This window comes from Tenebrio molitor, chromosome 1 (assembly GCF_963966145.1).
Source record: "Tenebrio molitor chromosome 1, icTenMoli1.1, whole genome shotgun sequence".
Classification (NCBI taxonomy): domain Eukaryota; kingdom Metazoa; phylum Arthropoda; class Insecta; order Coleoptera; family Tenebrionidae; genus Tenebrio; species Tenebrio molitor.
Window position 1 is genome coordinate 28199312 of NC_091046.1, and position 72089 is coordinate 28271400.

General features: G+C 35.8%; 7 long non-coding RNA genes across 7 annotated transcripts; 3 read left to right on the forward strand and 4 right to left on the reverse strand.

Annotated features, from left to right (window-relative positions):
- Nucleotides 1-18278: 18278 nt before the first annotated feature.
- Nucleotides 18279-19368, reverse strand: LOC138132237 (uncharacterized). Its single transcript, XR_011160033.1, has 4 exons — nucleotides 19354-19368; nucleotides 19228-19292; nucleotides 19094-19169; nucleotides 18279-18424 (listed from the first exon to the last, which is right to left on the reverse strand). It is a non-coding gene; the product is annotated as an uncharacterized lncRNA (long non-coding RNA).
- A 3693-nt stretch (nucleotides 19369-23061) lies between these two features.
- LOC138132246 (uncharacterized) lies at nucleotides 23062-23413 on the reverse strand. Its single transcript, XR_011160034.1, has 3 exons — nucleotides 23399-23413; nucleotides 23273-23337; nucleotides 23062-23214 (listed from the first exon to the last, which is right to left on the reverse strand). It is a non-coding gene; the product is annotated as an uncharacterized lncRNA (long non-coding RNA).
- Nucleotides 23414-27182: 3769 nt separating this feature from the next.
- Nucleotides 27183-27723, forward strand: LOC138122276 (uncharacterized). Its single transcript, XR_011156414.1, has 3 exons — nucleotides 27183-27263; nucleotides 27327-27547; nucleotides 27602-27723. It is a non-coding gene; the product is annotated as an uncharacterized lncRNA (long non-coding RNA).
- Nucleotides 27423-29260, reverse strand: LOC138122275 (uncharacterized). The gene is made up of 3 exons (XR_011156413.1): nucleotides 28033-29260; nucleotides 27618-27979; nucleotides 27423-27562 (listed from the first exon to the last, which is right to left on the reverse strand). It is a non-coding gene; the product is annotated as an uncharacterized lncRNA (long non-coding RNA).
- Nucleotides 29261-64904: 35644 nt separating this feature from the next.
- LOC138137290 (uncharacterized) lies at nucleotides 64905-66627 on the forward strand. Its single transcript, XR_011161680.1, has 2 exons — nucleotides 64905-65313; nucleotides 65363-66627. It is a non-coding gene; the product is annotated as an uncharacterized lncRNA (long non-coding RNA).
- A 3753-nt stretch (nucleotides 66628-70380) lies between these two features.
- On the reverse strand, nucleotides 70381-71126 carry LOC138139062 (uncharacterized). The gene is made up of 2 exons (XR_011162203.1): nucleotides 70980-71126; nucleotides 70381-70876 (listed from the first exon to the last, which is right to left on the reverse strand). It is a non-coding gene; the product is annotated as an uncharacterized lncRNA (long non-coding RNA).
- LOC138139058 (uncharacterized) lies at nucleotides 70873-71444 on the forward strand. The gene is made up of 2 exons (XR_011162196.1): nucleotides 70873-71009; nucleotides 71205-71444. It is a non-coding gene; the product is annotated as an uncharacterized lncRNA (long non-coding RNA).
- The last annotated feature ends 645 nt before the right edge of the window (nucleotides 71445-72089 follow it).

Genomic DNA, 72089 nt, shown 5'->3' on the forward strand with positions numbered 1-72089 from the left:
GATAATGAAAAGTGATAAAGATAAAAAAAAACTTCCGAGAGCCAGCGAGCGCGTCGTTTATGGCGAGGTCACTTCAGGTCTGATAACCTGAAACTACGTAAAAGAAAAGAGCCAAGATGGCGGACTGCAAAAAGAAAGACGCTGAAGGACCTTGCCAGATAAGAGTTGCTCCTGGACTCGGGTTCCTCGGCCAGGGACAGTCCGGTGTGTGGTCCTGTTCTCTGGTGGGATCCTTGGGGATGACGCCGGCCCAACAGGGTGGCGAAAATGATCCGCTGACGCGTAGGGTCGATGACCCTCGTGAAGGAAGCCTTTATCCGCCGCGACGTACGGTTGGAATTCCTCTTGGACGGTTTCCCAGCCGCTTCGGTCCTCCTCCACGGGTTCGCCAGCACCTGTTGCACACTGAAAACACCCCCTAATCTCCCCCTTTGAACACAACACTCACACCCGGATCGGTCGTAACCCTCTGACCAGAACCTGAACTAGTCGGGAACCTCCAACATGGCGTCTGTTCCACCTTTATATATTTTCCCCTCCTCTCGCTGAATTGACGCGGCCGGTACCGGAAGTCGGGGTCCGAGAGCCCGTTCTGGAACGTTCTAGAACTTTCTCGCATTTACGATTTACCGCGAAATTTAAATCGTAACATTATGTATATGTATTAATAAAATTCAAAGTGCCGGTCAGTGTATTTTAGAATTTATAGATTTTGTATTTTCGCGATGTATTGTTGGCTGGAGAAATAATAGCATTTTTCATTCGGATTAAAAGTGACTTTTTTTACTTACAAATTTTGCATCCGCTCGGCTTCGCTACGCTCCGCCTCGCAAATGCAAAATTTACTCGTCAAAAAGTGACACTTTTTATCCTAATAAAACAGTCTACTGTTGCCTAAAATAACAATTCAATGCTTGTTATTTTATTATCAATAGCCATTTTCCGGTAAAATTGCTTTGAAAAGAATAATTACATGTCAACTTTGACAAATAAATGAAATGGAAATGTTGTTCAATGTTCAGCCCACGTTACCCTCGAAAAATAAAATTGTCAGATTTATCTGAACGTTAGTGTACATACTCCCTTATCAGAACCCCATTTTTTGAATAATTCATATTCTTTCCAACAGCGACTGCCACTTTTTGAATATGTGGTGGTGTATTTTCTGTATACATTTTTCAACAAATTCCATTAAGTTCTTCTCTCAAAAGTTTAAATTTTACACATGTCATAAAATAATTTTAAATTCAAATCATTACACCGTGGAGTAAGTATCGCCAACGGAAGAAAAAGAAATTTACGTACTACTAGCGGACGAAAAGTAACTATTTTTCGGACGCTGACTGCGGCGCTATCTGTTGGTCTGTTTAGTAAGTTAGCAACGACAAAACCGATCTTTGTCCTGTCACCATAAATTATATAAATATGTAATTGTATTGCAAATAGTAAATTTCTAGTTTTGTTGGCAAGCTGATTACAAATATAAAAAAAAAAAAATATTAATATGTATTAATTGGCGAAACAAATGACCGATGGTGGCGCTGCAATCGTGACAAATATGGCCGTCGTAAGAAGTATATTACGTTTTACGTTATTTCGTTTCTGTTTTTGTTATTGTGTACGATGGTGTACCTTAGTTTTGAGGATATTTTTTCTTATTTGGAGGCAGTACCCTCATCTCAGTGTGTTGAGAAAGGGCAGAGAGTCTTAAAAAGTGTCACCAGAGTGGTTATATTTGCTCTGTGCCTGAAAACTTAAGCATCCATGCTTTATGTCTATCAACTTTTTCTTTTAATCCAAATCTGTTAAAATGTAGGTACCAATTTAATGAAAAACTAAGGAAGATTAAACATTCATATTGAATGAACTTTTGAGGTTATAGATTTACTTGTTAGTTATTAGCCGTTGACGATTGTTTTAAATACGCAGCAGGCCAAGATATTTTTTTGTTAGATTGCAGTCAGGTCCTGTCATATACTACGTGACAAAGAAAGGTAAACACCCAGTACTTCTAGTTTTATTTCAATAGGTTTTTGCGGGCAAATGTGTTTTGGGTCAGATAAGAATAAATAACTATTTTGAACCAAATAAAGGCACAAAGGGACCAGAAAATCATAGTTTGGATTGAATATTTTCCATATAAGTACAGTTTTAAAGTAATTTCAAATTACTAATGCCATAAAAGTGCTGTTGCAAAGGCAAAGTGGGTTTTTGCAACTTTAATCAACTTTAGTAAATAGTAAATACACATGTAACAACCACGAGGTATACTTCACAAAGTAATTCAACCAGGTTGCGCCAAAGGTCACTTTAGAACATTTCGTTCGCCTATAACTTTATCTATTGAAAAAAGCCAAAATAAATCTGTAATTTGTCCAATGATGTCTTTTGCTTGGCTCAGCCAAGAATTAGCGCCGCACAAAATGGCGCTATCAAAAAAAGCGCTCTGAAATACCGTAAGGACAAAATGGCGCTGTCAAAAATAGCGCTATTCAAAATAGCACCGGACAAAATAACTTACAGACTAAAGAGAACTGGATGAAACGCCTTAAGAACTCAAGAGCTTTGGTCAAAATCAAGTCGAGATACAATAACTTTATCGATATATTAAAAAAGTAGTCAACATGATTTGAAAAAGAAATCATTACATAACAGATAAAGAGATACATTGAACGCATTGAGTTCTAAATATTGGTAAATTCTAGACATGAATACGTTTCCACAAGAACCTTTAACCGCTTACTCTTTTGTACATATTTACTATTGGGAGTATCTTGTTTTCTGAAACCGGCACGACGTCTGCTTATGAAAATTTCGACAGAGTTTTGTTCCTTCTTCAGTTGGTTCAATAATTTATATACATGTGGATGTTGACAGTTCAGACAACGCTGTAATGAACGATCCCATGCTTCCAAAGAGTTATTCATTTTTAGCAGATCACTGTTTACACTTCAAATGCGTTCCACGTTGATATGTCAAACCTGGTTTATGTTGTTAATTCTTCTACCGAGATAATTGTCTTCCCAGCATTTAAAAATCAGTTTTAGTTGAGCGGGAACTTCCTGGGAAATTATTTCCATCCCAAACTGGACGTCACTTTCCGGTACGTAACTTAACCCAAGTAACATTTTACACAGAAGTCGAATTTCTTCGTTGTCTTTATACAACTGAGTTCGACCATTTTGTTGAATTCTTCGCCACAAATCTGTGCGACATGGAAAGCACAGCCGACAATTCTAGTATTGGGGAAAACATGCATTTTCGCGTTTATGGAAGCTTGCTCAAAATCAACGATTACGCTGACTGGTTCCAATGCTTGATCCAAAGTTTTTAGTGATTCGAAGGGTTCAACGTAAATATTTTGTCGTTTCTTTGGAAGCAAAGCATATAACATCGGTAACGCCTTTAAATCGATGAAAGCATGTATCACAAATATTTGATAAAAAACCCCCGGACAAGCTTTAAATGTTCCATCTACGGACCAGTGAGTAAATTCTTTCAGTAAGTCTAGATTGTTTCGCGTTCCAAAAGTTAATATTCTGTTTTTAAAAGACAACATTATTTTTCCCACTCTAACAAAGAACTTGCGATTTGATAGAAAAGCTTCAATCCATCTAAGCAAGCATCCTTCAATACCGTACGGCTGAAGCTTCATTAGTTACAGTTGGTGAGGCACTTTATCAAAAGTCCTGTTAAAGTCAAGATATATGTATAATGTCAAAATTTGTCGCAATTTATTATTTTTCGTCGCTATTTTGTCAAAGAATTATTATGACCGACACTATTTAGTCCGACGGGTTTTTATGGCTGCATTATTTTGATAAATACAGTGCTATTATGTCGCACTTTTTAATGGATAGCGCCATTTTGTGCTTTGTAGTTCATGCGATCGTCTAAAAAATTTAATGTGCAGCTCTGCCAAAAAGTCTTCACCTGTTTTCAAGCCTCGTCAAGAAAATCCAGACTCGGACGAAAAAATATACACTTTTTGACCTTGATGCTGCGGTCTCTCCTTATAGATACACCTGCATGAATACAGTCAACACTCTAATTTTAACATGGTTTTATTAAATAGAATAATTCCAGGGTTTACAACACAGAACACTTAAGCTTAAGAAGCGAAAACTTCCTATGTTTGAATTGGCTGCATAACGTCGACGTCTCCTCGTGTGGTCGTGGCGGTACTAACGCTCAAAACGGCAACTTTAAATGGGCTCTTTATTTGATTAATCATAAAGTTCACTTTTAGTTTGTAATTAAATTATGTAATTTGATTTCAAAAGAAAAGGAAAGACGATACAAAAAATCTGAAAAAAGGTTCTTAAATGGGATTGAGTAAGGTCCATTTTAAACCAAATTTGCATATTTTTCTACATTTTGAAAACTGAAGTAATTACGTCATCGATTTTTTTTCGGGAGACATCCCTACCTATACTTTGGCATCGATTATTTCAGAGCTCTCGTGGAATTACAACCGATAGTTCATCGCAAGCATTTCTGATTTTTTCTTTTAAATGTACCAAGATAACAGATGGTGTTCTGTAAACTCTATTTTTCAAAGTTCCCCACAAGAAGAAGTCTAGTGGGGTCAAGTCCGGTGATTTAGGCGTCCACAGTACCGGTCCATTTATACCTATCCAATTTCCTCCGTAAGTTTTATTTAAATATTGTTGGACAATTCTTGCTTTATGCGGTGGAGCTCCGTCATGCTGGAAACCCATGTTTGCTCGCAGCTGTAATGGCACATTTTGGAGAAGCACAGGAAGTTGTTATTGAAGAAATTGCAAATATCGCTCACTATGTAAAATTCCTTCGTTAAAATATGAACCAATCAAATGCCCATTAATAATACCACAACAAACGTTAATTCCGAAGTGTCCTTGGTTATTAATCGGATTGACAAAATGTGGATTTTCTGTAGCCCAAAAATGTTCATTTTTTCAAAACGGCTTTCGTCCGTCCACAACACATGGTGAAAAAACCGATTGTCATTGATCTCTAAATTTACCATCACTTGGGCAACATAATTAACTCTTCGCTGTTGATCTTGATCTGACAAGTGTTTTACGAGTAAGTTGTGCAGTTTATAATCGTGATATTCATTTTCTTTCAAAATTTTCGTACCGAACTATACAGGGGGTGATCCCTATGACCCACCCCTGACCCACTTTTAAAAATAATTCTACAAAACAAAAAAATCTATTTTTTAACATAGTCTCCCTTAAGTTTGATACACTTGTTCCATCGGTGGTCCAACATTTCTATAGCCTCCTGGAAAAAAGAATGTCCGACCTCTGCAACCTACAGAGTCTCTATAAATTATTGTGGCATCGATGGAGGGTTTGAATGTTTGCCGACTCTTTCACCAGAAATCGAATAATATTTGTCTGAGCTACGATATGCAACCCCCAGAAAAAACTGGTTACTGGTTGCCTATTGCCTAGCTTGAGAAAATTAATGCTTACAAAAAAAATATTAAATAAAAATAAATTAATGAAATGCATTATTGATAGGTCTCAACACTCTCAACAAACTACGTATTTATTGAACACTTAAGAAGAAGGTATATAACATCAGTGACTCAATTACAAAATGTAGCAATGAAAATTAAAGAAATGGCTCGAAGTGACCTCCATTTTGCTATAAACATCTTCTTATTCTCATTTTCTTATTTTCAAAAATATTTTGTAACATCTGTTCATTGATGTTACGACAACAGTTGGTAATCTCTTCCATTAACTGATTTAAATTATTCATTTCTCGTTTATACACTTCGCTTTTCAAGTAGCCGAACACAGAAAAGTCTAAGGGAATTAAGTCCGGCGAACGCGGAGGCCATGGCGTATTTGTACCTCTACTTATGACACGATCAGCAAAAAAGTCACTTAAATACTGAAGATTTGCACTAGTTGTATGAGGTGTCGCACCATCTTGCTGAAAATAACCGTACTGTAGCTCTTCATCACCTAAGTGGTTAATGAATTAATTCAAAAAGTTTTTAATGTTTCAATCCAAAACATAACTTCAATCATTGACATATTACATATAAACATACAGTCGGTTGTATCCAAAATTTTGGAACTCGAATCATTCTTGCAATCAGCATATCCTATAGAAATTCTTTGTCTTAATGAACACTGGCTTTCACCAAATGACATAGATGTATGAAGTATTGATAACTACACTGTTTCTATAGATCCAAGTACAAACATGGCGGTGTGGCAATACTAATTCATAATTCTCTAAAGCTCTGGCAGTCACTAAATACGGTACAATATTGTGAAGAGTTACATTGTGAAATAGCAGGAATCGCTTTTAACGGATGTCGACTTTGTACGATTTACAGACCCCCTGCTGGCAATTTCGATCTCTTTATTGAAAAACTATAATTTCTCGTTCAGAGCATCGCAAAAGTTATATAATAATAACGGGCGATTTCAACTGCAAATTTAATACTTCAGAAAAACAAGCAGTAACTCTTGTAAACACCTTTATTTCATTTGGTCTTCAACAAGCTGTTTTCTTACCTACCAGACAACTTTCCTGTTTAGATAACATCTTCACGAATATTAGAGAAGACAAATTCTCTATCGAAGTTTTCAACCCTGCACTATCTGACCATTCAGCTGTTTGCATGAGTTTCTTCCAACCAACAACGCAGAACACTACAATAAAAAAAGAAATTTTCCATCGCCCAATTACTGAGCATGGTTTATTCACACTTTACAATATTATAGAAAACACAAATTGTTCAATCATTGACAAAAATTGCGAACTAGATTCTGACCATCTATTCGAAACATTCTTGGGCACGATTGCCCACAATGTAAATGCATGCTTTCCCTTAATTAAAATACAGCCCAAACATAGCACAAATATAAAAAAAATAATTGGTTCAGTGAGAAACTGGGGAAAATGACAGATACTCTTCAGCTCCTAAATATATTGCGTAATAACAAAACCGTTGACAATAGAACATATCAAAATTTCAGGAATTTGTATAGGAAAGAATTAAGTAAAGCCAAAAAAACATTTAACGAGCAGTTCATACACAAAGCAGCGAACAAGCCAAAAGCAATGTGGGAAATTATAACAAAAATAAAAAAAAAATTAACCCAATTCCTGATAACAGTGATAACATTTGTGCTTCAGATTTCAATTTATACTTCACAGGTATTGCCGAAAAACTTGTTAAAACAATTCCCGTGCAACAACCTGAAACCAACTTTCAAAACTATCTAAGTAATATCACAAGACCTCCGGATGATTTAATTTCAAAGAAATCTCTTATAATGACGTACGCGATGCAATATTATGTATTTTCAGTCGTAGTCTCATGTCTCTTAATATAGAAAAGGAGCACACACAGGTACAAATTTTCACATGGTTTACTGCAAACAAACTGGTTGTTAATAAAGATAAGACACAATCAATAATATTTTCGCTTCGGGAAATTGGTGAAAATAGTAAAACCATTAAACTTCTTGGAATCCATTTGGACACTAAAATGACATGGGAAGCTCATGCAGACCATTTGTTGAAGACGATTTCCAAAAAGCTGTTTGTATTAAGGCAACTTCGTAGTGAAGTAAACGTTAAAACACTCCTTACTGCCTACCATGCCCTAGTACACAGTAATATAACTTACGCTATTCTCGTATGGGGTCATTCTACACACTTATGTAAAGTTTTTAACCAGCAGAGGAGATGTATTCGTGTTCTGGGTGGACTTCGAAACAAAAAATTTCCCCCGGCCTCAGGAACCCTTGTAACCTTACTTTCTGGATGACCCTCGTACATTACTTTTTACATTACATTAAGCAGCCAAAATCATTTACAGTTGCAACATCTGTCAACATTTTAGAATTCCTTGGCCTGATCCTGACATAAAGGAAGAAGAAAATGGTGGAATTTATAACTTCACAAACCATTATGGTAAATAATGCTCAAATATATTTTTCCTTCAAGGATAAAGGAAAAGAGATGCGTTTATAGATACATAGTTTAATTGGAAAGAAGAAAAAAACAAATACACATTATTAATAGGTCCAGGTCCACGAAGAAAAATGAGTTAACATTGATTTACAATTTGTCGGCGGCATATTCTATAGCTTCGACCAAGTCACTGATGTTTTCAGCTAAACTTTTCGTAAATGAAGCCAATGTTTCTTGGCTTTTTATAAGATCAACTGGATTAAAATTGTCTTGCAGTGACACTTGAGGCAATTTTCGTTTTCTTTGTGTCTCTGGTACCTGTTATGTCATATTAGGTGCATCCATTGTTATTGGCTCTGGTTCTGTTATTTAGATAATTTAATAATATGTTTGAACATCTTCATTATCACATCTTTTTGCTTCTATGTCTCCCACAAGGTTTATTGTATCTCCGCCTATGTTAACTCCAGGTTTAGAAACGTTTGGTGCATCGTCAATTACAACAATACTATGTAGGTATGTAGTAGGTATGTTTAAAATTGGTTCTTTGATATCAGTCTGAGGTTTTTCCTTGACTGACCCACCACCATTTCTTCTTCTGCTTTTAGATCCCCAAAGACCTTAAAAGCATACTTTCTTCAAGACGAATAAGTAGTGAAATACACGTTTCCACTCTTCTACTGAGCGCTTTGGACCTTCAAGATCGTTATTTAATATTGTTTTTAAGTTATCCATTTGCTTTCTACCTACTATCCCAGCTTCATTTTGTAACAGCTTTCTGTTTTCCGCCAAATTCTCCTCCAAGAAGGCAACAAGAGCTTCTAGTTGCCGTGTTGTAATGCGTTGTCTTGAACGCACGCTCATTTTCTGAATCTTTTAATGATGAAAATGAAAAATATGATGACAGACGTCAAAACTAAATATCAGAACAAGAAGAGATACTATGATATGATATGAGATAGTAAAGGAGAAACGTATTTGTATGATATGACAACGTTGTCAGTGTTAACATGCGTGTTAAAAAATAATCTATAACAGTTGCTTTAAAAATTACCGTACAGAATACACATCCATGTTAAAATTTTAACAATTCTGTTATAATTAAAGTTTTAACATCCCTATCAATTTTAACACAAAAGTTACAGAATAGGCCTCATAACGGTTCCCTGTATATACAGTGCATTTTTTTTAACTGTTGCCATAGGGAATTGCATGGTAAAACTTATACCCCCTGTTAACTTTTGTTCTGATGAAAATATTCAAACCATTTTTGGAACAAAGTTTGAAGATTTTTTAAACTATCGGATAGATAACAATTCAATATCCTAAACTGTCGAAAAAGTTGTGAAAAAAATATTTTCTAGCGCGCCGGAATGATAGTACGTCGAGCGGCCGCCAGAATAGCGTTCCTGTCGGCTCAACCAGCACCTGACCATCTCCACTTTTGACTTTTGTCACTTTCATTTAAAAAATAGCGAGATCTCCTCGAGGCTATGATTAAATTAGCTTTTGGATGGCAGAACATCTAAACATTTATTTGTTAAAAAAAAAAAACAAAATGTAAAAACGTTAACGCACAAGTAACTCAAGAAATTAACAGAAATTGTCAAAGGAATTGTTCAAAGTGTTTTCCTTCGACTGCTGGACAATGTCCCAAGCGATCTTGAAAATTTCTTCGCGTGTTTTGTAAATGTCGCACTGTAATGGAATCACAAGCTTCAGTTATTCTTGCCCTTAATTTATCCACAGTTTCTGGTTGACCTCTTATGCGTTTTTTTACTGTTGCCATAGGGAATTACATAATTGAATGGTAAAAATAATATCCTCTGTTAACTTATGATCCACTGCAGGTTTGGTGCTAATTTTTATTTTAGTAATAGATCATTAATAAGACTACGTAATGCATATTGTTTAAACAACGACAAGCAGGTTTATTTTACTAATTTTACTCTTCAAAATTGAAATTAATGAACGTAAATAATTTGACAAAAACGTAGTAGACGATATGGGAACAAAAATTAGATTTTATATTTTATTTTGTTATTTATTTTAATCATAGCCTCGAGGAGATCTCGCTATTTATTTTTTAAATGAAAGTGACAAAAGTCAAAAGTGGAGATGGTCAGGTGCTGGCTGGTTGAGCCGACAGGGACGCTATTCTGGCGGCCGCTCGACGTACCATCATTCCGGCGCGCTAGAAAATATTTTTTTCACAACTTTTTCGACAGTTTAGGATATTGAATTGTATTCTGTCCGATAGTTTAAAAAATCTTCAAACCTTGTTCCAAAAATGGTTTGAATATTTTCATCAGAACAAAAGTTAACAGGGGGTATAAGTTTTACCATGCACCTATGGCAACAGTTAAAAAAAATGCACTGTATATTCTACAATGCGTACTCTATATGTACAAGAATAAAGACAACTACCGCTCGTTAAACCATTTGCACTTAACCAGGCACCATAACTTATCAATATCATTAATTATTCGAGACTGCACAAAACACAAAATAGCACTCGCTATTATTGCGTAAAATTTTATAATGCTCTTCCTTTGCATCTCAAAAACATGGACTTTAAATTCTTCAAACAACATTTTAAGCAATTGCTAACTGAAAATGTATTCTATTCTTTCGAAGAGTTTTATTCATTCACAAAGTCCTTATAGATTTTTTGTTTAAACTTTTTGTCTGAATCCTCCACCACCCGGCGGCACGGCAATTTTGCCGGAGTACATACACTATTACGGATAATATTATCAAGTAATAGTGCAGTGCTTATCAACATAATTACCGACGTCTCGCCTCCGCATTTTGACTTTGTTGTGTTTTATGTTCTGTGTCAATGTTAAGGAATTTCCTCACGATATGACATGAGTATAATAATATACCTTTTTGAATTTCAACTACCAATGTGTTCCCTAAATCCAGAATTTTTAAATTTTTAAAAAGAGATTGGGGTACTATTCCCGTTGCTGAAATTATAAGTGGTAAAATAAAAATTTTTTCTAAACTCCAAAGATTTCTCATAGCAACGGAGAGCTCTAAATATTTATTAATTTTTGTGTTATATGTCTGTGTTATATTATGTGAATTTGGGACAGCCATATCTAACAGATATGCTTGCTTTTGTTGTTTATTTAAAATAATAATGTCTGGTCTGTTATGCTTAATATGAATGTCAGTTAAAACTGTTCGATCAAAATATAATTTGTAATTTTCATTTTCCAAACAACTTTCTGGTGTATAACTATAATGTGGTTGTGTATTCTTTAATAAATTGAATTTAACAGCTAAATTCATGTGTATAATTTTAACGAATATATCATGTCGTTTCTTATATTCGCTTTGAGCCAAAATGGTGCAAGAAGAAATTATGTGTTCAATTGTTTCCCCTTCAGTTCCGCAAATCCTACATTTATCAATTATCTATTGCAAACCGCATATGTGTTTTTTTTATAATTTCTTGTATTTATAACACGATCTTGTATTGCAAATATAAAACCCTTCGTCTCAGGGTGAATATTTGATTTCTTAAGCCATGCATGAGGAGCAGCCTGAATATTAATTTCTGGCTGTTCCAGTTCTTTAAAGTATCTCCCATGTAAATACTTCTGTTTTATATTTGCTATAGTGTCAGTTATATTTGGCTGAACAATATCTGAAATTATATTATCACTTAAATTTAAATTTAAATGTTAAATGTTCCGTTTCTTGAGAAAAAACATTCATCCGTAAATAAAATACTTTTTACAAAGTTGGGATTTGCTTCATGTTGTTGTAGTAACCATTCACAGAACTGCACTCTGAGAGGAAGATCTTCAGGCAATAGATTCTGTAACCGCGTATAATGATAAGCGTGTTGTCGATTATCCTTTAGAATCCGCTGTGTTGTGCTTTTTGAAATGTCAAACATACTAGCGACGCTTCTAATACTTAACGTTCCGTCTTCCTCAAAAGCCTGAAGAACAGCCTCATCATTTTGTGGAGTGCGAGCCTCTTGTGTAACACCACCAACTCCTTTAGTTTGAGGTACTAAATTCTCCGTATTCCTAGCGCGATTCACCAAACGCAAAAATACATTTGCAGGAAAACGTGCAGCGCAAGCTTCTACGGCTGCGTAAGCACTTTCACCACATGCTCCATAAACTATGAGCATATCATAGTACTCTGCAGCGGTAAACATTTTCAAAACTGTTCACTTTTCGATTTTAAGAAAAAATATTACTGTCAAAATGACGTTAAGAAATGTCCAATGTATTTATTATTCGATTACAGCGGACCAAATAATTCAAAGAATTTTATCGTATTATGAAAATCTATGGAAATGAAACAAAGTAATGAGCTTTCCTAATAAAGCAATTAACAAAGATCTTATGATTGGTCAGCGAAAATCGCTTACGGTATAGATACTATACGGCCCTCGACATTTTTTCTTTCAATTTTAGTCTTGATTTTCACTCCAGAATACGCTATTAAAATATCATGCGGCAGTTCTGGGACACCGGTATATTCTAAATATTCGTAATGCCCGCGAAATAGGGTAGTATGCATAAGAATAAGCATTTGCTTATACTATATATTTGTCTTTTTCTATCTAATAAAGTCCATGTATTTCTATCTCTCACTAATACAAGTAAAAGCATTCGCTAATGGTTTATGCATATGACCCATATTGTTGTTTTTTTTTTCGGTAATTGTAGACAATGTGTAAAATTGTATGATTTATAACACGCAAATACAATTATTATCATTATAATAAGTATGGATTCGGCCCATAACCCATAACATTGAAAAAACTACTTCATACTTTCAACAAAATTATTATTATTCAAAGCTCGTATAAATTGTGTTCGTAGATGATGTGAACTATTTCTCGTTTTTTTTTTGTTGGCCACGAAAATGGATGTTATTCATAGGTAATTCTTGTTGGATTTTATTATTTTCAAGTTCAATTTGCTGCAGTGGTTCCATTTTTAAATATTTGACAATGTTATCAGGGCTTCCAGCGAGTCATATTTGTCATATTTGGTCATATTTTACGTTAGATGTCATTTTTTGTCATATTTTTGATGAAAACTGGGAATAAATATGACTTTGATCATATTTTTTACCTTCCTACTTATTTTGTTCTACACATTAAAGAATCGTGAGCAAAAAACTACATTCCGTCCAAAAGGAAGCAGTTGACCAGTACGCCAAAATACAAAGCTATCACCATAGCTTTGGCAGACAAATGTTTAAAACCAAAATTGCATTTCATTGTAGAAAGTACTTCAACTATTACCCATTTTACTCGATTTTTTCAAAAAGATGAACCTCTGATACAGATTTTGTAAGATGAGTTGTTAAATTTGTTTAACACCATTGTTGCGAAGATTTTCAAGAATAATATTTCTTTTGATATACGTAATGACTCGGAAGCTAAAATTTTTGATGTTGGTAACTACCTTCCTCTTCAAGAGATCAACATTGGAGTAAATACCAGAAAGGTTTTTAATAATCCGGAGTTTAAAGAATTGGATCGCGTTACTTTTTACAAAGGTGTAAGAGACCATAATGTTGCAGTGGCCAAACATATTCTTAAAAAGTCATCTATTAACGACAGCTCATTTTTAAAATATTGCCGTATTTTGCAACCACACCAAATTAAAATCTCTAGTGAACGTCATGTCCAAGCAATAGCAGAGAAATTACCTTTAATGGACATAAATAACACTCTACTTACAAATGGGTGGTCTCTTTTGAAATGTGAAAAATGTGTAATTAATTATCAGACGTGTGGTGAAGGCAACTGCATCGAAAAATTTTGGAAAGACGTTTTCCAAATTAAACATGCAGATGACATTACTCTAAAATATGCTAATATCACGAAAGTGGTCAAGGCGGTTTTGTCTTTATCTCATGGAAGCGCTGATGTGGAGAGAGGTTTTTCAACATCGAAGAGAATTCTAACTGATGATAAGACTGGGCTCTTATGTAGGACTTTGAATGCCCGGTTGAATATTATTGATGGTCTCGCAATGTATGAAAACAGACCCGAATCTCAAAGAAGCTGATTCAAATGGCAACTTTAGCCCACAAAAGTTATCAAGGATATCTGGAGAATGAGGGAGCAAAGAAAAGAATTTGTGAGGAAGAACATTTAAGAGATCAATTAAAATCCATTCAAACATCAGTTGAAGTCGTCGTTACTGAATCAAAATCTTTGGAAGCTCTGGAGAGTGAATTAAAAACGCGAGAAAGCAATGTCCTCCAACAAAATAAAGCTGCCTGTTCTATATTACAGCAAGCTAGTGAGAGACTTGATTCTGCAATTGAGAAGGGAGGCCTAGTAGAGGTCAGAGTAGCCAAAGATCTTTTGGAAGGTTATCAGCAAATCAAAAATATGGAAACCAAAGATGCTGCTGAAACCAAAAAAATTAGCCTTAATAAACGCAAAAGTGCTTTAATCAATTCGTTTATTAAAAAACGGAAGAAAGAATTCCTTTTTATATTTTGTTAGAAGAATTTTGGTTTGGGACGTTACTGTCGTAGATACACTTGCAGACAGTTACGTATTGAAAACATCTGAAGTCTCAGGTTTTGCCGCTGAAATGGCTTGCAAACGCAAACATAACAAATATAGTTCAATTATTTCGTCAAACTACATATTTAAAGGTTTAGCCTTTGAAACCTTTGGCCCTTGGTGCAAAGAAACAATAGATTTCATTAATGTCATCGGAGACCGACTTATCGCGGAATCAGGGGATTCAAAATCTAAGAAATTCCTTTTTGAGAGGATTTCCCTTGCCATTCAACGTGGAAACGCTGCAAGCATTCGGGGCACTTTTCCAGATTCCGCATTATTATCGGAAATTTTCGCATTGTAAATTAAAAATGTTATTTTATTATAATTGTTAATATTACGGTTTCTTTTTTATTCTAAATCAAATAAACTTGAAGACAAAAAAATATGGTCTTAATTTATTTTTAAGTCATATTTATACATACTTTAGTCATATTTATAGTAGCCAAAGTCATATAATCATATAATTTTTTTACACTGTCGCTGGAAGCCCTGTGTTATGTAAAATAAAATAACAAATAATCAGTTTTGGTACTGATTTTAGTGGTCATTGAACTTTTGTTCTGTAATACTGGGAATGTTTACTTTAGTTGTCCAAAAGATCTTTCAATAATGACTTGTTCTTTAGTAAATAATTTGTTGTAAGCCCTTTCTTCAGGAGTACCTATGTGGATTTTTAAAAGGTGTCATTAATCAAGGTGCAATACCATAGCCTTCATCTCCTAAAAATGATGCCTTTTCTCGATTTTTGTCTACGAGTATTACTCTTCTTATGTCGGAGTTTCGCCAAATTCTTGCATTATGTACAGATTGCATGATGGCAATTGACAAGGGTAGGAAACAAAACTTTAGAACCACGGCTCTCGAATGAGACCACTCCCACCCCATTACGACCCCTACAGCCTGAATGGCGCGCATTTCAAAAAAGGAAGTTATGTTGTCGCACCTTTGCCTACACTTATGCCGAAATAGTATTTTACAGTACAAGCCAGGTAAAATGGTTTTTACTGGCGAATGGAGGATATAACTGACGAGTCGAAGACGAGTCAGTTACCTCCTTGAGCCAGTAAAACCAGTTACCTGGCGTGTCTTGTATAATATTTTATTTGTTACTAAATTGTAAACAACTAAATAAAATTCGAATAAAATTAAAAATGATCAAATTCTGTTTTCTTCCAAATTATTGGTCAAAACTCAGAAACCTTAGAAGTACAATTACTATGACAACGCGCCGTTTGTTCAAATTGTTTATTTCCGTCAAGATTTTTTCTCAAATGAACGTGCCAGAAGAAATCAAAAAGGAAGCTATAAATGTGGCTTCCAGTTAACTGCCAGCGAAGTCTTTAGCAAGATATGAACGAGAATATGAAGAATTTAAAAATTTGCAGAAAAACAATAACGTAACTGGTGTAACGGAAGACGTTCTTTTGGTGTATCGTCACCAACTGTCAGACAAATTTAGCCCCAATTCTTTGTGGTCGAAATGGTCCATGTTAAAAAGCTGCCTGGAAATTAAAGAAAATATTGAAGTTCGCAGGTTTGTTTTCCTATTACAGACGTTGTCAAAAAAGTGATATTTTAACTTGACATTTGTAGATTTCATAAGGTAATTGCTTTTCTCAAGAGAAAAAATGAGCGTTACGTGCCGAAGAAGGCAAGGGTTTTAACAAAAGAGCAAGTGGAAAAATTTCTTGTTGAAGCTCCTGATGACTATTGGTTGTTATATAAAGTGATTACAATTTTTGGAATTTTTGGTGCTTGCCGGTGTGACGAGCTTCTCTCGTTGACGGTGAAGGACGTAGAAGATGTTGAGAAATATATTATCGTCACTTTACGGAATACAAAGAATTTAACAACAAGAAGATTTACGATCACAGATGAGGGCTGCAGTTTAGCGGAAATTGTAATTGTACATTTAATTTTAATTTGTATGAAACAAAGAAATAAAAATGTTCAAATGTTAAAAACGCTACTATCCTTCCAAATTTCAAATTTCTCTACTAACTTGTTAAATTCATAACTGGTCTGCTGTCAATTTAACGCTACTAGCCAGTTAAAATGACTTTTCAACGTCAAGTGACAGTTCGAATAAATGACGTTTACAATTTAGTAACAAATAAATTTATTTACAGCTCTATGTTTATTTCTCCACAGAGATTTGTGTAGATACGATGTAAATAGGGCTTGGGATGTACCATACTGGCGGCGAAGATTTTTTTTTTGGCCCGCATCCACATATTCTCAACATTTTGAGTGTGAACCTCCATGTACGGAGAGACAAAAGTATAAAAATGGCACATAAAAATTAAAAACAACGTAACTCTAATTCTGTAAAAGAGGTAACTAAAAATCTGTAGGTAACAAAAAACTTATACTCGTATTTTACAAGAAAAATAAAGCAGATGTCATTAAATAATAATTTAATAAGCAAAACAGTGTCCCTTAAAACATCTGAATACCTTTCTACGAGTATAATACCCAATAGTGTTACTTCCGTTCTATCGGGAACTTCTACCAGGAAGCATTTTTCGGAGTTCCTTTCAACGCCCCCGAAAACCCAATGTCCTTCCCTCCATTGCCCTCTATTGTATTGGTATTTCCTGTGGAAAAATTTTGATGCATCAATTTCTACAACAACGGACATGTCATTTTGATCTAAACCCCCAATCTGCATCGGGTGGTCCATTAAATGTTGTTCGCATATTTCACGGCAAAAAGAAGTCGAGTCTACCATAGTATGGGCGCTTCATTGCCTTATTTCTACTTCATGGGCAATAATATTTTGGGGAAATCCATTGCCCAGCAGTAAGTAAGAATAATAATTTGTCGCAGTGACACATGGCCATGCGAAAAAAATGAATTTTTTCGGACACTGGCTGATGCCTTGCAAAGCCGACATTGTCACCGCCATTTATCAATAATGTCATTTCTTCTAATAAATAACATTTAAACCTGACATCGACGTTTTGCCAACCATTGAAGAATAGGTAATTCACTGTCAAAATGTAAATTGGACAGAGTACAATTTTCATTGGTAACCTAAATGGAAGCGCCACCCGGCAACTTTCGTATTGGGTAAAACATTTTTAATTCCTAAGTAAATGGAATACAGTACCCACCCGGTTATCCGAAATATCCCAAGCCATTCCGGATAACTGATAGTTCGGATAATACGGAGGTTAATTCCTGAATTCATCATATTAAAGTAAATTAACAACATAATTGTTAGAAATTTTTTATGTTATTTAAATAGTTATTTGAAAATCGAATTAATAAGTTTTAGTTTCAACATATTGGGCCGTATCACGACACTCTTATTAAAGTTGCCGATAACTAAAATCGTGATTAAAATAAACATAAAACGATATAGATTTATGCAATTATAACGTGCTAGAAAGAGATGAATGCGTCACCATCGTAATTAGAGTCATGACTAAATTTAATAAGGGTGTCGTGATATGGCCCATTGTCTCTATTCCTAGTCGCAATATCTCTCCACCTTTTAATCAGTAAAACATCACTTGCGATTGCAGTGGGTTGTTGCTCTACATATGCAAAAGATTTTTCAAGAGCCTTTATTCCTACGCCATAATCTGCAGCATTTTTTTTAACAAGGCCTCTTTATCGAGACGCTTAATTGCTTCCAGTTTCTGGACAATTATCACAACTTTTCGTTTACGCTTTTCCAGTTTATTATTCATTTTTTAGCAACGTAACATCATAGAATCAAGTTGATACTGGCCACGAGTTGGAGACAGTATTAAATCTAAAAAAGATCTTCATTATGAAGTTCAGAAACAGGAGTGGTGCAAATATGAGAAAGTCCACCACCAATTGGTTCTGGGCTTTCCGGGCTCAACGAATAAGTGGGGCTGAAAATGGGACTGGGTATCAGTGCTCCATGAGTTGAAGACAGTATTAAATCTAAAAATGATTACAATTTTGAAATAGCTAATCACAAAATTAACTGTTCGCAATTGTCACAAACTATATGACTATGTGATATTTACCGACATGGTAAACGTTGTCGTCATCGTAAATACACTGCCCCAAAAAAGTTAAGGATATTCTCGATATGTGAATGATAACGCTCGTCTGCACAGGATACAATTGGTTTTGGAAACCTTAGATTTGCGGGAAATTCAACATTTTCAGCTACGTGCACGATCTCCGGACTTCAACCCCCATTGAACCCGCCTGAGACCTTGGAAACACTCTCGCAGACTATTTGCCTTATCCAGAGAATATTCGGGAGTTGAGTGACTTGTTCCCTATTTTGTGGCAACAGATCCCCCAGGAAGATATTGACAACTTAATTCGTCGTATTAGATAAGTTATACGGTTACGAAGACGAAATACCGATTATTTGAAATTAAAACAAAAATTATTTTCTTTTATTTATTTTTAATTTTATTTAATTTCAAAGGTTTTAATTTTTTTTTTAGTTCCATTCTGTATTGATTTGGCTGAAAATGAATGGAATTACATATGTGTATCGATTATGATCCCTGTTCTTCCTTTCTTGTTCACAAACAGCAATATCCAGAACTTTTTTGGGGCAGTGTATTTGCCAATGGCTTAGCTTGTACTTACACCATTGCCAAGACTCGGGCTTCTACTTCAGACAGTTGAGCCTCATATTGTCCACCACCTGTTTTAGACTGTTTTTCTGAAATAAATATTATCAGAGGTAGAACCTTTATTAAGTTGTTACATTGTAAGCAAACCTTATCCTCCGTTTTTCGTCGTCCACATCAAATTTCTCATTTTCCTGGTCCAAAAATTTTCTTTTCTAAAAATGTACATACATATGTAAAAATTAAACTTTGACTAGTAGGTACCTATTTACTTACATTTGTTTCAGCTACTGTTTTTTTTTTTTGGCTATTCTCCACAAATTTGAACATAAGATTTTTAGCTGTTTTACCCTCCTTGGGGCAGAAACTACTATCGCATTGTACTCTTGGACGATCCATTGCCATGCAACATTTCGTTCTTTTTGCGAAGCTCCATCTGTGGCTTTGTTGTCATCAATACATCGATATCTAAAGGATGGATAATGGTGGCATAAAGGATACAGAATAAGGATTATGATTTTGTATTGGGATTACGGATAATTGTCTTTTACAGATATCGACTTTTTCTTTTTTCTAGGTGATAGCTACGCTTCCACTGCATATTCGGAAAATATTGCGGTATATATACAGGGTGTGTCAATATTATAAAAACACTAAAGTTATTTTTTTTTAAATGGAACCTACCCAGTTTGATTTCATTTTTGGATTCAAAGCTAAATTGTGAATCAAATCTACACAGGTCGTTTTTACTTATCTGCCATCGTTTTTGATCAGTGGCGCTTTTTTTACCAGAATTCCGAATTGCAGGGGTCCCTTCAAAAATTCGTACCTTCCAAATATTTAGTTACACATAAATTAAAATAATTGACGCTGTTTGATTCCTGAATGTTTGCAGCATCTGTTGAGTATTTACTCAATAACGTGCTTAGTTGCATATCGTTCATGCAACCGTAATTTGTCGTAACCCTCAAAAAAGTGAAAATATACTTTATTGTATCATTGGACAGAGAACATGATTGTTCAGCCACCTGCAATATGTCGTAACCTAAAAACAAATATTTCTATATTATATCTGCTTGTAACCAATATGTTGTAACCCCACTGCATTGTATCAAGACGTCGTAAGCCACTTTTAATCGTCTCCTGAAAAATTTCTGCTTCGTGGCTTGTGACATATTGCAGTTGCATGAACGATATGCCTACTGCGATTTTTTAAATACAACAAACTAAAAATGTCAAACACTCATTTTTTTCAAATGGCACCCCACATTTATTATTGCACTGGTCGAAAGCTTTTTTGACAAGCTGTCCAACGGTATAGGGTTTGTATAGTCGACTGTGAAAATCAAGGGTGCTATCTTAAAATCACTAAAATAATGAAAAGTTCAATTGTTAAACACTGTTTTGTTGGTTGATTCATCTTTATGTAGTGACCATATTGTGTGATTATCTTCTGTTAGACCTACTAGATATTTGTATTGTCTTTTTAACGGAAAAATTGCACCAAAGGAGAACGCACACTTTATATGTAATTCTAAAGACCACTCAAATGGGGATATTTTGATATCAATCGACGCGTCTTGAAATGACGAATATTTGATATCATTGCGCCAAATGTGTAACTCGATTAATAAAGCGACAAAATCGACAAAACTTGAAATATTTTCCAACTGATTTCTGTCAGAACACTTCATAAAACTGTCATTTGTAGTTTACGGGGGATTTCGGATTCGGCTATTCCCTTTTAAAGGCATTGTACTGGTTCAGTGTCATCTTTGCAATTATACATCCTACTGTGAACCCTCTTAAGAAGTCAATTGCCCCCGTAAATAACTATCTTTATTTATGAAGTCCCCAAAACTAACCTGAAAAGGGTATCTACCGCTCTCTTTCACACTCATGCAAAGTAAATGGAAGTTTTTGATTTTCAATTATAGATTGCGGCTTTATTTATAGAGTTAGCGTTTTGGCGCAATGGTATCAAATATTTGTCATTTCAAGACGCGTCGATTGATATCATAATATCCCCATTTGAGTGGTCTTTAGAATTACATACAGGGTGACTGACGAAAAACCTTTGATGCTGTATCTTGCTTATTTTTGAAAACACTTCAATACCAACTAAATAAAAAAAATATATTGCGTCCAGTTTTTGACAGATGAACATCAGCTTCTTTTTTTCAAATAGCACTGTACATTTTTTTTAAATTCAGTATTGTAGAGATTCGTCTTCTGAATATAAAAATGCAAAGAACTAATGTTGACTCAAGTTGCAAAAAAACCACTTTGCATTTGCAACAGCACTTTTATGGCATCAGTCAATTGAAATTACTTTAAAATTGTACTTATATGGAAAATATTCAATCCAAACTATGATTTTCTGGTCCCTTTGTGCCTTTATTTGGTTCAAAAATATGAAAAAAATGCTGTTGCAAATGGCAAGTGGTTTTTTGCAACTTGAGTCAACTATATACCCATTCATTAATCAAAAGTCAAGAAATCAAAGAGTAAATGTACAAAATTTAAAAATCAAGTGACCAAAATAAACAAGAGAGAAGTTTGTTTTAAATGCTCGAAATGACTAAGTAAGCTCTGAATATTCATTTGTCAAATCAGTTTGATCATAATAATAATAATAATGTTGCTGTGGAAGAAAATTTCCAAAGACTATTTAGTGTTAACGTGTGGTGTGGCACTTTTGGAGATAGAATGGACTAGTGGGTCCCTTTTTTATTGATAGCAGTCTCAATCAAACAAAATATCATATTATTGATTATCAATCGAAATAAGCAACTTTCTGAATGAGATACCATTAGCAGTGTTGAATAGAGTCGTGTTTCATCAGGACGGCGCCATACCACATAATGCACGCATGAATTTTGTATTTTTAAATCATTTAAATAATTTTGGTGAACGACGAATGGGTGCTCATGGAGCTATTCGATGGCCTGCTAGATCCCCAGGTTTGAATCAATTGGATTTCTTTATATTCATTCGAAACTTTCCAGACAATATTTATTTGACCCCATCAGGTACCCAAAAAGAGAGAGAAGAAAAAAGATAGTGCGAGTATGTCAGGAAAAACCTCGAATTTTTTTACTGAATGCAAAGGTGGGTATTTCTAGAAGGTATCGGCAGTGTCTGCAATAGCATTGAGGACATTTTGAACAACTAGAATAGATTTTGTATTGTTTACAAATTTGATAACTTGATTTTTGATTTTCATTTTTTTTCATTTAAAATACATTTTTTGTTTTTTCCTTTAATGTAAAAATATTCAGAAGAAGATTCTTTATAAGAACGAATAAAAAAATATATAGAGTGCAATTTGAAAAAAAAAAGTTGGCTATCGTCTGTCAAAAAATAGATGTCGAAAAAAATATCGAATGAGATAATAATGAAATGTTTTTCGAACTATTTCATTTGATGTGTCATTTATTCAAATCGGATAAAGAATAAGGAAGATACAGCGTCAAAGGTTTTTTGTCAGTCACCCTGTATAAAGTGTGCGTTCTCCTTTAGCGATTTTAGGACAGCACTCTAGATTTTCAGATTCGACTGTACAAACCTCATATTGTTCAAAAGCTTGTCAAAAAAGCTTTCGACCAGTGCAATAATAAATAGGGGGTCCATTTGAAAAAATACACTCATTATTCTTATAGTCCATTCAAGAATCAAAAAACCACTAACGTCCTCGGTAACGATTATCGGCAACGCTGTCTACTGTAAAATTTGGTGAAAATTATAACTTCGAGGTTTATTAAGTATCTTGTTTTACTGGGCATGTTTAAGTAAAAATAATTAAAATTAATAAATAAATGAAACGTGCTGAGCAATAATAAAACAATTTGAACAGAGTATGAAAAATAACTAAACTTTGTCCAGCGAGAGATTGGGAGATTTTAAATTGTGTTAAATTAACCCAACTCCACAAAATGCACTAGAATACTACTAGAATTAGTATCGATTATGATCCCTGTTCTTCCTTTCTTGTTCACAAACAGCAATATCCAGAACTTTTTTGGGGCAGTGTATTTGCCAATGGCTTAGCTTGTACTTACACCATTGCCAAGACTCGGGCTTCTACTTCAGACAGTTGAGCCTCATATTGTCCACCACCTGTTTTAGACTGTTTTTCTGAAATAAATATTATCAGAGGTAGAACCTTTATTAAGTTGTTACATTGTAAGCAAACCTTATCCTCCGTTTTTCGTCGTCCACATCAAATTTCTCATTTTCCTGGTCCAAAAATTTTCTTTTCTAAAAATGTACATACATATGTAAAAATTAAACTTTGACTAGTAGGTACCTATTTACTTACATTTGTTTCAGCTACTGTTTTTTTTTTTGGCTATTCTCCACAAATTTGAACATAAGATTTTTAGCTGTTTTACCCTCCTTGGGGCAGAAACTACTATCGCATTGTACTCTTGGACGATCCATTGCCATGCAACATTTCGTTCTTTTTGCGAAGCTCCATCTGTGGCTTTGTTGTCATCAATACATCGATATCTAAAGGATGGATAATGGTGGCATAAAGGATACAGAATAAGGATTATGATTTTGTATTGGGATTACGGATAATTGTCTTTTACAGATATCAACTTTTTCTTTTTTCTAGATGATAGCTACGCTTCCACTGCATATTCGGAAAATAAACTTATAATATAAACTTTGTCCAGCGAGAGATTGGGAGATTTTAAATTGTGTTAAATTAACCCAACTCCACAAAATGCACTAGAATACTACTAGAATTAGAGTATAATTTCCGGGCAAAAATGTTACTGCTTGAAGGATATGTTTCAAATTTTATGTGCACTAGCTACTCCTTTCTCTACGTAGAATTTAGTGGCTTTTATGTCAACCAATCTTTCGCTGGACAAACTATACCTACATGGGATTTTTTAAATTTTACCACCCTATAGAAGTTAAAAAAAAAAATGTTACTTGGGGAGGTATGATGCTTCTCGGGTAAATGACCCTCAATACGAGAACTGTCAACTTGTTAGTGGCTCGGTGGCCGCATGGCTGTCGGAGAAAGTACTCCGAGGTCGCGGTCCCGATGCTAGTGGGTTCGAATCCCACCGAAGGGGGACGATTTTTTCAAAGGAAGGAACCTCCGCCCGGCCATGGATGTGTGTGTATGTCTATCAGGGGCTGACGGTAGGGTGGTGGAAGGAAGAATCAACACTCTTTCGGCCACCACCGCGAGGTCAGCACGGGTTCGAGTCCCGTCGGGAAGGGTGCCCATGGGTGTATAAATGTTGTTGTGTATGTCTGTGAATGTGAGGTGGAATGGGCGTGGGTGGCCGGGGAAAGTGGCCCGGAGCCCCGTCGCATCACCGATAGGCAAAGGAACAAGGAAAATGAATTGGAAAAACGGCCGACCGAAAGGTACCGTAAAAGCCGTATGGCAAAAAACGGGAATGGCAATTAAAAAAAAAAAAAGTTACTTTACTACTAGAAGCTGATGCATCTAATGATTGCTTATGTTTGTTGGTGTTCAAGTGTTTCGTTATAGCTGCTCTGCCCCCAACTGCAATACAAAATTCTTCTCTGCAAATATTGCAGAAAACAATGGTGTTTCTCTTTGATATGAGGAATGGAAATTCCTTTTTCAATTGATTGTTGAAGTGGCATTTCCTCTTTCTTGATTTTTCCATCCCTTAAATTATTTTATTTTACACTTGTGTTGAAAACAGGGTTGTATAATAATAAAAGTGAATTAATGAATTAATAAAACGTAAATTGTACTTACCCGAGTATAATATTCACTGCGAAAGAACTAATTTCGTATTTCCGTTAGTGTTAGAAGTAAACACGAAGTATAATAGGTTTTAGTAAACAAAGTCAAACAAAGCGATGGTGCGAAACACGTGCAGGGTGCACGTGATCGTAAAGTTCTTCTGTGCCCTGCGCATGCGTTTCATAATCGGCTCTTTCCGAACTGTACCGTCACATGACCTAACAGGAGGCAGGATTAACAGATTAGTTTTAAAATATCGAAAAGGAGGACAGGTAGGAGGACACTTTTCGAGGAAGGACAGAACGTACAAAAGGAGGACTCTACTCCCTAAAGGAGGACGATTGGTCACCCTAATGGAAACTTTAAAGTCAACATGAAGGTAAAAGATAAGGTGCTGGTTGACCCAGGGGCTCAAAAACTACAGCTAATCGCAGGCAAGAATATAAACAACATACAGTGAGCGGCAAAAGTATGGAATAAATTCATTAAAAATTAAACAAAAAACCTGTTAAAATATTTTTTTGAAAAAAAATTTGTTTAAGTTTTAATGAATTTATTCCATACTTTTGCCGCTCACTGTATACTAACTATCAAAAAATTCCGAACACCAAGAAAAAGTTAACATTTTTTAATAAAACTTAACACAACTGTTCTAATAAGCAAAAATAAAATAAGGTAACAAAGCGAGTTGAATTGGAGAAGTCAAACATGAAATTCAGTTGTTTTTCCGTTAGTAGTGCGTGGGACCTCCTTGCCAATTTACGCACTCTGCCACACGTCTTGGCATGCTCCGAATCAGATTATCAATTTCCTCCTGAGGCAAAGCATCCCATATAACCTGAATCTCGTACCGTAATTGCTGTATAGTCTGGGGGCGCCGAGCTAAATTTTTTAATCTTTGTCCTATCATATCCCACACATGTTCGATGTGTGACAAATCCGGTGAACGTGGCGGCCAAGGCAAGAAGTTAACATTAGCATGTTCCAGATACTCTAAAGAAACACGTGCAATGTGTGGTCGAGCATTGTCTTGTTGGTAAAGACCGTTTGGAATGTCTTGAACATACGGAACAAGAACAAGTTGTAGCACCTCTTGAACATATCGCCGGGCATTCATTGAGCCCTGAATAAAAATGAGAGGAGACTTGCTCCCGTAACAAATCGCCCCCCAAACCATTACGCTTACGGTACGAGCCACATGCCGTTCAACAGAATAAGCTGGATTGCGCCGTTCTCCACGTAATCTTCTGACCCTCTGTCGTCCGTCATGCATTCCCAAACAGAATCTGGATTCGTCCGAGAAGACGACCACGTTCCATTCCCTATCCCAGTTGATTCTTTCTCGGCACCAGTCTAGCCTTTGACGACGATGTTCACGGGTCAAAGGTAGAACCAAATGAGGACGGTAACTGTGGAGGCCCCAAGATCTTATTCGACGATAAATCGTTGGCATAGAAATTCTCTGTCTGTGGTTCGTCTAGGACGTCCAGAACCTTGAGCACGACTATCTCTGTTTTCTACTGACCACGGATTTGATATGATATGTGTTAGACTGACAGCAAAACGTCTACCAAGTTTTATCAAAAAATTCTGTCATTTTCATGGTGTTCGGATTTTTTGGATAGTTAGTATATTAATGAAAACCGTAAACGTCTTTTTATTGTTATTATAATCTTACAAGTGATTTTTTTTTATGTTGAAGGAATTCAATGGAAGTAAAAGAACCCTCGAATATAAATAATCCATCGACTTCATCATCTTCTACTAGTAACAATTTGCGTCAAACATTGTTAATTCGTTGATTTGTGAGCAACCTAACGAGGCTATTTTATGATACACAAATTATATAATCCGTCATGAAGGTGCTCAAAAAATTTACTGACAACTCCTTGCACGTTTGCGATTGCTTATGGTTTAAGAATGTATCTCTTGATTAGGTACATTGATATTATCAATACTACATATATTACCAAATGTTTATACGTTCAAATAGTGTCATTGTATGTTTGACATGTAAAAAGTCATTATTGAAAAAATTATTCCGACTGTGTTTATATCTATTGATTTAAATATCCAAAAGTATCACCGGCTCTCCCTCCTTTAGATATAATAATTAATAACGGAGACTTATTATGAAAAAAAAAAACATGAATGTATATAACATTAATTTCAATTCGCGTGGTTAACGAAGACGATAGAAGTTTCACTTCAACCGTGCGCTTATATGGGTGAGGCACACATAATTTTTTTTTATTATACCTGCATCAGAATCGCCGTTTTAAGCACGCCTGAGCGTGCGAAAACAGGCGATTCAAGCACGCCGAGTTTTAAAGGTTGTCAAGGAAACAAGGTATATAGGTAACATTATAACTTCATCGCTATCTTTATTGAAAATAAATTATTGAAATAACAACATAACTAATTAAGGTAGAAATTCAAGGTACAATTTTCATTATTAGATATCTGAATCTGATTAGCTCCAGATTTTGTCTTTGGCTTTCAGTAACATTATGTGATGTAGATGGTCTAGACACGTAGTTTATTTCCCCCTTAGCAGCAACTGAGACACTAGTATTTTCACCACTGACCATTCCAGCGATGAGTTTTGATACCTTCGTCCTGTTTGTGATGGATTCTTCAATATAACTCGCTGCTACTGTAGAAGACTTCCAACCAACTTGACGCTTAAGTTTATCTATGTCCATTCCGCCATTTGCCATAATTGTAGCAGACGTCCGCCTGAAAAAATACCATTGTTAATCTTTAATTTATTTATAGAATGACTGTAAACTACCTAAATGCATGAGCAGTGTATTTGTCAGGGTCTGGCAGCTTTAAGAAACGCGCTACTAGAGAGGGACATTTTCCGAAAGTATTAATTCCTACAACTTGGCGAATACATCTGCCAGATTCATGTTTTAAAAATACTCTGTCGGTGTTAACATTGCTTGGGCGAAGAGAAAGATACTTTTTAAACAACTGAACGTATGGTATGCCACCGTCATCATCTACAATAACGAATTTCCGGCCTTTGTCAGTTTTTAACGGACGAATGTTGACCACCAACATAGAACCTTCTTCTTTAACATCAGACATTCGCAAATCACACATTTCTTGTCTCCTACACGAACCAAAAATTCCACAAATGGTGACAACCTGAAAATTGAAAGCATTATCTGACTTTTTTTAGAGAAAATTCATACACATACCTTTAAAAACAAGAAGCTAGCGTCAGGAGTATCAATGAAAAATTTTCGTAAATCTTCGTCCGTAAACACCCAAGACTTTTTTGGCTCGTGCCCCTTGTTCAAACTTTTCATAAATGCATGTAGCTTATTATATTTTGATATGTTTATCCCACTTTTTAATCTTAACATTGCCTGCAATTTTGAATGAATACACCAAACCGTTGAACATTTATATGTCTTAGACTGAGAAAAAAAGTCAAATAAGTATAAAATTTACGATTTAATCTGTTTATCAACTTACCATTTCCATCACATAAGCAAGCATCAACGTTTCATCTACAATTTTGGCTTTTTTCAGTTCCATCCACTTTACAAACTTTTCATATTCCTTGATATATGCGTCTTTTGACTTCGCCGGTATTATTCTTGATTCCGCTTGTTCGGCCTATGCTTGTATATCGGGTGAAATCTCTTTTTCACCCATTTTCCTCGATTTTTGCGACGGACGTAGACGTGGATGTGAACGCGAGAAAAACGTAAACAATTCTCGTAACTATAGTAGCAAAAATTTGTTACACAGTCTAGGACTGGTTTACAAATCTATGAGGGGCATGATGACCAACTCAATAGACCGGGACCAATGGCTTAACGTGACTTCCGAATCACGAGACAGAATATAGTCTTTTTTTTATTTGTTTTTTTTTTAAATTTCGCCCTGGGTCGGAATCGAACCCGCGACCCTCGCGTCCCTGAACCGAAACGGACTCCCTTAGGCTATATTCTGCCTTATGCTCTCTCGATTTATCACGACAAAAATTATTTCTAAGTTTTTAGTGCGTAATTTATTTCCAGTATTTCAGGTATAATAAAAAATAGCGTAAAGTATTCGTGGATAACTGGTCTTTAAAACACTTGCTCTATTTCGAGCACTCCGGCTACGCCGTCGTGCCCGAAAACTCGCGCGTGTTTTAAAGACCTTGTTATCCACTCATACTTTAATATACTATTTTCTAAGGCGGCTTCTTTTTTAAATAATAAATATTTTTTATTTTGAGCAATTCTATTGATGAATTGCTTCGTTTCGTTTACTTGATGGTGTTATTGTGTTACTGGGTTCTTCGTAAGCGTCTGGGTTTGGAATAGTAGCAGAATTATCATAGCCCACCTCTTGCATTGTGGCAACGTCAATCGAATGTGGATTGCTATTATTTGGTTTCTCACCAAGCAACTCATCTAATCTATCGAAATATACGAACCTTGTTGGACCTCTTCCAGTTTTCTTCTTCAAATTTTTGGTGGATTTATAATTATAAGTTCGTTGTAAATTTTGCCTTTTTCGGAGGTATGCCAAACACAAAATAAATGTAACATTCCATGTAAATTGTAAATACAAAAAAAATAATACGTAAACATGTAGGTATAATGTATTCTAACTTTAAAAAAACGATGCTTGGCCATGACAATCTGACAGATTTCATCCTGTATATCTGAAGAAAACTTTGGTTAGGAATTTTGAAAATTTTGAAGTCACAATGTTGCCATACTTATGCTACGCTTTTTGAAGAATCGATTGAAACTGTATTAAAAGAAATTAACACAGAACCAGAGTGTGTCCGAATTGTCGAAGTTGGACTGTATACAGTTTAGGATTTAATTTAATACAAATTCATTGTTCTCACATTGAAGATGTCCATCAATCGCATCGCTACTTAGATCGGGTCTATCTCATTTAAAATGTTTGTAGCACTTCAACACACTACGTTTTGTCTCGAAAGACACAACTTTTGGCATTACACTTATAGTAAACTCTTTAAATTATTACTTTGTGTTGTCTAATTTAAAATAAATTAGAAAAACGTCAAAATTACATTTATTGATGACTTTATTTACTTTTTGTTTTAGAATCATCTTGCAACATAGCATTTCTAATTTAGTTAAAAAAAGTTTACAACCAACATGAAATGAAATATAACTACTACTTTCCTCAGTACTGCCAATTTAACATAATTAAAGCATGGCAAACTACTGTTTTTTTAAAGATGGAATAGATTATACAGGGTGGTCCCGATATAACCTGCCAGAAGAAATCCAGTAATAGGTGGCGATGAGTAGAACTCGTACACAAAAAATGTTTCTAATAAAAGTCTTTTCGTTTTCGAGATAAAAATAATTGAAAATTTGGTCAAAATTTGCTGTACGCTAATGAGTTAATCGGTTTTGAAAAGGTAATTCTGGTTATTTGGCTGCAATTTTTTTAGCAACGGTACCTGTAACACCTATGACATTTGTCAAGTTTAATTTTAAATTTGCGAATCCTTCAAAAAGTTATGAAATCCACAAAACAAGAATACGCCGATTTGCATTTACTCTATGGTGAAACACTTGGTAATTCAAGACCGGCAAGGCGACCATACGGCGAGCGTTTTCCTGAAGGAGTCCTTCCGTCCCGTTGTACTTTTGTGGAGCTACATCTGCATTTATGTGAGGTTGGTTCTAACTGATTCCAGTACGATGGCGTCCCCGATCCTCCATTTAACCACTCTGGATTTTAATTTTTGGGGCCACACGAAAGATTTGGTATACGAAGTTGAAATAAATACAAAAGGCCAACTCCAGAAACGCGTAACAGACGCCGCGAACCAGATTCGTAAAACCCAGAAATGCTGAATTCTGTTTATGAAAATTGGAACCGGCGTACTTAAATGTGCTTAAATGCTAACGGAAGGCGCACAGAACATTTATTATAAAAGAATTTTTCTAGTCTAGTTTACCTCTCATTAGTCAGTAGATATTCTCAGTTAGAGTTGAAAGTACAAATACGTAAAGTGTAAATAAATGTGTTCAATACATTATTTTGGCTATTTCAGCACAATTAAGACGATACTCTTATTACACAGTTCTTCCACAATTTTGCACACGCTACCTCTACATTTATTTACAGATTGAGGAACACCACTTTATTTATTACTCATTCATCTCAGTATACAAAATCAGCTTTTATACCTAAATAAGCACCAGCTTTTTACCAGTGAATTAACGCACACAGTGTACAACGTTTTCAATAAATGTCATCAATTTGATTTAGTTTAATGTCAGATTTGAGATTTGTCATAAACGATTCAGGTATCTATGTTGCTTAGATACAGTGGACTCCCGATTATCCGAAACAGTCGGGACCGGAGCCTTTTCGGATAAATGAAAGTTCGGTTAATACGGAGTTTTTGTACAAAAAAAAAACCGCTAAAATACAGTACATACTAATATACTGCTTTTTTCATGTTCTCTTTGATTAATAACTGATAAGTCTCATCAATTTTATTGTACTCGCTTTTTTCATACACTTTCGCTGTAGTGCGGGGGATGCTAATACACAAAATACAGCACTGTTCAATTTTTTTTGTGATTTTTTTCCATTCGGAAACAGTGCTTATACGAACACAATCATTTTTGACAACGCTACTTTGCAATGACTCTTCTTTATCAAGACGTAATGGCAGTTCATTTTGCCTAACACTAGTAACACGTTTACACTTTATTATGTTGCTCATGGTGATGTCAACTTTAACCTGAACAAATGAACCTTAAAATGCATTTCTGTTAGATCTGAAATGAGATTCGGAAGTTAATTCCCACAAAAACGAAATTTTTATTAATTCTAAGAAGTGCACGTGCAAATTCCGGATAATACGGAGTTTCGTCTAGATTGTTTCGGTTAAAACGGCGGATATAAAATTTCCCTTTGTTTCGGATGACGCGGCGTTTCGGTAAATCGGGATTCGGATAATCGGGAGTCTACTGTACTGTCATCCTTACAAACACCAACAATTAATTCCTGAGTAGGTACGTATTTTTGTGGTCAGCAGCGTCGAATGGGTGTGGATAGGGGTTAATTTATCCCCATTATTTTGGACCTAATGAAAAGGGGTTTTTTGTACTTGCTGGATCCTTCTAATGACCCAGAATTTTTTTGGCAGGTTATATCGGGACCACCTGTATATCAAAAACAAAAAAATAAATGCAATATGCTATACAGTGTGGAAATTACTTATGGAATAAATTCAGTAATTTCAAAACTAATGACATTTCTCGAAAACGCTGAAACAGGTCCATTTTTATTTCTCATAATGCTTATTTTAAGTTGGTTCATTTGTTCATGACGTCATTCATTTTTAAGCTATAACGTCATCACCATTTTTTTTAAATGACAACCCCCACTTCTCTTTCTGATAGGCCTTCCTAATACCTAAACCAAGAATTAAAAAATTTTAAGCAAATGTAGTTGGTTTTAAAATTACTGAATTTATTCCATAAGTAGTTTCCACACTGTAAAACAAACAAAAAATAATAAAAAAGCGTTTAACTTTTACAATTAGGTACATATCTAAGGCCAGTCTTTGGTTTCGAGGGAATGTAAAAAATTGACTTTTTTTACACTATCACCCTTTTAACGATTTCTGAAGTCTCTCAAAATGTACTCAGCCTCCGAGAACAATCGTTCTGAAGGAACTGAAGTACCTGGAATCACTAGGGATCTGTTTGCCACTTTATACTGGGTGCCCCAAAATTCGCGGAACAACGGTAGTAGTACGTTGTTAAGTAGTCATTAAGAGATCAGGTAAAAATGTTTAAAAAAATCAATCTTCTTTTTTGTAGAAGATATGGACCTATTCGTTATACTAAATGTGGCAACATTTAAAAACATTCTATGCATCCCAATGATCCCAATAGTCTGCAATAATATTTCATTTTTGTTGTATCCTTGGAAATGAGAGGGAAAAATCAAAGCCGTGTTGCCGTACGCTATTTGAGGTAAAACGAACATAAAATTACTACGGAAATAATGAAGAAAATAATTGCAAACCTGATCACAATCGTTCAAAATTATTAGGCCAGTAAAAGACAAATAGGCTAGTAAAAGACAAATAGTCAAAATCTTTTCTATTATTTAAAATAAATGAGATCAAAGGTGCACCTTTTGGGCCTCCATATCTTCACATCTAAATGGTATAGAATTTTTTAATTATTTTACTCGTTATTTTCTAACATGAATTGACATTGCCTCATTAAGTTGTTCCGCGAATTTTGGGGCACCCAGTATAAATGTGGGAAAAAAACTTTCAAGTCGTCCCATAATTTGAATCGTTGATCATTTAGTTTGCGAAAGGAGCGTCGACATACTGAGTGCCATTCCCTATCAATTATATTTTTAATTCTTCCAACTGTGATATTTTGTTGATTAACGAGGTCTTTGTGATGAGTCCAAATATTAGCAGAATCATTCGGCGCTTCATTATTGTTGATTGAAGGTAAAATATTTAACTGATTCTAAAGCCCCCAATGAGTTGTCTTGCTCATAATTGCCTACTGTGGAGATTGTGCATTTGGAAATATTATTAATCAAGAGTGCCTTGAATGAGTTTACAAACTGCACTACAGTCGGGGAAACATTCCTTACTCCATGACTCCCCAATGAGGAGAAAAAGTTTTCCAGAGGGTCTTATTGGAATCCCCGAGGTAGAAATACGAAAATTTGGTCAGGAAAGTTTTACATAAAAATAGGAACCCCTTAATAGTCTTTATCAAGTTTTGTATGCAATGAGTACGCACCAAACTTTTCTTGTGATGACAAAAAAACTTGGCTGTTGTAAAATGTCCATCGCTCTTAGTCAGAAATTTTCGTTGTCACTTGTTCGGGACACACCACCTTCAATGGTTTGCATGGAGAACAAGTTTTATTGTTCCCATTCAAACTATCAAACAGCGTATCCATGAAAGTAATGAAGTCTTCGGTCTGAAACGCGTCTTCTTCCAATGTATTACATCAAGAAATATCAACAAAATATTTTTCAAATGTTTTGGAGTATCCTTGTGCAACCAATATATTAATGCGTGGATTATTGTCCATTATTTTTGTCCGGCACAGCCGTCGGAAAATAATCGTAATTTTGTGCAATTAGGTGGAAAGTCATATTTTTTAAGAAAATATAGTAAAGCAGATCCTACTTCAGTAGACCCTCTTTTTGCCTGACTTTCAGTCTACGTATAGATTGACGGATCTGGGTTTTTTAAATCCCCGAAACATACAGGTGTCCCAGAGTTGCGAAAAACTCCATAACTTGTTTGTTATTAAAGATATCAACTTTTTCTTTTTTTATAGATGATAGCTACGCTTCTACTGCATATTCGGAGAATATTGCGGTATATATTACAGGTGTCCCAATATTATAAAAACACTAAAGTTATGTTTTTTTAAATAGAACTTACCCAATTTGATTTCATTGAATTTATAATTGCAAGAACAATATTGAAATTGTGCAGAAACTTACAAGACTGGAAGTTTTTTTTATTAAGAATTGAATATGTACAAAAATTAACGCCGAGAATTTCAGCCCAGCCTCATTTATTATTCGTCAGACGTAGACGTATCGCTAAAGGCACAGTCGCCAGTGTTCACACTAAAAAGTAATGGTTACACTTCTTCCCGTACAATAACTTTTTCCTTTTCCCATCAATCCACTATTTCTTTTTCAGCATGGTCCACTCATTTGGCTCATATTTCGGGGGTTGCAGTAGACAAAGCTTTCAACCACATTGCTTTGACATGCTCATCACCATATCCATCTCCACCAATGTGAGAATCATAATAGTTTTTACAAATGCCCCATTCCATTTCGATGGGATTGAACTGACAATGATATGGGGGAGCCTCAAAACCTTCCTGGCCATGTTGAGTAACTATTGACCCGATTACATATTTTTTTGCTGTTTATTATTTTTCACAATTCCCAGAAGTTCTGCTTTTAACATGGTTTGGTTATAAGGGAGGTTATTTTCAAATAATATAAAATGTACACGAAGTAACCTCTAGGAAATGTGCTTTAAAACAAGGAAACCCCATTGGTGTACATTTTATAAAATATGATATACAAGGGTGTATTTTTAAAATGTGGCGAAATTTTACCTACGAGGTTGTGGGACAACGTAGAAGACTAAAACCAATTAAAAAAAATAATTGTACCTCGAAAATTAAATGTCATTTTATTTTTTGACAGAATTTTTTTAATATTTTTTCCGAGTTCTACATGAAGCCAGTAGTTCGTGGTTAAAATTGTGCTGGTTCATTCTGGGACAGCCTGTATATCGATAGCAGTGAAAATCTTCATGCTGTTGACAAATCGGGTTTGATTAATTTTTTCCAAAGTTGCTCGAACTGTACTTTTTAAAAAAACTAGTCATTTTAGTTAGTTCATTTTATAATTTTGAAATAATTTTTAAGTCTAGTATTAAAAGTACTTTTAATACTAGGAGGTAAAAGTGTTGCCTTAGGTAACACGCAACTTTTTTCTACAGTTACGAAAACATCAACTTTAGTGACCACAAACGGTATTAAAAGTGACCACTTTTAAGACGGTTGGAGAAAAAATCAATTTTTTTCATACACGGTATGTTTTTCCAGTCTAATGGAGGAAAAATGGCATTTCCTAACTTATTGCAGTTATTGCACATATCACACATTAGGCATTCACGATCCTTTTGGGACCGAGTTGGCTATGATTTTTTCTTTTCATGTTGGACTAACTGACTCAGTGATGCAACGGATGCATTTTTTTTCTGTCAGTGTCTGTTCGACATCTTCTTCTTTTACTTATGTAAAAATAATTTAAATTTCCGTCAACGGAACAGTCAAAATTGCAAAAATTATTTTATACGATAAAAAATTTCTATTAAACGATTTAATTTAATTTAAAAAGGACAGATCAGATTTAAGAGATCCGCCAACAATGTACCTATTCAGAAAATATAACCCTAAACTGAAAACAACCTAACCTGACACAAAAAGTGCCAATTTCCTTTATGGAATTTAGTTATCACCGAGGTACTGCCAAAAAAATCACTAGATGGTAATAGCTAACTCGGTCCCAGAAAGATCGTGAATGCCTAATAGGTATACCCCTTTAAGCCGTCAACTGCCACTATTTGATAACGATCATTTCCTACTATTTTCTAGATTTTATAGAGCCCACAAAATCTATAATACCTTAACTAATTTCCTTCGAACTCTTACCAGTTCCAACCCATAACTCCAGTACTACTACATATTTACAGTATTATGCATACCCCAGACAACAGTTTAAAGAGCTTTCTGCCAATTGGTTCGTTCTCAATTGATGTAGAGATGATTTCATCTAAGAAGTCCATGATGGCTCATCGAAATCTGACCGTACGACGCTAGTCAGCTGATGATCAGTGGCGTAGAAACATTCGATTAGCTAAGAGGTCGCTATCGTTATAGTTCAATTAATTTCCTCCAAGAGGTACTCCTAATTCTGTTCTTTATGATATGGCAAATCTGCGTTCTCTCAATATGAGACGTAATGATAGTTTTCTGATATTTCTATATAAGATCATACACGGCATTATTAATTCTCCCTTCTTGTTATCCCAAATTTATTTCAATGTGCCTCGGGCAAATCTTAGATCTGGTCGTTTTTTTTATGTTCCGCGAGCAGTTACTAATATACTGCATCGTTCCCCTCTTTATACTGCCTGCACATTATTCAATAGCAACTGTAGTGAGTGCGATATTTTTGTGATTAGTCTTGGACAATTTAAGAGATTGATTACCTGCATTTCAGAGGTTTAATTGAGCGTTTCCCGTAACGGGTACACAGTCGCTTTTTGAGCTGTTGCATTGTATAACGCTGTTTACTGTTGGTTTTTGTTTGGGTGTACAACCTGTTAACCAACATACCAAATAATAATAATAATAATAATAATAATAATAATAATTTATATTGATTGAATTTCTAACAAATTTAATAATTATTGAATTGAATAACGATACACAGCGAAAGAATTACAAGAACAAAACACTTCTAAACGCTAACGGAAACGCTAACGGGGTTAGGTTACAAATAACAATGAGCGCATGGATTCCACGTGGTTGATGGGTCTGTACGCCGCTGGACTTGAACCTCCCCTAAAAATTTGAATATGGACTTGTCCGACGAAAACGCGTTCGTGCGCATTATGTACTTCTTAGATGAAATGAGCTCTACTCGTATTTAACCCATCGACAATCGTGCGGTTGTAGCGCTCTACTTGCCCATTAGACCTAAGGCTCGCAACAGCATTGAGTACATGCCTAACATGGTATCGGGTTATAAATGCTTTAAAAGTTGAACTTTTGAAAGCCTTGCCGCGATCCGAAATAATTCTCTTTGGGGTGCCAAACATGCTAAACAAGTCATTCAAGTGGTCAACAACTTCTTGTGCACCTGCTGTTTTTGTTGGTCGAGCAAATTTGTCAAAAGCATCAACAATTATCAAATAAATAACCCTCTTGTTTTCCATATTGACCACGTTTATAGTGATAATATGGGCAAGCAATAGCGTATTTTTGTTATGAATGTAGTAATTTTTTTAACCAATTTTTTTTCAAAAACGTGGCAATCCTTTGGGTTCATTACATCCCACTCATCGTTGTACCATTTTGTACATTCTTTTTTTCCACGGGATGTAATGCCGTACTGGACCTATATATAGGTATGCTCTTTGACGGTGTTACGCATGATCCTCTTACAGAATGCGATTGCATGATCAAAAGTTTGGAATAAGCCGTCATATTTGAAAATGTATATTACAGGATATTTCCCAAAAATGCTTTTCCATCAAATCTGAATATTTTGTTGTTACTAATTACCTGCTTCTTTTAGCTTTCTTTGAAAATCTTCTTCAGAAATTGCATAAGAATTAAACGAATATATTCCCGTTGCTTCACAACCACTGGTTACATTGCCAGGTGCCATGCACAGGGGCCACACTTTGGACAAAATAATAAAAAACTTCAATTTTTAATTTGAAATCCAATCTCCATGGTTTGTAAGTGCACCCCCGATTATTTCTCAAATGAGAACGGTATAATTAAAATAGTACCGACACTCGGGATCGCACAGTTTGGTATTTCTTCAATTTAATACAATTTTCTAATTATTTTTCTGTCCCGACGCACATATAGTCTGCTTTTTTATCAAAGAACCACAACACCGCAATTTACACCCAAAATAGAGCTGGCAACGTTGGACACTTGACCTGGAGTGGAAAATGTCATAATAAAAAAAATTACATTATGTAGAGGTATTAGTAATGCAGCATGTTGATAAAGAGAATAACAAAACTAAATCTAATAATAAATAATAGACTTGTTCCCACTAAAGGGTATACTATCGTAGCGTGAAGCACTGGATACCATTTACCTGCTAACAGGCTCGACCGACGTTACACTTTGGAACACGCGAACACGTTCCGACCCCAACAGGCTCAGACCCAAAAAGTGAAAAAGCAGCGTCCTCTAATCTGTTAACGTTTTAGCGATGGTGAGCCATTTTTATCATCACTACTGTCCGAACTCAAACTCAGGCTCTCAAGTGTTATTATTATGGGAGGTATATTCTCTAGAGTGTACGTGCCCATTTCTCTTCTCCAATCCTCCGATATCAAGTTGTCACAATGCCTAACACTGTTTGCCCACATAACAGTAGAAAAATTGTCAAGAGCTTCCATCCATAAGTTAGCCACTCGGTTTCTATCGTCACTATCTTGACCTATGTGTTTGTTGTAGTGAGACTTGCAATGTGCCCAGGCTAATTCAATGGGATTGTACTGGCAATGATATGGGGGCAATCGTAGTACATCAATACCATTTTGGGCAAACAATACATCAATTTCGTAAATAATTTGAAAATTTTGGAGTGTAGATTCACTGATTTCCTACAACTGTTTTTTAGTCCGACTGGTGTCAAATTCTATACCATTTTTAATTAAATAGTCCTGAAGTACTGATTTTTTGGCTGAACGGGTTGGGAGCTTTTCAGTGCGAACAGAGTGGTATGGAGCATTGTCCATTACGACTACAACTTTATAATCACTTTGGAACGGTGCTAGAGCGGGAATTAACTGGTCAATCACCCATTTTCTAAATATAATACTATTCATTATTTTATGATAATCTCTGTAATTATTACTGGAAGCAAGAAGAGACTACACCCATCCAAAAAACCTGCTGAAGAACCAGCATGCAAAACTGTATCACGTCTACCTTCAGATTTCTTAATCCAAAATTCTTTTGTTGGCATGTTATCATTCACCCACATCTTTCTTACTGAACCATGTTGATATATCCACGTTTCATCTAAATAAATGAATTTTATAACTATTTGGGTACATTTCTTTGTGACGCAGATATTGTGTTAAAAATTTAATTCTTTTTGCTGTGATAAATGGCCTCTATATTAAAATTTTACGGTGATTTTCTAATTTGTACCTGAAACCCATTGATTTTAATATTTTATATAATGTGCTTCTAGATCCGTGAAACTCGAGTTCTTCTTTCGAAAACTGTGAAAGAGAGTTCAAACTAAAGTGTTCTAATTTTTTTTGTACTCGAGGATTTGACGACCAAGTTCTTCTTTAAAAAAATGGTCTTCGAAGGCTGCCAATTTTTTTCTCCCGCCCTTGCTTTTATATGATTTAAGTACTTCACCGCGATCATTATATCAGTGTAGAACGAAAAACCTGATTTGCAAAAACGAATAAACTTTAAATAGATAAATAATAATTTATTAAAAAATAAAAATTACCGGAAAGACATGACTAAGCTTATCGTCAATTTGACGATTACTTAGCTCTGGATCCATTTGTCCAATTAATTCATGGCAACGTGGTACCGCAGTCTTCATTTGAGAGTTTAATAAAATGTCTCACTTTTTTTAAATTAAACGTTCAAATTTTAAATGAGGGATACGAGTTTGCGTACTTTCAACGACATTAAAAATGACAGGCGTTGGCAGGAGTAGCCAATATATATTATTAAATTACCTAAATTTAGTAAAATTTTATTATTGCAAACCTAAATCAACAGGTTGTGGTTCTTTGATTAAAAAATAGATTATATGTATGTGATCAAATTATTAATTTTCTCGTTACCTGGTTAATTTTCCAGTTGTTCAGAATATATTTTAAAATGCAAAAACATATAATGTCATACACAACAATTCGTGGAGAAAGTTTTTTTTATTCACAGATTGTGACGTGAAATGGTTGGTACAAGACAAGATGATGATAACAAAAGAAACCTAGAAATGTACAATTCTTATCTAATACTTACCTACAACTTAACAAAATGACACAATCTGTAAAAACTCCACGAATTGAATAAAACCTAACACAACGCTGTCTAATTTTCTCCTACTTTATCCCGGACAAAAGGTGACTAATTATCTCACCAGCTTCACTGTTCGACGCGAACCCAACAAGCAAATGTTCCGACACCGTTGACAGCAAATCAGGAAATGTAAGGGGGTCCTTTTTCGGACGCTAAACGATTACACCGACCTCTGATGAGGGTTAGGATGTCGAGCTCTTCCCCTTTCCCATCAGCGAGTTCCGGATTTACTGCCGGTCGACAACTGGAGTCATTGATCTTTATCAACCCGATGAAGAAACGTCGCAAGAAATTGTGGTGCTCGCCGATAGGTCGATGCTGACGAGGTCACTCCCAGCTGATATGGTGAAGCCGTGTATAAAAAGTGTCCGCCCTTGACGAAAAATTTAAATTTGATTCAAAAATTGATTATATACAACTGCCAATGAGACAGTGACGAAATGAGTAATAAAATGTTTTCAATGAGTCGGTCATTGAATTTAAATGAAATGAAATGCAATAAAAAATGAGAGGTGATAGAAAACGTGGAAAGTTAATCTATCCGTTAAATATGAATAATTGTGGAAGCCACGGCCTAGAGAATTGAAGGGTCACCACTGCTTCGTCCGGACTTAGCTGGTGGGTAGATTCGGGACCTTCCGGTGAGTCCGGGGACGACCTGGACTGGCAGGACCTGACGAGATCTTGATCCGCAAGGAGTTCGGTCCGGAAACCTTCCGTAATGAAGTCGTTGATCCGCTTGGCGATTTGGGGCGGTGGTACTTGGACGAATCCTCTTCAACGACCCTCGTGAACTTCACTACGACGTCTCGTCAACCCTGCAAATTCAATGGATCACTGTTCCCTTGACTCTCCCCAGGCACTAACAACACTGCGAACAGCCGTGAACTTCCCCCTTTTTCCCTGGTTCCCACGATTTATAGCCTTCGCCCCCTCTATGCGCATATTTTTCGGGGGAAGTGTACGTTTCCGTCGCGATGGGTTCTAGAACGTTCTAGAGAAATCGCGAAGATTTACAAGCGCGCGGCGATTTAAATCGGAACAGTACCTAAAAAAATTAATGAAGTTTACATTTATAGAGCTTATTTATTTCTTTACATCTTCCCTAAAGTAATGTTCTCCTGTACACAGTAGGATAGAGAATGTGGAGCTGCTACTCTACTGGGCTTGGGTATTTTGAAATTGTCGTGATTATTTCTTTTGCAATGGGCATGGTCAGTCAAACGAAACTTTTTTGTAGGTCTACCGCTGTGAATGGCATTTCTTCCCCCAAGAACAGTCTTTCGCCGTGCGAAAGCGGTTGGTTGAAATCCAATATTGCGCCCTCCTTGCAAGTTTTTGCCTCTATTGATTTTTGGCCTTCCAGCTCCATTATATTTGCCAAAAGTACGTGAGGCAGTAACAAGAAAACTGTGAGTTTTGCATGAATGAAAATTCTCAATAAATTTTTGAATTGGTTTGTCAAATTCCTACATGTTATTATCGTACTTCTCCGTTAATATGTATATCAATGCATTGCTCTGTTTGCGAATACCATGAGTCCCCGCATTAATGTTCGTCACTGGTTCAGAATTTGATTCTTTTGATATACAGGTTGTCCCAGAGTTACGAAAAAGCTCCATAACTTCTTTGTTATTAAAGATATCAACTTTTTCTTTTTTCAGAATGTCCCAATATTATAAAAACACTAAAGTTATGTTTTTTTTTTTTAATGGAACCTACCTAGTTTGATTTCATTTTTGGATTCTATGCTAAATTATGAATCAAATCTACACAGGTCGTTTTTACTTATCTGCCATCGTTTTTGATCAGTGGCGGTTTTTTTTACCAGAATTCCGAATTGCAGGGGTCCTTTCAAAAATTCGTACCTTCGAAATAGTTGCACATAAATTAAAATAATTGACGCTGTTTGATTCCTCAATGTTTGCCGTATCTGCTGTTTACTCAATAACGTGCTTAGGCCCGGTTTCTGGAAACATTTTATTTGGCCAGTTAGTTAACTCTCCGATAAATACAAAAATCATGTAATATGATTGGTCACTTTCTAGCGTTTCTATAGCAACGCTTGCTTTAACCGACCATTAAGTTATCGGACCGTTCCAGAAATCGGGCCTAAGTCGCATATGCCTACTGTGATTTTTTTATCTACTTATAACAAACTAAAAATGTCAAAAACCCATTTTTTTCAAATGGCACCCCGCATTTATTATTATTATTACACTGGTCGAAAGCTTTATTGACAAGCTTTCCAAAGGGTTTGTATAGTCGAATGTGAAAATCTAGGGTGGTGCTATCTTAAAATCACTAAAATAATTAAATGTTTAATTGTTAAACATTGTTTTGGTTGATTCATATATATGGAGTGACCATATTGTGTGATTATCTTTTGTTAGGCCTACTAGATTTTTGTATTGTCTTTTTAACGGAAAAATTGCACCAAATTTAGCGATTTTAGGATAGCACCCTAGATATTCAGATTCGACTATACAAACCTTATATCGTTCAAAAGCTTGTCAAAAAAGCTTTCGACCAGTGCAATAATAAATACGGGGACATTTTTAGTTCGTTATGTTTAAAAAATCGCAGTAGGCATATGCGACTGAGCAGATGCGGCAAACATTCAGAAATCAAACAGCGTAAATCATTTTAATTTATGTGCAACGATTTGGAAGGTACGAATTTTCGAAGGGACCCCTGCAATTCAAAATTCTGGTAAAAAAAGCGCCACTGATCAAAAACGATGGCAGACAAGTAAAAACGACCTGTATAAATTTGATTCATAATTTAGCATAGAATTCAAAAATAAAATCAAACTGGGTAGGTTCCGTTTAAAAAAACAAAACTTTAGTGTTTTTATAATATTGAGACACACCGCAATATTTTCCGAATGTGCAGTAGAAGCGTAGCTCTCTTCTAGAAAAAAGTAAAAGTTGATATCTTTAACAAACAAGTTATGGAGCTTTTTCACAACTCTGGGACACCTGTATGTAGCAGTAGGGGTACACGAAGTGCATCCATATCTGCCCCTTCTACTTCAACATCAGTAGTGGTTGTTCGTGTTTTAGCACTTTCCGAATTTTCATTATACTTGGCACTGAGTTCCATGGATAACTAAATGCAATAGTTCTTTCAAGTAGGTGTCTACTAGTGTAGGATGAAATTGTGGTGACACTAATTTCAGTTTATTTATAACAGCAAACGGATGTTTACAGGGCGCCCCTCTGTTCCCTATGTAGCAAGTGCATAGTTCCAATTCATAGTTCACAATATAAGTGTTAATTATGATTTTCAAATCATCAATTGTATGGACAGGTTCCTTGAAAATGGTGTTTTTTAAATGGGAAAACAGGTAATAATCAAGCGGCGTAAGATCTGGCGATCTTGCAGGCCAAAGATCTCGGCTGATCAACGTATCGTCAAAAAATTGCCGCAAATAACCAAGAGTCTCCCGTGTTGTATGGGCGGTAGCCCCCATCTTGTTGAAAGTACCCATGAGTCAATTTATCATCGTGGAGTTGATTAATGAAAACATCAAGAATGTTGTTCCGGTACCTTTTAGCTGTTACTGAATCTTCAAAAAAGATGGGTCCAATCAATCTTCGTCGGGACATACCAACCCATACTCCAATTTTCAGAGGATGCAGTGGTGTTTCACGAAAGAAATGTGGGTTATCTGCACTCCACATTCTCATTGTTTGAGAGTTTATGAAGCCAGTTAGATGAAACCATGCTTCGTCTGAGTAGAAGGTAAGGTCAAGAGTCTCATCGTTATTTATAAAGTGTTTAAACCAATTGGAATAAGCAATCCTTTGATTGTAATCAGGTGGCAACCTGGACTTTATAGGGGTACAAGCCAAGATCCTTTCGAACAATCATCTGACAGGAGGCTCCCGCTGAACACTGCCACTGTCTCGAAATGTGCGAACTGTGCACCTCAAGGTCCCGGAAAATTGTTCATTAAGAATAGCAACATTTGGAAATTTTCCCCTGAATTCGTTAAAGGGCGGTGCAATTTGGTATACCCACGGTCCATTTTCATCTCGCTGGCAATTGCGGAAGTAAGATTCAATCATAAAAATCTTTTGTTCTGGAGTAAAACCCATTTTCAGAGATTGAATTTTGCGAACAAAATTATAATGGCGATTAATGACGTTTTTGACAGTTCAATTTATTATTTGACAAGCTAAGCCATACGTTTTTAATGCTTTTGTTTTTCATGACCTACTTGACCAGAATTTTTTTGAATCATACGGTATTAATTACAGCCCAGTTCTGTACACTGTAAGTTTGTGGTTGCAACTTGTGGTTTATTTATGTAATATTTGTTTTTACGCTTTGAGCCCTCCCAACGTCCAGTAATAATATCAGTAATGTTTTTTTTTTAAAACGTAATGCTTAAACGTTTCTGTTGTACCGGGTATCAACCACCAAACCTGGCCATAGGCACATTACACATATTAAAATAATATTATGAGTTGCTATGAAATATATTATTGTGTAATGTCACATTGACAGCTATAATTATCATCCGTACAAACAATGCCATCAGGAAACTTTTGATGTAGGTAACGTAGAAAGTATAAATACTTTTGAAATTTGGAAAAGGGAAGAACGATCAGTGGATCACAGATCATTATTATGCTCAATTATTGGGCAAATTTGACGAAAAAATAATATGTTTCATAGCAACTCATATATTATTTTAATATGTGTAATGTGCCTATGGCCAGGTTTGGTGGTTGATACCCGGTATAATCAAACAATTGAACAATGCTAAAAGCTTTTTTTCTTAAAATTTTTTTATCTTTCAATATTCTGAAGCACTTCACCATCACTGTTGTATTTCTTTTTAAACACCCACTTGTTCTTCACCACTGTCCCATTCTTTGGCATATCCACTAGCTCCCAAGTGTCATTTTCATTAAGAGATTTCAATTCCTCCTTCATTGCACATTGCCACTCCACTTTCTCGGGTCCAATCACTCCCTCAGTGAGAGAAATCTGTTCACCTGTCACTTCTTCCACACACGTTTGTATAACCATAATATGTAGTTTGGTTTTCGCCTAACACGTTTCTCCGGAACATTCAAAGTGTCTTGTTGTGCAACAGCAGTTGTATCAACCGAAGTCGAAGACTCATACAAACTGCCTTCAGACTCACTTGTCATCTCACTAGGAATATTTGTCACATCATTCACATTATTTTCAACATTTGTGCTATCTAACTGGCTATCCTCCTCAGGTTCAGGCTGCTCTTTGTATTCTATGAAAATATATGTTGTTGAATCGTCACTCACATTCTTCATGACTACAACATCTCTGGCAACAATGATTTTTCGTGACTCTGGATCGTACAGACGATAACCTTTGATATTCTCAGAATAACCAACTAGATACATCTTGTCTGCTTTCTTGTCCCATTTTCTTCGTTTTTCCTTTGGGACATCGACCATTACTGTGCTTCCGAAAATTCTCAAATGACTTTCATTTGGCTTTCTGCCCGTCCACATTTCATAGGGTGTACAATCAGAATCTAGTCCTGCTGCTAGTGACCTATTCTTCATATACACGGCTGTATTTACAGCTTCTGCCCAAAAACTTTTATTTAATTGAGCATCAAACAGCAGACAGCGAGCTTTCTCTACAATAGACCTGTTGTATCTTTCTGATAGCCCATTTTGTTCTGGCGTATATACATTTCTTTTCCTAATGCACTTTACCACATCGCTTCAAGTAGTTCTTCATTTCAGTTGAACTCCATTATCTGAACTTAGGTTTTTTTATTTTCTTTGATTTCTGGTTCTCAACCAACTTCTTGAATTCCTTGAAGTACTTGAATGTTTGATGATTTGACTTTTACTAAGTAATTTCCCGACATTTTGTGAGCTGAGCACTATTACAAACTGCGAAAAAGTTGATTTATTAGCGGGTCTGGGCTAAAACTTCATGGTGGCTTGCAACACACTGCACATTTCTGGTTGAGTTAAGAAAGGGACTTACACTACATAGTACACAAGGTGGCGCTAGTAGTATTATTATTCAAGGTTGGTAGAACTGATTAATTTGTACCGGGTGTATTATGAAAAACCTTTTGTGCTATAACTTCCTTATTTCTTATCCGATTTTAATAAATGATATGTCAAACAAAGTCGTTTTAAGTGGGCTATAATTTGAATTGATCCAATATTTGTTCTTGAGTTCTGTTTTTGACAAATGATAGTCAACTTTTTTTTTCAAATGGCACTATTAACTTTTTTGCTCAGTTTTATAGAGATTTTTATTTTAAATATGAACATGTAAACAACCATGCTCATGCATAGAAACAAAAAGAAGAAATTAAAAAATGATGTATTTTTTTTAAATCAAGCAGTAACATTAAACAGTAATAAAAGTGCATTCTAATTTTGCAAAGTGACTAAGACAGCTATGGACGTTCAAGACAATGTCTATTTGACTCCGGCCGATAACAGAGATGATTTAATAAAAAGAATCCTATCAGTATGTGAACAAATACCACCAGAATTTTTATTAAACGCCGCAATGGGCGGCACTGGAAGGTGTCGAATGTGCCTTAGAGAGAGTGGAGGTTAAAAACAATATTAAATAATGATCTTGAAGGTCCAAAGCGCTCAGAACGTGTATTTTACTACTTATTCGTCTTGAAGAAAATATGCTTTTAAGGTCTTTGGGGATCTAAAAGCAAATACCAGAAGAAGAAATAGTGGTGGGTCAGTCAGGGAAAAACCTCTGACTGATATCGAAGAACCAATTTTAAACATACTACATAGCTACGTTGTATTATTGTAATTGACGATGCATCAAATTTTTCTGAACCTGGACTTAACATAGACGGAGATATAATAAACCTTGTGGGAGACATAGAAGCAGAAAGAAGTGATAATGAAGATGTTCAAACATATTATTAAATTATCTAAATAACAGAACCAGAACCAATTACAATGGATGCAGCTAATATGACACAACAGGTACCACAGAGGCAAAGAAAACGGAAATTGCCGCAAGTTCTCTGCAAGACAATTTTAATCCAGTTGATCTTATAAAAAGCCAAAAAACATTGGCTTCATCTACGAAAAGTTTAGCTGCAGCCATCAGTGACTTGGTCGAACCTATAAAATACGAGTATGCCGCCAACAAATGGTAAATCAATGTTAACTCATTTTTCTTCGTGGACCTATTAATAATGTTTTTTTTTTCTTCTTTCCAATTAAACTATGTATCTGTAAACGCATCTCTTTTCCTTTGTCCTTGAAGGAAAAATATATACTAAGTGACAAAGAAAGGTAAACACCTCTTTATTGATCAAGATCAGGGAATCAATCTCTGTTGTCATCCTACGACGTCCGGTGGCCCCAGTCCTATGTTCACGACCTTCTTGAGTCCATGCCTGATAACACTTAAAATGGTGCGTACAGATCTGCCAGTTCTTCTGGTAATTTCTCTAACTGACAAACCCGCTTCTAATAAGCCTACAATCCGCCTTCTTTCAAAGTCACTAAACTGAGGAATGTGACCAAGTCTACGCACTCGCGGAATTTCGCGCCTTACAAAAACACTTCAACGTTTTCTAAAATTCAAAAATCAAAATTTTCAATGTAGACAAAATTTCCTTACACTTGCCATAACCGAACCCGCAGGACAAAAGGCAGAATACTTCATAGATAGGGCTGCAAATTTAATTATTTATTATCTGACCCAAAACACATTTGCCCGCAAAAATCTATTGAAATAAAAGTATAAGTACTGGTTGTTTACCTTTCTTTGTCATGTAGTATATTTTGAGCATTATTTACCATAATGGTTTGCAAAGTTATAAATTCTACCATTTTCTTCTTCATTTATGTCAGGATCAGGCCAAGGAATTCGAAAATGTTGACAGATGTTATGAAGCACTCCGCAACTGTAAATGATTTTATTTCATCCTGTGTCAAATTTCAATACTTTACGTCATCAGTTTGAATCCGGGAAAACGCAAAAAACGGCCGGACGCCGGTTAAGTGTTGCTACTGGAAACACAAAAGTAACAATCGCAATAACAATGATTCAGTTTTAAGAAATGTTTTATTCAAAACTACATCTAAATACAAATTAACAATTTTACTATTTCGGCCACAAAGAAGATGCACTTACTTTCTCAGACTAAAAACGGTAGTTCACAAATAAAATAATACAACCATTTAAACCAAATCTAAAAAATAGGCCAGCCAGCATAACCTCTTGCGTAATTTTCTTCACATTATTTTCTGATTTCCATTTACAAAAATGGCTGAATTGTTTTTGGTACCTTTCACCAGACTTGCTAGGTATTATTTCAGCACAGGCTTCTGCAGATTTTCTTACAATTTCTGGAGGATTTGCTTTAGAAGTCATTTTGACGCACAAAATTATTTCAAAAAAATAAACAACTGCCAAACAGCCGTTGCTAATCATGTTCCTAAAATGTGACTAGATTTGGAGCTTTTGTTGAATATTTTGAAATTAATTTCAATGTTTCTTTCAAACGAAATTTGAGGCAGGATGAAATAAAATACATAACGACATTCGTCCGTGAACTCTTTTTACAGTACTCGTTTCGAGTTTCAAGACTCGGCTCCTTCGTCGCCTCGTCCTTAAACGTCTAACTCGTACTGTAAACTATGAGTTCCCGGACTTATAACGTTAATTACTATTGGCTGCTTAATGTAATGTAAAGTTCTGTCTTTCACAAGATATTTAAATCTTCCTTTTAGTCGACCAGATAATAATTTATAACACGATGTTGAATTTTAAAGGCACATTATGAGAAGTCGTTAAAATTTTAATAATAACAAGACTTATTAACAGGGTGTGTCAATTTTTTAACATAACTTCGCTTTACAGAATATATATATGCATATATGAGTGTTTTTCTTTGAAACGGAAATTTTGATCAAGATACAGTAGATTCCTCAACACTTATTTTATTTTTCCTAAAACAACAAATAGTATTAGAGTAAATCAGTGACAATCTTTTTAAAATATACCCAAATATGGATATTTCATTTCTAGAAGTCTTTGTTGCTTTCCACTGCAGAAAGTTAGAAAGTTACACTGTATGGTGAATATGCAAGCCATTGGTAAAAGACTGGCAAATGGAAACCCCCAATCTTTCGATTTCGTAGCTTGTTTTATTTTTTTCAAATATGCTTATTGCTAAGTGCTTCAATTTCATATTTCATCTCTTTAGTTTCAATATCTTTTGAGTTAAAAAAAATTGGGTAGTTTAGCACTCCAAACTGTCTTTCCAAGTGTGTAAATAGAATAATATGTAGATCCTACAATTTGGATTTACATTCTTTAATAGAAATAAGTAATAAAAAAGACACACAATTGTAAAGTAATTTCTGAATCTGGAGCAGTCAACATTGCTTGGTGAAATAATTCTGTGCCTGAAATATTTACTACTTTTTTTGTTTTTTCATAACGTTCTTAAAACATTCACTCTCGTGGAAGAGTTTCGCTTCATATTTTTGTTCAATTTGAATTTTCTCCTCCACATACACTCGATTTGTGTACATGATAATTCATCAAATTTTTTTCTGTAGGTTTATTGCCGGATTTTTTGTGTAGAACCCACGCATTTTGTAATGTCGCGTTTATCTTCCAGGTAAACAAGCTCCAGTATGACATTTTTGCTATCATTCCGATTCTAAAACGGTTTATATTCTCGTCCATCAGGTATGTGCATGGTTATATCTTCCAACCAGATATGGACGTTGCACTTGGATTATTTTGTTTTCTGCTTGCGAGTACCGTTTTACGTCCGATTGCGGTTCCACACCATCACCCACAACATTGTTATCCAGCCATCGCGCAAGGATAATATCAGTTTCTCTTTCAAAGACCGACTCAATGTCACCTCTCTTACGTGTCTGAATCTTATCTTTTGAAACAATAGAGCTGTTTTTGGGGATGCGATTTTCGCGTATTTTTCCGATAAGTCCATGGCCACGATTCTTTATATGTGCCAAAAGGTGGAAGCTCGTAAATAAATTATCACAATAAAATTTGTAGCGTAAGTTGCACTTATTGCCTGGTAATTCATCGAGCATTGTGACGAAAGAACGCACAGGCACCAAAGACTTTGAAATATTTTGTATTTGCTTTGGGATCTGTTCCTTGGTACATGTTGAACTTCACAAGTTATCCGCTTTTAGTATTGAGACCCCACACCTTGTATCCGAAACGAATCGGCTTTCCTTTGATGAACTGTTTACAAGAGTGGCGACCAAAGTATTTTGACCATCGATTCGTCGCAATTCAGTTCGCATTCCGGAACGTAATGTTAATGTTAGAAAGACTTTACTCTCGAAACCAGGTTGAACACACTAACACAGTTTTATCAACAGAACTATTTACTAACAAAATTGTAAGCGACAAAATGGACCCAGGCACAGATTGCTTTCACTACGGTTTTCCCAATGTTCCCACCTAGGGTTCCCACTCATCTCGTGTTCCGGCCAACTGCACGCTACTTGCTCGTCCCGCCTCGCAGCCACGGACGGAGCCGAACGCCTCCTAGCGATAGAGCACGTGCCCTCTCGTCCTTGGATTTGCTATAGGGCATTCATTTTAAATGTTGGGTAAAGTTGTAAACTCAAAACACCATAAATTACGAAAGCGGCAAATTATCATTGTATCGGTACCGTAAAGTAGGAATCCCTCTGTTCATGTGTATAAAACTGGTACCACGTCGTACTTTCACCATCTTATCGACGAGCAAAAGAAAGAGACGTTAAAATATCCACAAGTAAAAAAAAATATATAAAACACATTTTGTGATCAGTGACCAAAAAAATGTAAAGAGATTGTTGATTTTAAATAATGTATTTAACAAATAAGATTACTAAATAAAGAAATAAGAGTAATTATTAGCTTTTGATGTTAAAAGCTTAAACAAAGATTATGCGTCCGCACTGTACGAGGCGCTTGGTCAATCTGCCAGGGTGCGGTCCGCACTTAAGAATGTGTAAGACTAGCACTATTATACAGAATCATCACTTGGACACGTAATGCGGTACGTTTTGGCGCTAACAGTAATTCAGTAATTAGTAAAGTATTCATTACATGTAAATTTTAAAGTAAGTAAGAAATAAAATACGTAAACAAATAAAAAATTAATCGTCATCTGAATCAAATTCACTAGATGATTCACCAGTATTGGCAATAAATATTAATGGTTCCACTTGGTCTTCTAAAAGTTGATCTCGATCCCACCATTCTTTAATTTTGGACCCGAATATATTGAACACAGTTTTAGATTCACTGAGTTTCGGACAAGTGTCAAAGCAGGCAAGTTTTATTACATAACCCAACATTTAAAATGAATGCCCTATAACAGTAATACTTAGGGTTAGGCGGAAAATAGTTGGCGCTCCCCACCATTCCGCTACAGCGTCGCACCGCTATCTTTTCGCTGCGAGCGTGAACCGTGGATCGTTTTATAATACGAGCACGGTGCACTGGATCGGGATGGTGGGAGGTATTTTTGACGCGCTCGTTAAGATGAAGGAAACGCCAAATTGTAAGAAACCTTTCCCCTTCACATCGCATTTATGACTCTCTTATTCCCCATGTCGCCTTCCGTATCCGATTAAAAAAAATCCAGAATTAAAACGGCAAAAAAACATCTCATTTCTCCTTTGAAATCTTGGGTCCGGAAAGTTTTTCAGTGGTGCATATGTTGTAGACTCACTAACAATAATGTACTTGACTATGTCGTCGTCTAAACACAACTCAGACATATTTCAACTTGCGTCAAAGTTTTGAATTGTTCGTAACTTTGCTCTAGAAAATCTGTGTGGTTGTCCACTAAATCACCCTTCATCCAATCCAAGGAATCGTAAACGATTTTTTTTACTTTACGTGGAGCTTGGTTGTGGTGTGTAGCACCTCCGCTTCCTTCTTCTGGAACATTCGTCGCCGTGAGAGCCCCATTGCAGGGTTACCAGATTGCGCAGTTATTAAAAAAAAAACTTTGGGTCATCAAGCAATAAATACAGGGTGTCCCAGAACTGGCTCCCCAGAGAAAACAGGCATGTGCCGACAACAAAAGAGACTCCAAATTGACTGAAATAAATTTTGTGCTAGCTCAAATTACCGAGTTATAAAGTTTTTAATTTCACCAATCCCGGAAGCTCGTCCTCAGGTGTTACTAAAAAATCCGATCGGTTGCTAAACAACAACAAAAAATCTCTGATCTCTGATCTGATCTCCTCGACCGATCCAGCGCTGTGGATATTGGTTATCCAAAATTTCCCGAACGTTTCTGCTAAAATGCTGGAACCAGTCATTTATGCGATAAGCAAGAGGTACAATTTCAAGTAAATCAGGTAGCTCCGCTCCGTGCCAATGAACTGATCATATATTGCCCCCGTTAATCTTGAGGGGAATTCAAACCGTCCAATCTAGAGCCGGGGATTCGGAATTTTAACAAATGGATGGATCCACCACGCTTATACTTGCCAAACGATCGCCTAAGAGCCAAGTCCACAAATTAACAGAAAACCTATGTTGAAAACCTCTGGGAAATAATTCTCTTGGATTTCCCTCTGCCCAGATATGAAGGTTGTGATAACTGGAACAACCTTACCGGCAAAATAGCGACTCATCAGAAAACAGTATCCGTGACAAGAAGTGTGGAGCATCGTTTTGGTTTATTAACCATAGATAAAACTCTCGCCTAATTGGATAATCCTCTGGCAGAAGATGTTGTACTCCTGTATAGTGGTACGGATGCCTCCTATTATCAGCTGGAACTCTCTGCACCGAACTCTTGGATAAACCCATTTCACGAGAAACTGTTCGAATACTCCGGGTGCCGTCTTCCTCAAAGACATTCAATACGGCTTCCTCGTGTTCGACAGTCCTTACATTTCTTGGAGTACCCCCAACTTCTTCTTCGAACTGGCTGCATCTGACCCGTTTCTCGACCCCGAGCGATTAATTTCAGGATTGTTTTATGATCCGGATGACTTTGTCTTTGTGGAAATTGTTCACGGTACAGCCTTACTGCTTCACGTGCATTGTTCCCACATCGCGCAAAAGTAAGAATCATATCTACGTACTCAGAGGAAGAATACATGTTAAATGATACACTTGAATTAAATATCGCAGCGAAATTGTATAACAAATGTCAAACTGACGTAAAGAATCATTCTAATAAATGTAGTGGACCAAATCTAATGGACAGAATTATAGAGGTTTACGGATAAAAAGGAAACCTAGGCAACGCAAAATTGCGATTATTCCACCTTAATGATGCGCAACTCTCAGTGGTCAACTTCGGAATGTCTTTTCTCGGTTATCATTTGAGATAGGACTTTTTTTCTTCAAAATACACGTTAATATATTCGCCCTAAGGCTCCCTTTTTTCTCTGGGGAGCCAGTTCTGGGACACCCTGTATATTGTAATTAAATAAAAAAATGAAATAAAATGTAAAAATGAAAATATAAACGCGAATTGTGACAGAAAATTTCAAAAATGGTTTAATCAAGAGAGTACTGTTCCCTTAAACATTTTAAAAGACACCCAAAAACGTTGTGATTTTGAAAAAATTAAATTTTTAAAACTACTTTTATCCATTTTTCATACAAGGATTACCGTTCTATAAGATTTGTTAACGTTTCAGCCCTCCTATCGTCCACCTCCACCAAAAAGCATTTCCCTCCAAATACCCAAGTTCCCCCCTTCCATCTACCCCTATTATATTTCCTATGAAAACATTTTGACTCGTCTATTAAATGTTGTTCACATTCTTTTCTCAGAAATCAACACCAATCAACAGTGGTATGTGTAGAACCTCTAAAATCTCTGCCCAACAATAAATTATGTATAATCAATATTTGATTTAAAGTTAAATGACTTCTTAAAAAAAAGTTCTTCACGCTTTTAGTTTTTTTTGCAATTCTTGCAGGGCCACACAACCCATCTATACTTATAATTTTTATGATAAGCAACATAATATATTCGCAATCTTGAGATACGAGTACGTAGTTTATAATTTTTTACCAACCGGGGTTTTGCCAACCACCTCAAAACATATTTTTTTATTTTTCACTTGACTGTAATTGGTTATTTATATCTGTGATACCCGATATATAACTCCATTCATTTCGCCCTAGGGCATAATAAGCGGGCGTTATGATAACGCCCGCCATTATTAAGGCTAATAAGTAATAAGTAAAAAAATACAACAGTCTGTAAAACATATTTAATGCTAAATTAATATGTACATTTTCATTTTACTTAGTAATATTAATGTTCTCTGGTGAGGACCACGTGCACCCCGATTGGTTACAGAAAGGCTATGTTTTTGGGGGCTCTTTTCTATTGTCTCTTTCTCAAGTCAAAAAGACAAAAAGCTACGCCGTAAATGACTCCAATACGATCGAATTTTGGTAAATATTCCAGGATGAAGATTATCTTTATTACTCAAACATTGTGCTAAAGGATCATACAGGAGGAGCTCCAATCGTATTCTTACAAGAATTACAGTAAATGTTCGAAATGACTTCCTTCAGCTTCCAAACATAATACTTCATGTTGGGACATCAATTAAATTGCAGTTATCAGTAATCACTTGCATTAATTCGGGAATTGTGCCAGGCCTGTTTTTGAACACATTGCTTTTCAGGTATGGAAAAAAATAATCAAGGCAAGTTGTTGGTAATTGCCTTGGAAGTCCGGAAACTTTTGTTGAAATACCTCAAAAACTCGAGGTGTACAATAGGACGATTCGCCGTTTCTGAAGTAACACTGCACAATGAAAATATTTTGCTCTAAAGTGAACATACTGTAATAGCAAATTTTAATAGTCAATAATTAATAATGACAGTTCGTTATTGTAATGACATCTGATGACATTTGAATTAAATTTTTACGTGTTGCCAACTGAAGCGTATTAATCACGGCCCTCTCAATTTTTTTTATGTTCGATCGCACGGTACAAGTTACAAAAAGTAAGCAGTGTATCTAGGAGAGAGGTTAGAGGAGCTGAGTCCCTGCGAAAGCGAAATTTCTTGTAAATGCTGCCTGGATGTTGATCTTTTGTAGGCGTCGGTTGGCGTTCTCTCGATGGTGTGGTGTCGGCGGGAACGGTTGACCAATGGGGGCTGTGAGGGAGGGCAGATGATTACATTGTAAAAGTAAAATTCATTATAATATTTGATGTAAATCAGAGCTTTCATGTTTAGTTTTGTTTTGAGTGTTAAATTGGAATCAGTAAACATTGTAAGATGAAGAAATTAATTTTATCTACGGCTGCTTGGATAAGATCTTATAACCACATTCATTTATAGTCATTTGAGTTGCGTAATGTAGTTCATTACCACACTGGTTTCATTACGTAACGCATTTTTATTTAGAAGCAAACAGACAAAATTTATTGAAATACAACAATACAAAAGAAAAGCTAGGTACTTGTTGTAAATACATAACACAGTTCTTGCATTTTGTTCGCCCAGTTGCCGGCATCGACTTCGTTTCGGTCTTCATTCTCTGGGCTTGGCACAAAAAGACTCACTTCCACTTTTAATGATATCATCTACTACTCTCTTTTGGGTTGCTCGCACAAGAGACCTCTTTGTAATACACGTCATACTGGAAAAACGACGCAAACTGCAGTGACACCTCCAGAGACGCTCGTCTCTTGCACTCCAGGTCGTCCTCGAAACAGGATCACACACGTTTCCATTCCAGGTTCTGGTACTTTTCTCACTTGACGTCGGGGTACATTTTTCGAAGTCACTTCACTTCCGAGAGCCGCGATAAGACGTAAACGACCCGGCTCTCAATTATGAAAAATTAAAAACAACGCGTTGTTTACAAACAGAATTAGCTGGTTGTCCTGGTTTTGAGCAAATTGTTTCAATCTTGTTGCTTTGATTATGAATTAAAATGATTGAAACTGACATTTAACAATTATCAAAATATATTTTTGTAAATGTCAAATTTGACGTTTTTGCCAAAAATTGATTTTTTTATTAATAATTCGCAGCCGTAGATAAAATGGTGTACATAACACGTGGGCTAAAGCATATTACAGGAAACTCGTGTGTTATAGTCCTCCAAAGTAGCTAAGAGCTCATAAAATTTTAGGGGTATAATGAGCTATTATAAAAATATTGACTTATTTTAAACCGACTATTGTGTGGCTCAATCCTCAAACTACCAGAATAATTTTATTTTTCTGAAAAGAACAACGGTTCCTCTTTCTCTAACGCAAAGGGTCTGCAGCTGTTCACTTGGGTGGTTTGTTAATCCCGTAATAAATCATTTGAGATAAGTTGATATTTTTATAATGGCTCGTTATACCCCTAAAATTTTATGAGCTCTTAGCAATTTTGGAGGACTATACAGATGAACTCGGGCTAACGCCCTCATCATCTGCAATCTTCACACTCGAGTCCTGTAATATTGCTTTTATCCTACTAATTATGTAAATAACTATTATTATTTAGGGTAAACGTTTATATTAATTGTACAATTTACATTATTAGTTTTACTGATACTGACCCTAGATGTTGACGTAAATAAATCTACTGTTTTCGAACAATTAACCGAGTTAATATTTGAAATTGAAGCATTATTTTCGACACTTGATGTGGTTGGATTTGACGCTACAGTACCGGAAATTGAGTTAGAAATTTTGTTTTTGTTTTCAATTGAGCCTTCCACATATGATTCTGCCATTGTAGGTGACTTCCACCCACCATGACGTTTTAGAATCGATATATCAGCACCGCTATTAGCCAGAAACAACATTCTCCGACACCGTTTTCATATTATTCTTATTAAAGCAGCTCTAAAGTCACTGTAACACTTTTCATATTGCCGTTTCGATTTTTCGGGTATCAAATTCGACACTGCACAATCTGCAATATTTCTACTCCGGGGGAGTAGACGAAACTAAAACATTTTCTTCCGACATTTTTGCAATTTTTCTCAAAATTAAGTCAGGAGATTGAGCTGGCCACTCCATCATTTTTAATTTTTCTAGACGTTCTTGATTGCTCAAGTAGTTCCGCCAGAGTCTCGATGAATGTTTAGGCTCGTTATCTTCTTGAAAAGTAAACCTTCTGCCAATTAACCGCGTTCCAGAAGGAATAGCATGTCTTTGCAAAGTTTGTTTATACCGCTCTTTTACCAAAATACCGTCAATTCTGCTAAGATCTCCCACTGCAGCTCCAAAACAGCTCCAAATGACTGTGGGAACGATGCAAGGATCTGCAAATTTTTCAGTGATCGTTCTGCGCACAAATACTCGCCGACGGCTATCAAAAATTTCAAACGTTGATTCGTCGCTTTAAAGAACTTGATGCCAGTCTTCCAATGTCCAGTTCTTATGATCATATCCCCATTTTAGCCTTTTGTTTTGATTAGCAGCCTTCAGAAGAGGCTTTTTTACTGCTAGGCGCCCATTTAAACCAGTTTTTTTTAGCCGTACTTTGACTGTTGAAACGCCAACATTTATTTCTCTCGTTTCGTTGACCTGAGCCGTAATTTCTGGGGCCGTGAGACGTCTATTTCGTTTGCTGCGGACTACAATACTTAGATCTTTAGCAGAAGTGGTAATGCTGGGTCTTCCAGACCGTCATTTGATCTTAAAACTGCTTGTACTATGGCGGCCAAAAAATTTTGGCCGTTACTTTCTTGACATTCAAGTAAAGTGTAAATAAACCTTTAGGAACCGTAACCCCACTTCCAATTCTTGTCATTTTGACATGCATATTGTTATTCTGTCAATCAATTTAAAATGTTTAAAACTCAGATATTCCAAAAATCCGGCATGAATGAACAAAATTAGAGCAGTCGTACATACGAGAAGTAACCTGAGGTAAACGTTCTGTGTAGTAGAAAATCAATGGTCGCATCGGTAGATATAACAAGCAAATTGCAGACATTTTCAGAAGGTGTGACTCAACTAAGGAAGAAAAAGACAGAACAAGATTTCATACTGTAGTCCAATCATAAATTTTTGAGCCCAAATTTCAGTAGTAATATAAAATAGGTATATTAACTGTAAATAAAGTAATATAATAAGTAAATAAAAAAATAAATAAAAATAATTTACATAATTATTTGTAACTACTTTTTTCAAAACAAATTTAAAGAAAGAAACTTCAACGAAAAATAACATACTTAAGCCTAACTAACTGCAACTAGTATTTGGTCATAGCACCGTTGACCTCTATAACTCGCTCTAATCGTCTTGGCATAGAAAGGCTCAAATTTCGGTGGTAATCTTGGGGTAAGGCATGCCATGCATTAGTAATCGCAGTCAGAAGTTCGTCTCTGTTTTGAAATACTACCCGCTGTCGAGTTAAATTTTGTACTAAAAGTCCCCACATGTTCTCGATGGGATTCAAGTCTGGACTGCGACTCGGCCAATCAAGAACGTTTATATTGTTATTCCTAAACCATGATGCTACCCTGTGCGCCGTATGAATGGAACAGTTATCTTGTTGGAAAGTAAAGTTTAAATTTGGAAAGGTTCTTGACACAGAGGGGAGCATTAAGTTTTCCAGAATACTAATATAAACGTCACTGGTTAACCGATTTTCTGCATGTAGCATTACCCCAGGACTATCTGCCGAAATCCAAGCCCACATGTTGACAGAAAATCGTCCGCTCCGTTGAGTAGTCTGCACATATCTTTCGTCGTAAGCCGAATTTCTTGGCCTATACACCCTTAGGCGTCCATTAGGGCAGGACTGGAACACCTTCTCATGGGAAAATACTACACTGCTCCAAAATACTTCATCTCGAGCAAGGTGTTCCAAAGCAAACCCTATTCTTGCTTCTTTATGACGGGGTGTAAGGCCAATTTTTCGTGCCGACGCACGGTTCCGTAGTTCACTTGCCCTTAAGCGTCGACGAACAGTTCTAATAGAACCAGGAAATAAGGTAGTATTTGCTGCATTAACCGCAGTGGTAAAAGGACTGCCACGTATTATGTTAAGCAGTGCCTCGTCCTGGTCGCCGCCCGACACTGGATGTCTTCCTGAGCCTGGACGTCTTTCTACCGTGCCAGTTTGTCTCCATTTATGCAGTATTGCTGACACGGTACTTCTGGGTATTTCAAGCTCTGTTGAAATTTGCCCATGGGATAAGCCGTACTGGGCAAGAGTTACTACTTTAACTTTATTATGTAGAGATATTGGGGGCATTTTCAATAAAACTTTGACATATGACAAAATAATTTCGAGTTTTGAAATCTAATGACAATAAAGTATGGATTACAATTTTTTTTTTTTTTTGAAATGTCAGAAAATGACGGCCAAATTTTTTTGGCCGCAATAGTACTATTATAACGGGTGACTATTAAAATATTCATTTGGAGTTGGCTTTGAATCAGTTTTAATTTTTTTTGTTACTTTAGACACACGCAAGAACGAAGGACAAATGTCAGTCAGTACAATTGAAACATAACCAAATTAAGAGAAATAGTAGATTACATACCGAGGTGGGAAGTGTTTCATTCCTGTCGGGAGCTAAGATAGTTTACCAAGGCTTAGCCGAGGTGAACTAATGCTCGAGACAGGAACGAAACACATTCCCACCGAATAAAAAGATTTATTGAAAAATGTCAAACTTGTCAGTGTCTAAGGTGCAACGGAAAACCTAAGTGAAAATTAGTCACCCGTTACCTTTTAACATTATAATCAGTGTTGTAAAAATACCGGTAATTTTTGTTTGCGTAATATTACCGGTTTTATTACGGTTTTTTTCGTAATTTTGGGTAATATTTGTAAAAAGCTTCGCAATTAATAATACGAGGTCCAAAAATATAAATTTTGTTTTTAAATTATACGAAAACAAAAATAAAATTCAAAAAGAAAACATTAATAGCACAAAAACATGAATAACGAATAATACAATAAAAAAAAACTTCTGGAAAAACAAAATAACCCATCTGTTCTGGGACTTCTGAGCTGGGTCGCTCTACTCAGTATTCTTTGGATGAGATATGTTCGCTACTTCATGAATTTCATCATCACTATCAGAAAATTTCAAATTAATAATTTCTTCATCTGAGGAATTACTTTTTTCCATCATTGGCACATCACCGTCAGCTGTATCAGCAAGAATTGTTTTGTCTTTACTCACTTTGTTACTTGATTTATTTACTGAAGTTTGAAGCCGCAAATTGTGGTATATGTATGTAAGTTTTCCAGATCGGTTCAGATCAAGAGTCTATTCCTCTTTTTGGTGTGAATGGTGGAATGGGAGCTAAATACTCTTTCAGTTGCTGCTGAAGTTACAGGCATGCTTAAAACTGCTATTGGAATTTTACTTAAAGTTGTATCTCCACATATACCTTTCCACCACAATAATGGTTTCATAGTACCTGCAGTTGATGTTTCCTGAACAAATGGTAAACCCCAATAACCTTCTGAAGTCCTGTAATTTGTGAAGTCTTCAATAATCTGCAATTGAATCTAATGGACAAATGTTCCAACAACTGAAATGCATCTGTTTTTTGTTCTGCAGTTAAATTTTTGCCTTTTAAAGAAGGATCCAACATGTCTGCCAAGAAATGTAAAGGTGTTAAAGCCATATGACATCTGTGGTCTATAGCTTCCAATATCAAGTTACCCTCTAGCTGTAATAGAGGAATATTTAATTGTTTTAAACAGTGTTGCTTAATTTCATAAAATGCTTCTGGTACTTTGCTAATTCTTGGAATATCACTTTCTAAATAAATAATCCAGTCTTTAATCGGAATCAATAATATGGAAAGAATTTGAGATGTCTCCCAAAATGTCTCATTTAGAATCTCCTTAATTGATTCCTTATCTAACAATTTGCAGCCAGTATCGTATATGGCAAGTGCTTTTATTGGTTGCTTGTTAGCAATGAAGCTGTCAAGGCAAATTTTGAAAAATGCCCACCTAGTAACGGCTGGTAATTTTAGTGACTCAGTAACTCCTTCCTGTTTCTGTACTTTACTTAGCGTAGCCGTCAAACCTTGAGGTTTTTTAATACATTTTATCAGACTTTTCACTGAATTAAATATATTTGATATAGTGTTTAGCTTCAATATATCTCCTAAAAGCAAATTTAGCGTATGAGCAGCATAACTATAATATGAAATGAAATATCCTTCATATTTATCGTTTAACAGGTCCCATGCCTTTACCGTATTACTGGCATTGTCTGTGCAACACGCCAGTACTTTTTCAATGCCCAGTTCTTATATGACACTTATTTCATTAGCAATATATTCTCCAGTGTGTCTATTATCTTCAGTTGATATTGATTTGTAAAAAATTGGAGTTGGTGTAGTGATAACAAAATCTAATAGACCCTCATCTTCTATCTATACAGGGTGATTTACGAGGAATAATGAGCCCGACAGAATAGAAAATGCAACCCACAATACATTGCAACAAAAAGCCGGACATCGAAGCGGTAAATGTCCGGGTTTTTCTCCTGATGAATTGCGGGTTGCATTTTCTATTCCGTCGGGCTCATTATTCCTCGTAAATCACCCTGTATATACAGTGAGCGGCAAAAGTATGGAATAAATTCCTTAAAAATTAAACAAAATTTTTTTCAAAAATATCTTTGGATAAGTCAATTTTAGTTTATAAAAATACATGTTTTGGCACCAAAGAAAATTCCAAGCAGTCATTTGTTTTCGAGTTATGACGTCATCGATAGTTTTTTTAAATGGAAACCCCTTATTTTTTTTTTCTTGATTCTGATAGCCCTTTTAATTGTCTAAATGACAGTATAAAAATTGTGTTATCTTACATAAGGAAATTTTTGAGAAAAAAAATAATAAAGTTGGAAAATGTTATATTATGTACCGAGGGAGTGAAGTGGATGATTTTTACCCGAGATGCAGTTTGTAGCCAGAGGGCGTAGCCCGATGGCTACAAAGCACTGAGGGTAAAAATCATTCACTCCCGATGTCCATACACTATTTTTTGCACGACTCACCGATTTTAATAGAAAAAAGCCGAAAATTTGTAAGTTATCACTAACTGTCAAGCTAAATTTAAATGTCATGTTGACAGTTAAAAATAATTTTTAACCTTTCGGCTTTTTTCAATTAAAATTTTTGGATCGTGCAAACAATAGTATCTGCACCTCGGGATTGCATGATTGTTACCGTCGGTGCTTTGTAGGACCCTCGGGCTTCGCCTTCGGGCTACAAACTGCATCTCGAGTGAAAAAACAAAGTAATTCGAAATAAATATGTACCATAAAAGGTTGAATAGGCTATGGTTTTTTTGCCCATGGGGAAGAAAGAGCCACTTCACTCCATACAATCAGGGAGTAAAGTTGCTCATTATGTACAGGTCGTGCAAAAACTAAATTTTATAACGAACAAAAACAAGTCAAAAAATCAAATAGGTAAATCAAACAGTCATATCTTACTGTCAATTTCATTCGTATGAGTTATTTATTTTACAAAACGTTTTCGAAAATGAAAAATGACTCATTTAACAGAAACACAACGTATAGAAATTTTAATTTTGATTGGGTGCGGGGATAAACCTAGATAAAACCAAAACAGAGGGAATTTCTTCATAAACTTGCTTATTGTCAACAAGCTGGGGGATGGCAATTCGAACATTTAATTCCATAATTTTAAGTACTTACTAACACAGTTTTTGACTTGTTTTTGTTCGTTATAAAATTTATTTTTTCCAACTTTATTATTTTTTTCCTCAGAAATTTCCTTATGTAAGGTAACAACATTTTTCTACTGGCATTTAGATAATTAAAAGGGCTATTAGAATCAAGAAAAAAAATAGGAGGTTTCCATTTAAAAAAAATATCGATGACGTCATAACTCGAAATCAAATGACTGCTTGGAATTTTATTTTGTATTAAAATATGTATTTTTATAAACTAAAATTGACCTGTCCAACGATTTTTTTGAAAAAAATTTTGTTTAATTTTTAATGAATTTATTCCATATTTTTGCCGCTCACTGTATAAAACAAAGTCGGGTTAGTTACGCAATTTATAACTCAAGAACGGCCGGACAGATTTCTATGATCATTATATTGTTGGATTTGTTTCCGCCCCGATTAGCAGAATAACTATTAAAACATCGAATAACTAACGAAAAAAAAAAATTATGAAGAAAATTCATTTTGAAAGGTTATGTCATCTGTCCCAATCTGTCATTGTGCGCGCATCGACAATTTGAACTTAACTGAGAGTGAGATTTAACGTCAGCTGAGTTTTAACACGAAGTGTGATTTATGGTGATCAACAACACGTACTTTTGCATCGTACAAGGTGCGACAACATAACTTCCTTTTTTGAAATGCGCGCTATTCAGACTGTAGGGGTCGTAATGGGGCGGGAGTGGTCTCATTCGGAAGCCGTGGTTTTAAAGATTTGTTTCCTATCCCTGTCAGCTGCCATCATGCGTTGGAAGAGTGGAAAGCCTGCGTTTGCCGTTGAGGTCTACTTTTCAAACTGATTTTCTGTGATCACAACCCTTCCGAAATCGCTTCAATGTTGGGTCGTGTCGCGAACCAGAAATCAATTGTCACATGGGTCACTACGTTCAGACCATGATTTCAGACAAACCGGGAGTGTGACAAGACGAAGAACTGGAGTCTCACCTCAATAAGGGGCAATTTGTAGTAGAGAGCCCGCTCGCCCGATTTGTCCCCTTGCAATTTTGTTTGTGTTTTTTTTTTGAAATCTCGCGTTTATATCAACCATCAAAGGACCCTACAAGGCCAATATCCGTGCAGAAATTGCGAACATACCCGCTGCTATGTCATGGCTAACGCTAGAAATGGGCTTATTCACTTATTCAGTGTATCGCACCTGTATAGGTATAACTAATTATGCATTTAAATACGTCAACTGTCTGTAATTATTTAAATGCTACCCCAAGTAATGCTACGTCGCGGGGGAAGCTGTTTTAGGGTTGAACATTTATTGCTGTGCGGCATACCTTACCTCGAAACTATCAAACAAGTGAACAGTGCATCCAAACCAACAAACCAGTGGAACAAAATGTTCATCGACAAAATGTTTCCAACAAACACGCATATGCTTAGTAATTCTCTTTCCAATTTTTAATTTAATTTTCCATATTTTCTTCCCGTCAGATGTTGACTGCATCCCAACCAAACTCATTAAAATATTCAATCCGTTTATGGTGATTGGTAATTCTGGATTATTTTTATACAGTGAATTTTTTTATCAATGAACCATGGGGATTTAAATGGTATAAAGTATAAACTTTATTTCGCGTCAATGGTGTTTCTATTGCTAATTTCAAAATTATTTTTCGGACATGAAATAAAGTTTACACCATGTCAATCCCTATGGTTCATTGATAAAAAATTCACTGTATAGTTAGTTACAACTCGGGACACAGCAATTTGCTCTACTACTCATTATACTCTCACTTCTTGCAAATGAATTTACCGAAAAAACTTAATTTTTCAGTACTCTATCAATGAATTGTCGTAAATTCCTGGGAGTTAATCACATTTGCACATCACGTGACGTGAATACCAATAATCTCCTTCATTTTGATTATTCATTTTATCTTAATAAAAAAGCTTCATTCAATTCAGCTAGACAGTTAACACAAAATTTTTTATTAATTCTGAGGCGGTACGAAGTTCGCTGGGTCAGCTATTATCTATTCATTTTGATTGTGACCACAACGAAAAACATAGTAGGCGCTGTTTAGCTGTGTGCTGCGTACGTTTTCCACTAAATTTTTGTGTGGTATGACGTGATGTGAAAATGTCACAATATTCAAAACTTGATAATGGTCGTAAAGCAATGATCTCAATCTATTTATCAATATTAATAACGGAAATTAATATTCGTGGTAGGAGAAACTAAAAACGTCTGTCTGATGCTATGATCATATCTGTTGAAATGTGGGGTTATGTCAAGGTACACTGGTACAGATTCAGATTACAGATCATTTAATGTCAAAACATCAAAATCACCTCATGCAATTCTCAATATAAATGAAGAATGAAGAAAATGGTCATTTGGCAGTAAGAGAAATGCGAAAAATACCTGGGGATTACTAAAAGTAATCAAACCTTTCAATTAATTGCATTGATTAGTAGAAATATTTTCAGATAAAAAAACATGAAGTTCAGAAAAATGTTTTATAGGGGATGAAAAGGCAGAAGGCATCAAACTACAACACTAGTCAAAATGTACAGCAAAATAGCACAAACAGAGTTAACCGAACAATGAATTTATATACATCGAGAAACAAACATATTTGCAAAAAGGGTTTAGTACAGAATTTTTACCAAACAATCACACTGAACATCCACACTCATCCTCATTATTATCATCGAAACTGAGTTCTGCATCTGATACAAAATCATCATCTTCTGAATCAGACTCATTCAATCTGATAATAATGGGAGGGATTTCTTGCACACTATAATTACCCATTAATGCCAACCAGTCTTTGTCAATAATGTCTTCAACATGCTTTACATAGTGTTCCCAAAAACTGGGGCTACATTTAGATAGTGATTCAGGCCATAAATTTTCAATTTTGTTTTTGGATGAAGATTCTGAAGCAACTTTTGTATTGTAATATTGCTTACAAAATCCCCAAGCCAATTCAATTGCATTGTATTGGCAATGATAAGGTGGTAGTCTCAATACAATGTGTCCATGTCTTTGTAATATGTCGTCAATTAGGTACCGTCTGTTGTTGTGGTTATTAAAAGGTTTAATCAGTTCGTATAGTTGTTTCTTAGTCATAGTCCGGTCAAATGTCACGTTGTGGAGGGTCAGCCACTCCTGCATTTCACTTTTTTTATTTGAATAATTTGGAGCTTTGTCAATTCGCATGGAATGATAAGGAGCGTTGTCCATTATCACAACACTTTTTTTTTTCAAATTTTGATAGTGCAGGGAGTAGCTGATCCTCCACCCACGTTTTAAAAATGTCTCCTGTCATGGATTTGTGATAGTCACGGTCGTTATTTTTGGAATTTAATAGGTAACCACACTCTGGTAAAAATCCTGCACTAGACCCTGCATGTAAAATAGTGAACCGTTTTCCCTCGGTTTTAACTACCGAGGGATTACTTTTAACATCCGTATCATGGACCCAACGACGAATAGCACTACCATTTTGATAGATCCATGTTTCGTCTAAAAACACAAAGTTGTAGAGGTTTTCATTTTTCAGTTCTTTATAACGCCGCAAAAACTTAATTTTGGCTACAATCACATATCTTTTTTCGCACAAAATTTTGCGACCATTCACTATTTTGTGTTTGTAGCCCATACTTTTAAGAATCTTCCAAAGAGTTGTTCTTCCACCTTTGTATTCTGAATCGGCCTTGACATACTCCAACAAAGAATCTAACGTAAAGTACTCGTTTTAGCTATTTAACTCCCAAATATGTTTTTGCAAATCCTTGCGGAAACAATAATTTTCAAAAACATCAGTAGGCTCTCGATGACCAACTCGCGAAGTTGTTAAATTTTCTGCACCCTCTTTCAGAATTTTGAACACTTCACCTTTAGAAACCTACATAAAAAAAACATTGTTAGGTACGTATATCGTGAAAGAACTTGGGGAACCTATGATATCTGTAAGGTAGCAATACCAACAGTGTACACAGTTTATTATCGAATGGGTAATATTTACCGAAAAAATTTGATCGACTTTATTGGCGATGGTTGTCTTTGTCAGTTGTTTTCCGTTGGCTTCAATAAATGTCTGGAAACAAGTCAATATTGACCTTTTGATCTCAACTTTGAGAAGACGACGTGGCATTTTCTTTTTGAAATCAAAAATTTCGTTCCAAAACTCAAATTTATATGCGCACGCAGTGTACGTCGAAAAACGTTTGCGCGAGTTGTTCTGTCAACGACAAATTGGCGCCTTCCAGAGTTGCCACCTGCGGCTGGATTTAGTGTTATCTAAAATTCCCTATAAATAACCTAGCAACTGAAAAGTTACTAGGGACTGGTCACAATCAAAACGAATAGATTATAGTTACCAATATTTGTCCCACCATCACATTGAACTCCTAATATCTGTGTATTTGACAGTTTATCTTAGCGTGTTGCACTGCGAAAAAATCATAAAAGAAGACTGGGTAAAATTTATGGGGCACACTTCTGTGAACAACATTTCACCTATATTATTTCCTTGGCCGACGAAACAGATTCAGAAAGTGATTCTTCGCCTGAATTTTGACATTGAGAATTCAAATAAAAATCAAATAGACTTTAACTGGAAACAAAATTAACATTTAAACTACTTCAATGAATATTCTTTCAGTTGTCTCATCACTCTCTGAATCTAATGGACTTTGATCTGAGTGGAGATCATCGTATTTTTGACGTTTTTCGTTGGAGTGCGACACAACGCTGATGTCTGAATCTGAATCCTCTGATGATTCTGCCAAATTTATGATGATTGGTGGCATATCTTTTATCGGAAGATTACCCATCATTTTATTCCAATAATTTTTAATCAGGTTCTCGCAATGTCGAACACTGTTTGCCCACGTCTCAGGTATATAGTTTGCTAACGCTTCTTGTCACAATCTGGACACCCAATTTTTGCAAGCAGATTGCGATCTAATGTTTTTATTAACCCCCATATCATTTCGATAGGATTGTATTGACAATGGTATGGGGGTAGACGTAAGACGTCATGACCTTTTTTAGCTAAAATCTCGTCGATGACATACTTCTTTGTAATCTTAGCGGCATCGAGGTGTGGTTTTATTATATTCCAAATATTCTTTTTTGTCATTGTCTCGTCGTATTCAATGTTTTGTTTTGTTAGCCACTCCTGTAGTTGACCGTTTGTAGATTTCAATGTGGGTAATTTATCTCCAACCATGGAATGGTATGGAGCGGTATCCATAATAATGACAACTTTCCTATCTGTCTTGTTTAAGACAGGGATTAGTTGTTGTTCAACCCAAGTCTGGAATAATTGACCGTACATCGTGCGATGGTAATCCCGGTGTTCTATGTTGCTGTCTAAAAGATAACTATACCCTTCGAGGAAGCTACCTTTATGACTGCCGTGGAGAACTGTAAATCTTTTTCCTTCCGTTGGTATTTTGGAAGGATTTGCCTTTTTGTCATCATCATGACCCCATAAACGGACCTGACTTCCGTTTTGATATATCCATGTTTCCTCAAGATATATAAAATTGGCTTTTTCTAATTCCGTTGTAAAATGTCGAATTTTATGTTGTCGATTTGAATGTCAAAATGACGTTCTTTTTTGCACTAATGCGTTTTGATTGTCACTTTTTTGCATTAATGCGAAAAAAATGTGACAAATTCAATTAAGAATAATTAAGTGGATGATTTATTATATAAACTAATCAAAATAATTAAGGGGTCAACTTTTATTTAGGCTGTAAATTTTAAACGAAATGGGCAAAAATGTTGGGTGGCTGGTTAGTTGTTGCTATGACAATCTTTTGTTAATCAGGAAAACTTAAATTGTCAAAAAAGCTTTACTTTCTAAAAAATTCCAATTAGAGTCATTTCGTTGCAAAAACAAAGTGATAATTGTGAATCGAGTGATTTTATTTTTACTGTTCCGAAAACGTTCTGAAGAGATGGAACGCAATGGAGGGGTCCATCAAGGTGGACGAAGACAACTAACGTCAGTAGAAGTTTCTCGAGCTGTTACTCTTCTAGAAGAAAACAAAACACAGCGATATGTTGCGGAACAGCTGGGAGTAAGGCAATCCGTCATATGGAGGCTTTGGAGACGGTTCCAAAACACTGGAAGCGTTACTCGTCTTCCTGGACAAGGTCGCCACAGAGCAACGACGCTGCTTGATGACCGTTTTTTGCGTTTACAAGCTCTTCGGAAACGTACAAACACAGCACGCACTTTACAAAATGATCTTTTACGTACCAGAGGTGTACAAATTTCTGACCAGACCGTAAGAAATCGACTACGAGAAGCAGGCCTGAGATCCACACGTCCAGCGAAAGTAATGCGTTTGACGAGAAATCAGCGGCAAGCGCGAATGCACTTCGCCCAAGAACATCATAATTGGCAAATTCGTCACTGGAGAAGGATTATGTTCACTGACGAGTCTAGATTTGCTCTGTGTTCGAATGATGGACGAGTCCGAGTATGGCGACGCGCAGGAGAACGATTTTTGCCCAGTACAGTCCAAGAAGTAGTCCCGTTTGGCAATGGTTCCGTCATGGTGTGGGGCGGTATTTCAATCGACGATAAAAGTGATCTCGTCGTCATAAGAAATGGTGCTTTGAATGCACGGCGTTACATTGACGAGGTGCTGCAGACCCAGATACAACCTCGTGCACATGCTGGCGGTGAGAACTTTGTCTTAATGCAAGACAATGCCCGGCCACACGTAGCGAGAATTGTTACTGATTACCTTCAGGAACAGAACATCGCCATAATGCAGTGGCCAGCGTGCAGCCCCGACATGAATCCCATCGAGCACCTTTGGGACGAACTGGGCAGACGAATTAGAAACCGTCAAAACGCACCAATCACACTGCTGGAATTGGAAAATGCTCTTTTAGAAGAGTGGAGACAAATCCACCAGGAAAACATCCGCAGACTTATCCGCAGTATGCCAAGACGCTGTGCGGCTTTAATTCAAGCAAGAGGGGGTCCAACCAAGTACTGAAAAGTCAAAACCGAAAAAATAAACACGAAATGGCATCAATAGTTATTTGTATAGCAAGGCTGCGAAATCCTACTTTGACGAACCGAGAGAAAAATGGTCGTTAAGGCCGCTTTGCGGCCGAGACAAGACAATCTCGAGGTCGTCAAAGGATTTCGTAGCCGAGGTGTACACAACATTTTGTGTGCAACCCGAAAATTTGTAGTTATAAAATGAACAAGTAAAATTTCCTTCACTGTCAATAAAAATAAAGTCGGCCTACATGTCGCCATGTCGCTATGGAAACGACATAAATAAAACAATTCATTTTGAGAAAAATTGGAAAAATGTCGCAAAAAAATTACAACGTTTTTGTTCCGTCTACTTCTCCAGATTGTGCAGTGTCCAATTTAATACCAGAAAAGTCCAAACGGCAGTACGATAAGTGTTACAATGACTTTAAAGAGCGGTGTAATAAAAATAATGTGAAAACGGTGTCGGAGAATGTTGTTTTGGCTTATTTAATGGAAAAATCAAAAACTGTGAAAAGTTCAACTTTATGGAGTACATATTCAATGTTGAAGCTCACGCTGAACATACGGGATGGCATTGGTGTTACGAAGTTTCTGAAATTGGTACCTTTTTTGAAAAAAAGTCAGTTGGTTATCAGGTGAAAAAGTGTAAGGTATTGACACGAGACCAGATCAATTTGCTGTATAATCTGCCCTTTTTTTAGGTCATTTTAATCATGGGAATATTAGGAGCCATGCGAAGAGACGATGACGAATTAACCAAAATGTCTATCGATGACATCAAGGATGAACATTCTGTATTAATAGTGGCCGTTCCTGACACAAAAACTGACATAAAACGAACTTTTACTGTCACCAATCCAGAATTTGTAAGATTATACCGCAAATATGCAGCTCTTGTTCCGTGTACTCATCCAGAGTTAAAAAAAGATTATAAATTGTGCAGTGTCGCATTTGAAACCTGAAAAATCGAAACAGCAATATAAAAAATGTTACAGTGACTTTGAGACTGATGTAACAAGAAGAATGTGAAAACCCTGTCGGATAATGTTGCATTGGCTTACCTATTTACTGGAATTTATTTATTGTGACAGGTAAACGTTAAATTCTGTTATAAGTTTTAGGTTATTTTAATCGTGGAAATATCAGATGCCGTGCGAAGAGACAAATAAACCAAAATGTCTGTTGATGCCATTCATGATTCAGGATATGTTACTTCTTACTAGTTACTAGATATTTCCCTTTTTGACCGGTGGAAAATTAACCTAATTCATACGTGTCTGTTCTAGATCGATCTTTTTTACCGACTCGTCAATACGTCAATCATCGAATCATCAGGCGACCACTCCATTTGAAATTGGCGGGAACTTCAAACTGGATGAAAATTCTGTACTAATAGCGGCCGTTCCTGACACAAAAACTGGCATAAATCAAACTTTAACTGTACCCAATCCAGATTTTGTAAGATCACACCGCAAATATAGAGATAGATATGTTGTAATTGTGATAATAAATAAATATTGAAATGACTTTTACTTTTACGGCCGTCGTCAAGGCAACGGCTGCGAAATTCAATTTCGCGGCCTGCTCTAGGCACGCGAAGTGCTCATTTCGCGTACGGTTGCACACAAAAACAATTATGCCAATTCAGCATTATTTGTTAATTTTTGGAGTTATTTTTAATTATCTGCAATTTGTTAGAAACTGTTGGTACCACTGTAAAACTGTTTTAGGCTTTTGATCATAAATGTTCCTTCTTTTCGAATTTATCATTTTTATTAAATTCAAGATTAATATGAAATATATATTGCCTTTCAAAAGTTTGACCCTTTAATTATTTTGAGTAGTTTATATTTACAGTACAATTATGTAAATGTGAAATATGGAAACCTTCTGTTAATGATGATGACAAGTTAAGTTCGTCTGAAATTTGATTGTTTGACGATACAGCAGACATCTCATGATAACTATCAACCGATAAGTAATTATTTTTCTCTGGGATTTGACCACTTGAAGACGTAGCATCATGTGTTTTCAATTTTTTGAAAGATAAGGCTTTACTGGTAGTGTTGTCTTTGCTTAAAATCATTTGAGCGATCTTCTTCTTATTTTGTATTGATGCGTCAACGTAACCCTCGGCAACATTGGTCGATTTCCAGCCCCCAAGACGTTTC